At 39.7% G+C, this 72,089-nt stretch overlaps 1 protein-coding gene across 1 annotated transcript; it reads right to left on the bottom strand.

Annotated features, from left to right (window-relative positions):
• Positions 1-19,153: 19,153 nt before the first annotated feature.
• Positions 19,154-65,314, bottom strand: LOC149230331 (protein WALLS ARE THIN 1-like). Its single transcript, XM_089381275.1, has 3 exons — positions 64,805-65,314; positions 64,315-64,572; positions 19,154-19,246 (listed from the first exon to the last, which is right to left on the bottom strand). The coding sequence occupies exons 1-3, from the start codon at positions 65,312-65,314 to the stop codon at positions 19,154-19,156; spliced, it is 861 nt and encodes a 286-aa protein (XP_089237401.1).
• Positions 65,315-72,089: the final 6,775 nt, after the last annotated feature.

Here is a 72,089-nt window from a genome sequence, read left to right as displayed (position 1 = left end):
GTTTAAGGAGAACTCCTGAAAGTTTCGCGCTCTCCTTAGCTCCTCACCAGTCATATCTATCCATTCAATTCCTTTAAAGACATCAGGACGATTGCCTACCTTGCCCCAAAAAGACCTCTGCAAAAACTGTGTCACATCCCCGCACCCAAAATTGCCTTTCCCTGTTTTCCAACAAAACCCTAAAAATCTTAAATCAAACTATCTTTATCAATTTACTAGCCTAAAATCAGTATTCATATCGGTCATCTCAGCCCCTTTAAAGACCTTTTGCCGAGATAGACCCGGACAGAGCCCTCTCCTGTCCGCGTAGGGCTAGCTACGAGGCTGAGCTTGGTTTGATGTTGCCTTGAGTTTCGCCTTCCTCAGCCTGAGGCAAATTCGAGTGCTAACATATTGGCGACCATACTGGGGAAAAAATCTCAATGGTTTTCTTGCTGATGAGTTTGTTTCACAAGTCTTAGACGGAGCCTGAAGTTACGCCAGGTAGCTTTCGAAACGCTTTTGCCTTGCATTAGCGAAAGTAGATAAACGCTGCTTCAGTCAATCTCCAGTTAGCTTGTGAAACTTGTTTTGCAAATCACCCCAGTACTTTTGATCGTTCTAGACCTTGGGATGATTGAGTCTAGAAAACGATTGGCTAAATTATTTTAATGCCTTGATTTTCTGATAAACACACTGGCTTCAAAAAGACATATGAGAGCTAATCCAGATCCGAATCCTCCTCCTATTTACGAAAATCCAAACTTGATTCGAAAAATCCTCCGTCAAGAAAGCTCGGCGACTCCCTTGGTTAAGTCTCATTCATGTCTTGCAATTTTTGGGTATCTTGAAGAACTTGATTTTGACGAGAAATTTGAATTGTCACTGTTTAAAACTCAATCCGAAAGTACACTTGATTCTTTAGTTCCAAATCCTAACTTTGCTGCAGCTCTTAAAGTTGAAAAACATAATAAATTAATTGAAAATTTTATCTTGAGGCACCTTCAGAGTGATATTCAGGCCACAAATATTGCTGATTTCTTAGAAGCTGCATCTGAGAATATTGCATCTGCTGTCACGGCTTCCGCTTCGAAAAATCCCACCGAACCGCCTTTCATTCCCACCATTGCTGTGCAACCTATAATTACTTATTCAGAATCTGCAGCTAATTCCCCTCATTCATCCCACATCGCTTCACCTCCACCTACACCACCTCATACTCCTAATACTTTGGTTACATCTTCTCCACCAACTACTCCCAGACCAAATCCGCCTAGAGCAATGGCTGCCCGATTTGCCCCTCTCGCTCTTCCTCAAGATTTGAATGATATGCCCGCGGATTATCAGAGTAAGATTCCTTTATTTGATGGCACTCCTCAAAGTGTGTCCTCTCAGCAGCACATAGACAAAATGGAAAATTTTTGTGATTTATATGAGATTGATGAAGAGGATGTAACTATGTGGTTGTTTGTGCAAACATTCGGAGGAGAGGTAAGAAAATGGTTCAGAGGCTTGGGAGCCAGAAGTATACCTACGTTGGCTGAACTTCAGAGACAGTTTCTGGATCGTTGGGAACTCAGAAAGGATCCGCTTCAGATTAATGCCGAGTACAATAATATCAAACGCAATCATGGTGAGTCTGTCCAAGACTACATTATCAGGTTCAATACAGTTTATAATGCTATTCCGGATGATTTAAGACCATCTAGAAAATCAGCTCTTCTTAAATTCCCGGATGGTTTTGATCCAGAGATGGCTTATTCATTACGGGATAGAGATCCGCCTACTTTAGAAGATATGCAAAAGATTGCTGTTAATGTTGAGGCAAATCTGAATGACAAGAGAGCACGGTTGAAGGCAGAGAAAAGAGTGACTATAAAGGAAGAATCTACATCAGAACCGCCTTGGCTTCGTGAGATGGAAAAACTGCTCAAAAGAGTCAACCTTGACAAATCAGAACCGCAGATTCGTAATCCAAATTACCGTGGCCAGCAACAACCTCAGTTCAGAATTAAGCAACGTGAACCAAGAGTACAAGAGCCGGTAGCCCAGCAACCGATCAAGACTCCTCTTTTGCAGAATTTTGTGAGTCAAGATTCAGATGAAGATGTTGATGTAGTAGGGGACCAAAATCACTTCTTTACTCCTGATGATCTGCCCGTTTACATCACTGAAGAAGAAGAGTATGGAGAAAGTTCAGGCGCCCAGCAAGATGAAGATTTTATCTTAGCTAATGATGCAGATTTAGATGATTACCAAAGAGGATATTTGAATGCCTTGTCCACTCAACAGAAACAGTATTCATTGAGAAACCGAGATGTGCCTATCAATCCCATTCAAAAAAGAAAAGAAGCTACAGCACCAAAGACGGATTCACTGATACCACAGAAAAAAGGAAAGGAGACAATTGATCCCACAATTAGCAAGATAGCAATAGCAGAAAGGAAAAATCAGGCAAGTATAATCAAAGATAGGAGAGAAGTTCCGATCAAAGAAGTCGACAAAGTTTCAGCATTTAGTTTGGAAAATGAAATTTCCAAATTAAAAATATCTATTCCTTTGATTGAAATCATGAAAACAGTAGCTACCGAGGTCAAATCTCCAAAATTTTGAATTTCGATCCAATGTTAGACACGGTAAATGTAGAAGATGATCAACCGGAATTAATTTTTGGGCCTGCTTTAGATGGTGAGTCTCCTGAAAGTGATGTTCTTCCCTTTTATATCAGTTTGAGGTTGCATGAGTATGTTTTACATAATGCTATGTTTGACTTGGGTGCTTCGCACAATTTGATGCCGAAAGCAATCATGGAAAAGCTGGGATTAGATATCACAATAAAATACCATGATTTGTATTCATTTGATTCCAGTCGGGTAAAGTGTATCGGATTGATCAAGGACTTGGTGGTAAGCTTAGATCAAATTCCAGCTAAGAATGTCTTGGTGCATGTGGTTGTGGCGGATATTCCTCCGCGTTTTGGTATGTTGCTCTCAAGATCTTGGGGAGCTAAGTTGAAAGGTACACTTCAGTTGGATTTTTCTTATGCTATAATTCCAGTCTTCGGTCAAATGAGAAAGCTATCTCGGGAGCAAAAGATGAAATATATGATAACCAGCAAAGAGAAGCCAATCAATCATCCTGTAAATTATGTACATACAGATTTGGAGTCGTTTGTTTTGTTTGCTGATAGTTTTAATGAGATAGATAGTCAGTTAGTTCAGGCAGAAGATATACTAGAGATTACTGAAAATTTTAGAGAGGTTCTGCAAAAGGAAAGAGAAGAAAAGCCAGTTGCTATGGAGCAAACAACTGAAGATAAGGGGCAGCAAACAGAAAAAATAGAGCCAACACAGTTTCAGCACTTGGAGGAAGATGAAGATGGTCTTTGGACCATGGATTTTGATGGCGCCGTGGGCAGCGATGGTGCTGGTATTGGTGTGTGGATTCGAAGTCCCTTTTCCGCCCAAGACAAAGTCCCAAGCAAGGTGAGAGTGTGTTCTTATAAACTAGCATTCGATTGTTCAAATAATGTGGCAGAATATGAGGCTCTCATTGCTGGCCTTAAAATTCTTCGAAAGCTGAAAGCAAAGAAGATTGTAGTCTATGGTGATTCCGAGTTGGTGATAAAACAAGTTAAGGGTGAGTTTCAGGCCAAGCATCCTCGTATGAGGGCATATCGAAATGCAGTCCTAGATATTTTGAAGTTATTTTCTGAGCATACTTTGACATGTGTACCCCGCATACAAAATGGTGTTGCAGATGCACTGGCCAAGGCAGAAAGTAACTTAAAAATTCCAATGAATTCCAGCAACAAATTTGAGATTTATGTGAAACACCGCCCCATAGTTCTGGATAATCAGCGATGTTGGCAAGTCTTTCAGGATGATGAAGAGATCAAAGATTTTCTGCAGAATGAAGGTGAGTTTAAAGATACCTCCATAGACACAGAGTATGATGAAGTAAATCAAATGGATGTCCTACAACTTAAGGATAATTTTATTCCTAAGGGATTGATTCCTTTAGAGGAGCTGTTTGACCAAGATGATGTGGCCCGCAAACCGAAATTAAGACCGACTGAAAAAGGTGTTGAAGAGGTAAATATTGGGACAGCTGAAAATCCTAAGATGGTAAAGCTATCTAAGTCATTGTCACCAAAGGTAAAGGAAGAGTATATCAAATTGTTGTCTTTATTTTCTAATGTTTATGCATGGGATTACTCAGATCTGAAAACATATGACACAAATATCATTCAACATACTATTCCTATAAAGCCAAATCAGAAGCCTTTTCGTCAGAAGTTGAGGAGAATCAATCCGAAGCTGCTGCCATCAATTGAAAAAGAGGTAAACAGATTGTATAAGTCAGGAATCATTATGCCTATCCGATTTTCAGATTGTATGTCAAACTTGGTACCCGTAAGGAAGAAAACAGGTGAGATCCGTTTATGTATTGACTTCAGAAATTTGAATAAGGTGTCCTTAAAAGACAATTATCCGCTGCCCAAAATGGACCATATATTGCAGCGAGTAGTTGGAGCATCAAGGATGTCACTACTCGACGGCTATTCTGGATACAATCAGATTTTAGTACATGAAGATGACCGTGACAAGACAGCATTCACTACTCCTTGGGGAACGTTTCATTATGCAAAGATGCCGTTTGGTTTGAAAAATGCGGGTGCCACCTTTCAGCGCGCAATGGACATGGCTTTCGCCAATGAGAAAGATGTGTTTTTGGTTGTTTATCTTGATGACTTAATCGTGTTTTCAAATTCAGATGAGGAACATTTGTATCATTTGAAAATTGTTTTCCAAAAGTGCAGAAAATATGGCATTTCGCTGAATCCGAAAAAGAGTCTTTTCGCCATGGAGGAGGGCAAACTTCTTGGCCACATCATTTCTAAAGATGGCATTCGTATTGACCCTGCACGTGTTGAAGCCATTCAGCAAATTGAACAGCCCCAGAACAAGAAAGAAATACAATCCTTCAATGGTAAACTGAATTTTCTGCGTCGCTTCATTCCAAATCTAGCAGAGCATCTTAGAGAAATCACGAGCATGCTGAAAAAGGACAGTCAGGTAAAGTGGACCGAAGAGGCGGTGAAATCATTTAATTTAGTGAAGTTAGCTCTTTCTTCAGCTCCTATTTTGATCAGCCTAGACTACACTCAGGATTTTATTTTGTTCTCATTTGCTTCTGAGCACACTTTGGCAGCTGTATTAATGCAAAAGAGGGAAGGTGTTGAAAAGCCCATTGCTTTTTTCAGTCGGATTATAAGAGATGGAGCATTAAAATATAACATCATTGAGAAGCAAGCACTTGCGCTTGTAAAGGCCTTGAAAGATTTCCGTGTGTATTTATTGCATTCCCATGTTCTAGCTTATGTTCCTAATGCAGCAGTTAAAGATATTTTAGTGCAGGCAGATCCAGAAGGCAGGAGGGGTAAGTGGATTGCTGCATTGTTAGAGTATGATGTGGAGATTAAACCAACCAAGCTGATCAAAGGTCAAGGACTCGCCAAGTTAATGGCTAAAACAAATTTGCAAATCCTAGACATAAATTTGATTGCTGCCATGTCTGATGAAGATGAGGAGAATTCATTCGTTCAGGTATATGAAATGTTTCTTTCTTCTCCTTGGTATGCTGACATTTTATATGTACTTCAGCATTTGTCTTCACCTCCCGGAATGCCTAGAAACAAAAGTAGAACATTGAAATTGAAAGCTGCAAAATTCTGCATACTAAATTCTGCATTGTATTGGAAAGATCCTGGTGGAATGTTGTTGAATTGTTTGGTAGAGGAGGAAGCCAAAAGAGTTGTGGAGGATTTTCATAGAGGTGACTGCGGGGGCCATTTGTTTTGGAAAACTACAGCAAATAAGATTTTAAGAGCAGGTTTTTATTGGCCTTCATTATTTTCAGATGTGTATAAGGCTGTTAAGAATTGTCACGAGTGCCAAATTTTTCAAGGAAAACAAAAATTACAGCCATTGCCTCTCAAACCGATTGAGGTCAGCGCACCATTTCAGCAGTGGGGCTTGGATTTTATCGGCAAAATTCATCCGGCATCGTCAGGAAAGCATAGATGGATATTGACGGCTACAGATTACTTCACAAAATGGATTGAAGCCATTCCCACCCGGCAGGCCACGGATGCGGTAATTATTTCTTTCCTTGAAAATAATATACTGTCACGTTTTGGGTGTCCTAGTAAGTTAATCACAGATAATGCAGCAGCATTCAAATCAAAGAGAATGGTCGACTTTTGCTACAAGTACAATATCAGCTTGGGGCATTCTACCGCCTACCATCCACAAGGAAATGGGTTGGCAGAATCTTCAAATAAGTCCTTGGTAAATATCATCAAAAAGTTGTTGGAAACTAATAATAAGAGCTGGCACAAAAAATTAGTGAATGCGCTGTGCGCTGATAGAGTAAGTCAGAAAAAGTCTATTGGCATGTCTCCTTTTGAGTTGGTGTACGGGACAAAAACGGTTTTTCCTACTTCGCTTGCTATTCCGGTGGTCAAATTGCTTCAAGAAGCTGGTAGTGAGGAAGATCCCATGCAGAGGCGGATTAATCAGATGATCCATTTACAGCAAACACGGGAGGAAGTACTTCAAAATACTTTCAAGTTGCAGGAGCGTATAAAGAAGATTTATGATAGAAAAGCAAAACCAGATGAGTTCCAAATAGATGATGTGGTTTTGAGATGGGATGCTCGGAATGAAGATAAAGGGAAGCACGGCAAATTTGACAATTTATGGAAGGGTCCTTACAAGATCGCAGCATATCGTGGCCAAAATGCTTTTCTTCTCAAAGAAATGAATGGAGATGATTATCCTGGAGGGTCGATCAATGGTCGGCTGCTAAAGAGGTACCATATCTGAGCATTTTCTGCTCTTGTCATCATCATTGTATATACCGTTTTACTTCTGTTTTATCGCATGTGTGTACTGATCTCTCATCTTCAGTCTGGGGCCCGCAGTGAAGGCTATAATTCTGGAGATGAAGGTTAGTTGGTTTGAGATTTGTCGAGTTGTTTTTTATCAGTCCATTTTCTGTTCAAAATTGAGTCAGTTTAGGTCAAAGTTGTGTTTAGTTTTCAGTCAAATTTGCAGTCAATAAAGCTGTCAAAGTTTGTGTTAAATGTTAAAATAATGACTCCATTGCCCAATGGATGAAAGCACTGGTCTGCTCTCCCAGAGATCTGTCGTTCTTGGCATCTCCAAGGAGCTACCATCCCCATTGGAGCCAATGTTAGAGTCGGTCTAGTATCCCTCCATCAGAGATCAAAGCTCTTTGCATTTCATGATTAGGTGTCCCATCAGTTTGATCAGCTGCATTTCGTTAGGCATGCCATAACTCTGATGGAATAGTTTTGTGTCATTTATTCCCCTCGTGTTTGGCACTGCTGGTTCAGGTCTATTTAAGTAAATAAAGTCTTCAAAGGTCATTCATCATCATGTTTTAAATTTCGAGGTTTTAGGTCTAGGGTTGAGTCAATTTTGTCTTGAGAAGTCTTAAAAGACCAGCAGGCCAGAGGGATGTCCTTCATAGATCATCATTTCAATAATTCTCATCATTGTACAGCTAAATTTGGACTTTGTTTTCAAAACTCTGTTTTTGAAAAACACAGGTCACCATCTCGCTTTTGTACAAAATTGTCAAAATTTCAAGTTCTCCAAATGTTGCAACGCAGCCTTGGTCTCCTTTGCCAAAGCATATCAGAGCCATCCCTGCAAAAATTATCAGAAGAAATCATTATTTCAACCAATTTTTCTTAAAAAGGGAAACCAGAAGTCAGAGCCTATTAATTTGAAAAAGTGTCAACACCCAAACATTACAAAATGGGTTTTGGTCAAGTAAAAATTAAAGGGGAGCCTATATAAAGACATTCTTCTTCATAAACAACCCATTCACCTCTCAAGAGCAAAGTGCATCCCTGCTAAGGCGATTTTACAAGTTATTGAGAAAATTGGGCAGTTCTAGGGGCGTGCTACGCATCAGCTGAGGCGCGCTACGCACCGAGGGCGCACTACTTATCAGCACGATTTTTCCTGTGTTAATTTGTTCTTGCGCTACGCACCAGAGGCGCGCTACGCGTTGGGCAAGGCGCGCTATGCGTTGGGTTTTTCGCCCAGAAACTTGCCAGCAAGCATTCAAATCCTTTCTTAACTCAAGCAAACTATAGGTACGCTTCATTTCCATGGCTGGTTTTCGTTTTGCAAGATTAATGTGAAAGAATTATGATAAATATTCCATGAAAATTAAATGTAAAAACCCTAAGTTGACGTGTGAATTTTAAGGCCTAGTTTGCTAGGGTTTCAAAGTTATATGCTGCCCAAGGTTTTCCCATTTTAGTGCTTCTTTTTCCCCCCCATATTCACCAACATTTCCCTTAAAATTCCCCATAAAATTCTACACTATCCCTCCACAAAATCCCAAACCCTACTTCACCCCAAACCCTACAATATCATAATTTCTATGCCCTTTCCCTTCCCTAAATTCCTTGTTTATTTTCATTGCCCCTAATTCCCTCATGTTTCCCTTTCCCTAACAATTCCCTTGTATTTATGTCCCCTTGGTAACAGCATTTTGAAAAAGGAAAAATTCAAACAGCAGTCAATTGTGTGCACAGTCAGCATATACATTTCAGCCATCTTGTCTTCAAAACTATGTCAGAAACCGAATCAGCTTATGAGCAGAGTTATGACAGTGATTCAACACCAGAAATAGAGGTGCCAAGGAGGTATCACAAGGGTGGCAAAGGTGGTCGGCATGTCAGGGAGGAGCCCACTTCTTTGGCTCATTTGCAAGCTTGTCCACTTGCAATGAACTGTTTTCAGTACCAATCATGTTTTGAATATTGTGAGCAGATCTCACAAATCCAACATCACCGAGAACTAGTTTGCTTATTTTTCCTACATTTGCAGAATGGTCATGTAAACCTTGCTGGAGTGGATTTCACCTTGTCACCTGAGATTATTGCTCAGGCCACCGGGATACCAAATGTAGGGGAGGAGTGGAATAAGCGCCAGCAGTTAGACAGATTTCACTATGAGCCATATATCAAACACGGGTGTATGAGGCACTTAACTGCTGTGTTTCCTTTCAGATTCCTAAGGGATGAATATGCACCGTTGATGAGACTTATTATTCGGTATTTCACTTGTGAGGGCAGATTTTCACGTCTATATTCGTACCATATCCGTTTGTTGATGCATTTCACAAGGGTACGAATGATGAACATTCCATTTTTCATGTGTCGCAACATAGAGAGGATGGTGCCTATAGTACAAAGGAAGAGCCCAGCACAGCAGCATAAGAGCATCTATCATTATGCACTGATTAAGATCATAGTGATGCATCAATTGGCACAGCAGGGTATTGCTTGGGAGGATTTCATTTCTCGCGACTTTTTCACGGTGCCACAGCCACCTCCCGAGATTGTCCATGATGAGGGAGGGCCTTCACATCAGTTTGACATTCCTGAGCCCGAGCATGTCAGCGCTCCTTCATATGTTACATATCAGAGAGGCCACAGGGCCTTATTTGCATCTGCACGGCGAGTATTATCTCCACCTAGGGTGGAAGGGGTCTCGCCTTCTTCATTGGCATAGCGAGTATTATCTCCACATCAGGTGGAAAGGGTCTCACCTTCTGCAGTACAGGTACAGGTACAGGACAGAGGCAAGCAACCCATATTTAATGAGGGACCTTCAGGAGATCTGGACACGGATATTATTGATCATGATATCAGTTCTCCTAGCTCGGAGCTAAAGGAGATCATTCAGCAACAAAAAGCTGAGAATCGCTTGTTGCAACAGAAGTTGGAAATGGCGAATTGGAAAATCAACTACTTGGAGCAGCGCAACAAGAAGCTAGAAGATGAACACACTCTTTATGAGTTGCGGCGAATCCGAGAAGACCGAAACTTGGCCCGCAAGAGACCCGGTGATTTGACACCTATTGAGCGAGAGTCTATGCTTATCCGGGTGAACACTCATTTAGAGAAATTGTTAGCCAAGGCAAACAGAGACAAAGATATGCTCCGCCATATGAAGAATTATTACTGGGCCCGCATGCATGTTTGCAAAGCGAGAATGAAGGTTCTTAAAGGGCGATTGAGCAAGGCGTTAAAACGGCGAAAAAGGCCTGATCCACTCCAAATTTTGGCCGAATGAAGGAGCATGGTACTTGATGATACACCCCCAGCTCAAAATTCAGAAAATTTGGAGAACTTTTGGTCAATTTTGAAATTTTTGTGTTAAAAACAGGTTTTTGCCCTCAACGCGTAGTGCGCCGCGCGCTACCCTGAAGATGGGGAGGTCCAATTCACAAAAGGTCTGCATTTTTGGATTTTTCATGATGAAATGCACCTGCTTAGCCATTTCCAAGACATTTCATCAAGTTTTGGGCCCCCAAAAGGTCAAAAAACATGCAAAAAATGACCTTACTGCCCCTTTTTGGACACACAGGAAACAGTCTTGGGAGAATGCACTTGTGGAGGGGAAAATGAGCACCAAATTGAAAAATTCCACTTGGGTTGGAAAGTAGACATCCAGAACTTTCCAACAAGCCCACCTGAGCTAAATTTGGATGCCAGGAAGTGCCCCAAAAGTGAGCTGAAAGGCGCGCTACGCATCAGGGTATTTTCTAAGTTTTTCATCTTCAGCACAGGAAAACGCAGCTATTTGACCAGTTTTGACTTTTGATGGGATTTTTCACTCTCTTTGATGTAATTAATGTATTTTTATGTTGACATGACACTTATTTACCTATTCTAGAAGATTCATTCATAAAATAGCAAAAAATTAATGAATGAATTGGTTTCCTAGCTTATAGAGGCAAGTTGTTTTGATTGCCTAGATTGTAGTGCTTTGTTTAGAATTGGTTGAAATAGCTCCTAGGATGATGAGCTCGACCCCTAAAGGCAAGGAAATGTGTTAGCTTGCCTATATTATGTATCTTCTTAGTCATTTTCATGGTTGGACTCTTGAGAGATAAGCTTAGACTGTATTACACATTGTATCTCTGCAATTTTGGCAAAGGAAAGACCAGGGTTTTGTAGCACTATTTGGGATTCCTGTGGTTATTTTTGTTGATGGTGTGTTTCTCTCATGTACTTGTAAGTTTTTTATGTGTATCATTTTCCTACTATTCTCTTCTGCAAATTAAACAAATGAAGTGTTGAGGTAGAATTCATAATCTTGTATGCTCTGCCTTTAAGTTTGTTTAATATCTATGTTTTCATATGTTTAAGGAGAACTCCTGAAAGTTTCTCGCTCTCCTTAGCTCCTCACCAGTCATATCTATCCATTCAATTCCTTTAAAGACATCAGGACGATTGCCTACCTTGCCCCAAAAAGACCTCTGCAAAAACTGTGTCACATCCCCGCACCCAAAATTGCCTTTCCCTGTTTTCCAACAAAACCCTAAAAATCTTAAATCAAACTATCTTTATCAATTTACTAGGCTAAAATCAGTATTCATATCGGTCATCTTAGCCCCTTTAAAGACCTTTTGCCAAGATAGACCCGGAGAGAGCCCTCTCCTGTCCTCGTAGGGCTAGCTACGAGGCTGAGCTTGGTTTGATGTTGCCTTGAGTTTCGCCTTCCTTAGCCTGAGGCAAATTCAAGCACTAACACTCTCCACCTCCACCCCCACCTCCACCACATACACCTTCGCCCACACCTCCACCCCCACCACCACCATTCAACATGATGAAGGCGATGTAGATGAAAATATTCAAAGACATAAGGAGTGAAGATGTAGAGCAGTTCTGGTTTGTTGCGAACGCTATATGGAAAACATAATAGATTACTGATGAAAATATAAAGAAGGGACAGCTGGTTACTACTTTGTAGGATTGCGTGCTAACTTGGTATATTAAGTATTGTTCTGATAATCCACTTGCGGCACTAGCAGATAGTAAAGTGATTTTGAACAAAGAGTTTAGTAAGCCTAAGTCTAACTCACACTCAACAATTGGATTCAAAGAAATCATGATGAGGGTCGATGAGACGCCTTGAGAATTTGATCAGAAATTGAAATTTCAAATTAGAGAAGCTAACATGCAGATCACAGATAGCTAGTATCATGAATGGTTTATAGCATTGCTCTTGCCCCACTTGAGAATTTCTCTATCTCAGCAGAAGATAGAAACATAAGAAGAAGCCTTGGAAATCGCGATGAGGCTACATGCATCACCTATCGAGGATACAAACCTGGGATTACAACAGATCCACTCACAATTAGCAAGCTTACACCTGGAGTTACAGAGTTTGAAGAAAGAGAAGGAGACTAAACCTGAAGTGCATGCATAAGTCTGGTGTTTGAATTTTAAAGGCCATGGAAATGATAAATACCACTATCCAGTGTACGTGAATTATGTTACAGGAGGGAGGCCAATTCCCTTGAAGGCATAAGCCCTAGGAGGGCCAAGCGTGGGGATCGCGCTATGGTGTGCTATTTGTCAAGTTGCTGGACAACATGTGACATATAATTTCCATTTACTTCAAAAGTTCGTCTAGAAACCCCAACATTTTTTCTGTAACTTCTGCAAATCTATGGGCCACGATGAGCGCCACTGTCAAAAATATGAGCTAATGATGGAAAGGACACCTACATACTGGATGCTAGCAGAAAATCTGCCTCCAGATCAGGGTGCCAGAGGAGCACGTGGAGGCTATCAGGGTTGAGGACGGGGCTGAGGAGGAGGAGGAGCTAGTAAATGCCACGATCAGATTATCTGATATAATTGCGGACATCTAGGGAACTACGTGCGAGAGTGCTAAAATCTAACACACCCGTCATGTCAATATTGTAAGAAGTTTGACCATACTATAGAAGAATTCTTGGTGCTAATAGCTAAAATGCAAGAGAAGATAACACAACCTCAACAACCTATGCAGGATTTATAGATGATGAGGGTTGAGCCCCGCGAAGAAGATCAAAGCGTTAACATTGTGCTAAGAAGTGGAATGAAAGTTGGCGCTGATAAGGGTAAACAACCTAAAGAAGAAGGATGGGTCTGCAAAGCGCCAGAGAAAGAAGTTAGCTTTGATTTGGATTGCACCATTTATGGAAGCTAAGAAGAGCTTCATTAAGGCCTCCACCTTACGAAGTCAGAACGAGGTGCAAGAAATAAACATGTCTGCAGAGGTTGATCCCTCTATACTCACTACATTTTTGGAGACCTGCATAAAATTGTTGTGTGATAGAAAATTTGTGGAAGGCCTGAAAGAACTAATAAATAAATGCGTCAGCAAAGAGAAAGTCCCAGATGGACAGCGGGTGGTCATAAAAATTGGAAAACATAAGGCACGAATAGAGCGCGAGATGAGTCTCACCGCGCAAATAGGTGATTATGAGATGGACCATGTCATTTTTGATCTGGGGTCTGATGCGAATGTTTGTTGAAACATACATCGGAAAGGATGGGGAGACCTGCATTACAGTGATCTCCGATTCAGCTCAAAATGGAGAACCAACAGAAAATCATCCCCATGGGACGATTATATGGAGTCACAGTTGATATTGAAGGTGTGAGTGTGGTAGTAGACTTTGAAGTTATAGAAATTATCGATGACAATAATCCATACTCCTCTCTCTTGGGAATTGATTGGGCCATTGACATGAATGGGGTTATTAATTTGAAGAACAAGACTACGTCATTTGAAAGAAAGTTGTTGCGGGTTACAGTGCCACTGGATCCTACAGAAGGGGTGTGATATATTAAACCAGCCCATGATTATGAAGAAAATGATGATGAACTTGATCAAATCTACAAAATAACAACGTGAGATCAGAACTGGATCAATCCAACGGCAGATGGGAAGATTGCATGGGACATGGAGAGTTCCTTCACCTCTGATTCAGACGAGGAGTTTGAGCATTGGAAGAATCACTTGCATGAAGTGTCTACTTTGCGATGAATATGATGACATTTTTTTTACGCTTTGTCTCATTGGAGGTAAGGAAATTACCCTATTATGATATTTTAACTAACGTAGATTTGTTTCTGGATGAATTTGAGCATGAACTCTCTGAGGATCACCACTTCCAAGCATTAGAGTTGGCACTGCACGCTAGGTTTGCACGATGGTGGGGTATGCATAAGGATAGTTTTGTTGGATGGCGAGATTACAAAAGAATGATGAAGTTCCGATTTGGGCATGCTAACGCCAGAATGGCTGAGAAATATAATGGAAGGGATGATCTACACGATCACCTAGCAAAATGAACTAAAGCATGGGGAACACAACCACAACTAGAGTGGGTACACATATTTTTCCATACTTTGGATATAATTCCCATGAACTGGTATCTAGAAATGGAGCTCTGCCATGGTACTGTGGAATGGGATGTATTGAAGGAAGGGTTCTTATTGACCTTCAACTTTGAAGACGGCTTCACAAGCATTGATGAAGTGCTACAAGAGATTAAGGTGTTATATTCAGAATGCCAAAGGAACCTATGCAATGGAGCCAACCAGACTGGAGCACCCAGCGACACCATGCGTTGGAATGCTATAATGTGACCGTTGAAGAGGAGTATGAAGACCCATGAAACATTAATATTCCAGAGGCAGAAGGGCATTGCGAAGTCGAAGGCCCTCAAATAGAAATCCTGGACATATCCGCACCTTTGCAGACAAATAAAGTCAACATTAGAATTGAAGAAGAATCGAAGTTCGCGAAAATTAGAGATTACTGGGACGACACTATAGTGGATAAAGTCGCTGAGTTACTCCGTGAACATCAAGATCTCTTCCCCATTAAGTTTTCAGATTTAAAGGACATAGTGGGTGATTTGGGCATTATGAAGATCACTCTGAAGCCGGATGTGAAGCCTATTAAATAGAGGTTGTATCACCTTAATCCTAAATACAAGGAAAAGGTTCACCAAGAGTTGGATAAGATGTTGGAGGTAGGCATCTTTGAACCTGTTGAAGAATTTGACTAGGTGAGCCCGATGGTGGTTTAGGAGAAGAAAAAAAGTTGAAATAAGGATTTGCGTAGATCTGCGGAAGCTTAATGATGTGTGTGTTCATGACCCATTCCCAAGACCATTTACAGATGAAATGTTAGACAATGTTGGAGGGTAGGAGGCCTACTTTTTTATTGAAGGATTTTCCAGGTATCATCAGATCAAGATCGCGCCCTAGGATAAGTGCAAAAATACCTTTGTGATGAAGTGGGGTTGTTTTCAATACGCTATGATGCCATTTGGACTCAAGAATGCGTCTGCAATATTTTCCCATGTAGTCATAGTAGCGTTCAAGGAGTTCATCCATAATTTCTTGATAGTATACTTTGATGATTGGATGGTGTTTGGATTAGTGAAGCACCACGTAGAAAGTCTGCGCCTAATGTTGGTTACATGTCAAAGATATCAAATTGCACTGAATTTGAAAAAATGCATATTCTATGTTCCTTTTGGGATCTTGCTGGGTCATGTTGTGTGCAAGCAAGCATTAATGGTGGACCCTGCAAAGATTCTGGTAATTGTGAATTTGGAAGCCCCTAAGAATGTCAAGCAATTGTGCACGATGCTAGGACATATGAGATACTATAGAAAACTTATCAAAGCTTACACTCACATTACTATGCCAATGGAGAAACTGGTAAATAAGGACGCAATATTCTATTGGGACAAAGAATGTTAGTGAAACTTAGATGTGTTAAAATAAAAGATGGTCACTACACTAATTTTGGTATTCCATGATTGGAAAAAGGAGTTTCATGTACATGTGGACTCCTCTTGCATTGTGTTGGGTGTAGTGCTAATGCAAGTTGGTGAAGGCGAAATGTACCATCCTATAGCCTTCGCAAGTAGGAAGTTATCAAAGGCTAAGAAGGATTATTCAACGATTGAGCATGAAGGATTGGCGATTGTGTACGCACATAAAAAATTCAAGCATTATTTGTTAGGAGGTAATTTCAAAATGTACACAGATCATTTTGCCTTAGAATACTTGGTTAGCAAGCCTGTGTTGGGGGGGAATATCTGCAGATGGTTGCTATTATTCAAGGAGTATGACTTTGAAGTAATTGTTAAGCCAGGGAGGTTTAATGCGGGACTTGACCATCTGTCGCGGATCGAAACCAGAGAGGAGCCTAATAATCTAGAGGAAGGGTTGCCAGATGTGAAACTCTTTACGGTACGTGTAGCAGATGACCGTTTTGTAGACATTCTTCACTTCTTGACTACAGGTATGGAACCAAAAGGATATACAAGTCAGTGGAAGAAGGAATTAGTAGTGCGCGTAGTTGATTTTTCAGTTATTGCGGGACATTTGTATAAAATCGGTGCAAATGAAATATTGCGAAGATATGTGTCAGACTTTGAGTGGGATAACATTCTTGTTGAAGCTCATGGGGGAGCTACGGGTAGCCATTATGCAGGCAAGGTTGCACAAAAGATTTTGTGCGTAGGTCTATGGTGGCCTACTTTTCACAAGGATTCCAAGGCGTATTGTAAGGCGTGTGATGCAAGTCAAAGAACTGGCAGACCATTGCGAAGGGATGAGTTACCACTACAACCTCAGGTGTCCTTGAAGGAATTTGAGAAGTGGGAGATTGATTTTGTTGGGCCAATTCATCCCCTGGGAAAGAAACCAGGTGTGCGCTACATTATCATTGGGATGGAATATCTAACCAGATGGGCGGAAGCACAACTAGTTAAGGATTGTACAGGGGCTATGGAAACAAATTTCTTGTTTAAGTATGTCTTAACTAGATTTGGTTGCACGAAAGTATTGATGAGTGATAGGGGTACGTACTTTCTAAATGAAACGATCAAAGCATTGACTAAAGAATTCCAAGTCTACCACTAGAAGAGTACACCGTATCACCCGTAGGCCAATGGAACTGTTGAAGCTTTTAATAATATTCTGGAGAATGCATTGACAAAGATCTATAACGTGTAGCGAATTGACTGGGATGTGCATGTACCTGCAGTATTATGGGATTATAGGACTACTTGTAAGAAGCTGACAGGGAAAACGCCATTCAGATTAGTATATGGGGTCGAAGCCATAATGCCGATGGAGTACACTATGCCTAGTTTGTTCATAGCAGCCCTATCAGATATGGCAGATCATGAGCCCTTGGAGGAATGGCTCACGCAGCTAATGGAGCTCGAAGAAGATCGATTTTTGGTAAGATTCCATCAACAAGTACAGAAGGAACGTGAAAAGGTGTGGAATGATCTCCATATCAAGCTTCACACATTAAAAATAAATGACCTTGTCTTCTTATATGATAGTAAATTCACTAAATTTCTGGGTAAATTATAGATGCATTGGTTAGGGCCATATATTGTCAAAGAAATTATAGATTGTGGCAAAGTTCAGCTTGCGAAACTAGATGGAGAACCCTTTCCGGGAAGAGTGAATGTGAGCAGGTTGAAATTGTATACAGGGGATCCTACACAATGACTATATGGCAGCAACATTGTCTTAGTGCTCCAGGTAGTTGCAAAGGAGCACGAGACTATAAACTACACTGCCTAGCTTGGAGGATAATGCAACACACAGGCTGCACGGAGAGTGATGAAGATGCAACCCATGAAGCTATGCTCAGGAAGTTGTGCCATGGAGGAAGGCACTATGTAGTGCAACAGGAAAATGACCATTGGAGTTATTTTTTATGACTTGACGGCCAAAAGATTGTTAAGTGGAGCAGTGCGGTGAAAATTAAGGCAAAAATATTTGAAGACCTACCACCAAAACAAATTTTATTATCAGGAATTGGGGGGAACAATCATATTTGAATTCAAAACCCCCTATAAATTACACGTGCCGGTCCAACAGAGAACACTTTGTGCTCTTAGAATTAATGGTGAACTTCATTGTTTGTTGTCTATGAACCGATCATTTTGGGAAGATTTAGTTGTGGGCCCCATGTTTTCCAAATTTCCTGAGATAAACGAGAAATTTATTCTTGAGAAAATGTTTGCGCCAAGTCCTACTGAAACTATTAGTGCTGGCGACGTTGCCTCTGATACAACTACCCTGGAAGTTTTAAGTATGGAAGCTCCAACTACAGTGCCTATGGAGCCTATTGTACCTTAAGAAACCAATTTCCTGGCTGTGTAGAAATTGTGCTTAAGACATTAATGATTATAATTTACTGTCACTTATTTGTCACTTTATTATTTGTTGTATTCTCAAATGAAGGACCTGGAAAACTTGGTCTTTAACCCTTAATACATATGTGACTAGAAAATCTCATAATTCCGTTTGTTGCTAGATATAAATGATGAATGAAGAAAACTTGAAGGAGAAGCTAAAGATAATATGCTGCTTAACACAGAAACTACTATCCGTGACATAGAAGAATTATGAAAATGAGAACTGAATCATGGACAATATGTTGTTCAACACAGAAACTACTCTCTGTGACCCTTGGAGAAGTTAAAGATAATATGCTAGTCTTTCACAGAAACTATTATCTATAACTTAGAAAGGAAGGTGAAAACTTCAAGTATAGGAGTGCTCTTTTAAGGAATTTTAACTTTATCTACATAAGCAAATAAAGACCTACAACTTCATTACTATACTTGAAAGAAGAAAACATAAGATGACACATGATAGAGAAGTTACAAAATTATACCCAATAATTCATGGAAATTTATGATTCTTTCATTAATCAACAGTTATTTCAGGAATACAGTGGCCTAGTCTCCGGGTTCTCCAAAATTCCCACAACAACCTTTTTCCTTCTAGTTTTTCCTCTTTCTTACATTGTGAGATAGTTGCTAATCTTTGAAACTGTCAAACTACTAAAACTGTTTCTCTAACTATCTTAAGTAAGAATTATTACAAGATATTACATAGAGGGTAAAGACGTCTCAAAGAACATAAAATACCAAAAAATAACTGAACATAGAAGATTACAATGAATACTGGCTTGCTCTATTAATCGGCTGCTGAGTTCCTCTGTATATACCTTAATCCACCTTAATCATAATAAATTGTGTTTGACTTGTGCATTGGGCTTACGTATGTATCCGATGCGTTTTGATTGGCCAAAACACCAGAAAACACACCCAATTGCCTTCCTCTTCAGATTCGGTTTTAACATTAATTTTTCCATTTACACAGTGAAATTGATGCAAAACACGCAAAGCGGAACTGAAAAGGAATTAATTATGTTTAATAAATCTATCGGATCTGCCTGTTTAGCATTTCGTTGACTTCCCATTTCAAATCACAATCAACATTTTCCATTTTTATATCAACCCAATCCTTAATAAACTGCGACATGACGAACACGCTAGAATTATAAAACATAGCATATAAACTATCGGGTCTACCATCACATATCACAATCGGTGGGAACTAACACATATGCATTTAGAACTTTACGGACCCGCCGGAATAATAAAACATGATACACATATGCTTTCAAGTCTAGCCATCACAATCGCAATCAGTGGAAGCTGAGGTGCTATGGGATACGTCGTACCCGCTGGGATTTTAAATATATATATCTATATATATATATATATATATATATATATATATATATATATATATATGTTTCAGGTTAGTGCAATTGGTGATTCCAGTGGAAGTATTTCATATGAATGCTTTCTGTGTTTTGCGATTGCGATCTAATCGCCTTGCAAACACATAATATATATATTGGTTATGGCTCCATATTGCGATTTGATTTAATCCTTGGCTATATCGGGGCCGATTCTTTATACTTGTTTTTTTAATGATTCTGATATACCATTATCACTTCTTCCTCTTGCTTTTTATCTCTTTTGAAACATTATCAAGTGATTCTTAAATAAGAAAATGAATGTTAAAGGCAACAAAAATGCATGTTACAACATTTGGCTCCACTTGGGGATAGTGCTTTTGCCACAGAAGCACTAAGAACTGCAGATTAGTGCCTTCACTTTAGGCATGGAGTCTTGTGCATTGATTTCACTCCGGTATTTATAATGGAATGATGCTTATTATTCAGAACTGGAAGTAATGCTTTAAGTATTGCCCATTGCTCTGCGGACCCACCGGAAATAATAAACATGATATATATATTTTCTGGGTTCATTTTCCACCATAGATTTCAACCCCAGGATCCGACAGCTAACATAAATTTCGGGTGGACTATTTGCAAGAGAGTTACCCACCCAAAATGGGTGGTTTTTTTCTCTCCTCTAGTTGCTACGTGTCAACCTTTGAATGGAATTGGGTGCTTTCCTCTAAAACCATTTACCATTTTGCGTCTGCCTGAAAATCCGCTTATAGCTTTAAATCTGTCTTTGTCTTGGTTAACGCCCGAATTAATGTGCTTCTGTTACCGGGAATAGTGTCTATGCAGAGCTGCTAATCCCACTAAGGCTGGTAGCTACCTTAGAAAAAAAACAAACTAAAACTACTTTCATTTTCCTTTATGAGAGATAGATGAGAGAAGAATAAAGGAGACCAACCTCTGTCTTGCGCTTGGTTCCTTGCTCGATTCCTCTCTCTTCTGATAGTCCTTTGCTACTTACTTTCATATGTACCCAGATTCACAGAGTACCTGTAGAATCAAAGCAGCATAACACTATACAAGAACATAGATCTATTATCATAAGCAATATAGGATCAGATGTATGTTAACCACACAAAAGCATAAAACATCAATCACACAAGTGTATGGAGGAAAACTTGAATAGCTTTATTGATAATCAAGAAAGAGCCAAGAGAATTACAACCAATTGTTCTGACCCAACATCATCCTCTCAGCAAGTAAGCCCTTCTTCACCTCATGAAAAGCTTAGATCACCCAACACTATGATGTTGCACCAAGAAACCAACAGCACTTCCTTACAAGATACAAAATTCCAGCCCCCGGATCTCTGGGATGAGGGATCCATATATAGATGTCTACAAGGGAGGTGAGTCAGCTTGAGATTTGATTAGTGTCTTCCCTATGATAGTTCTTGATTCCACTTGGATATTGATGATCTCTTACTCATCCCTGGTTGAATTCAGAGAGGCAAGCATCACAGGAGAAGTTTCTGGAAGATTCCATCCTTCTCCACCTTGCGGATTGACCCTGTCAATTGTCCCTTCTTGCCCATCACACCCCATAGAAGGGCTTTTTGACATGAAATGCACCTCCTGTGTGTATTGAGGTGGGATGCAATGCACTTTGCCTATGGAGCAGGTGAAATGGTCCAGTTTTGACGAGTTCTGAGTAGCTTTTCATGGAGAACTTCTGGGAGATGCTGTAATTAGTTGACCTTGTTCTTCTAGGGGTTGGAAAAACACCTTTAGGGACTTAGGAGCCCTTGTTTTATGGACATTTATGCTTGGGGTTGCAGTGCCCAAAAATGTCTATAACAGCTTCTGATGATTGTAGATCTTCTTGTATTGACGGCTCCAATATAATGCTCCTAGTCTAACATGGTTTGATATTTGGATATACCATGGCCGACTCTTTTACACTTATTTCTTTTGCGATTTAAATATATAATAAAAAATATAGTTCATTTCCCTTAGGATCTATGAATGTAAAGAAAATAAAGGAGTCTCACTAAGGTTGAACCCATACCAATATATGCAATGATAAGATGCTTGCGCTTTCGTAGATCAATAGCCTTAGTTGGGCATGGAGTCCAAAACTGTGAAAACCCTGAGATTTGACAACTGGAACCTAACAATCTCGAAGTTTGACACCTCTGCAAACCAGTTTCTAGCTGGGACAGTCACCCTTATTCAACTAATGATTAAACTGAAGAACTGCAACTGGAAACCAAATACTCAACACCTGAGCTTATTTATGTACAAATTCCAACATATGTACATGAGTGACCTCAATTAGGTGAATTCAATCTTCTAATGGTACTAGATTAACATTTGAGTGCCTAATCTTGAACCATTTTGCCAATGAATTTTTAAAATACAATTCATCCTAATTGAAAATTAAACTATGCATAAAGGCAGCTCACAACAAAAATTAGGAATATATCCACAAAATGATATGTGTAGATTGCTGATAAATTCCTCCATGTAATCTGCCATAGGATATACAAATGTATAAGAAAAAATATGGTCCTAATCATCTCCAAAAAAGAAATTTTGTATGTCTAAAGGTTCTTGCTCGATTAAACCTTCTGTTGGGATAATATGTTCAACAGAACAATCAAAGACATCTTTAAGAAAATGATCTATGTCACTTTTAATATGTTCAACAGAACAATCAAAAACATCTTTAAGAAAATGATCTATATCACTTTTATGTCTCCACTTTTCATCTTTAAGCTTTGATTGAAAATAATTTGTAATTATAACCTTAGGAAGAAAAAGAATTTTCTTTCACATCAACATATGACATATGATCAACTTCAAATAGATTGTTTACCTCTGATCCATGGGCATCATTGTGTTCTTCAATACAATGATATAAAACCTCTTTATCAACTTTCTTTTTACATGAGATAGCCTCTTTTGCTATGATTAATGGCTCAACATACTGCTATTCAACATATCCCACTTGTTGGTTTTTTCTTGTATGTTCAACACCCAACTAATGCACTTGAAGAACTTCATCCTATTCCCCATTTAAACCATTTTCATTATAGATAGGAGGATCATCAAATTTAACAAAATAGGAACTCTGGGGATTTATTTGCAACTTAATTATTTCTTCCTCTTCTCGATTGCTAAGCAGAAATTCTTGATGCATGTTTGAACTTTCCTCCATCTGAATACTCTCTTGATTTGCTTGGAACATAGTCAACCAATTCTCTACTTGGGAGATTATTGAAGAATTTTTTTTTTTATAAACTTCTCCTCATCATTTTGAGAAAATGATAGTTCTTTGCTTTCAGAGACTTGCTCATAATTAATCTGACTATAACCTCTCTGAATGCTTGATATATTATCAACAAGATCATTAGTTTCCTCAACAGGATTATCTTGATATTTTAAATTTTCTTTAGAATAATAATATTCCCAACAACCTTCAAAAAGAAATTTGTGTGCATAATAAGTTCTACAAAAATAATTGAATAACGAATGGAAATCTTTCAAAGATGAAATGCTTGAACGAGGCAGAGACCTTAACCAAACCCTATCTTCCTGGTCCAAAGAAAACATAAACAACTTCATCTTAACATCTTCATGAATGATGCCCTGCTACTCCTTGCATTCATGAAGCTCTTGGAGGTGCTAAGCTGGATCTTCATATTCCTTTCTACTGACTTTTGGAAGATACTCATTCCACTCAGAAAATTTAGGCATATCACGAGGATAGCTGGTGATCCCAGTAAAATTGAATGTATCAAATTTATGGACTAAGAATGTAGGGAGAGCCATTAAAACCCAAAAAATAAAACTTCAAAGTGCAGTGGAGTCGCCAATTAATGTTGTAGGTGAAAATCACAGGTGTGAATGTACAACCAACTGCTGAAGCTTGTCATTCTCAAGAATTAGCTTCAAACTTAATGAACCCAAGGAAAAGTGCTCTTATTCAATTGCTTTTATTCAAAACGACAAAATATTTCCTCCTCACTGAACAACCAGAGGTAAATATTGAAAACCCAGGGAAAATTGTTCTTGTCTTCTCTCCCCGACAACGGTGCCAATTAATGTTGTACCTTAAGAAACCAATTTCCTAGCTGTGGAGAAATTGTGCTTAAGACATTAATGATTATAATTTACTGTCACTTATTTGTCACTTTATTGTTTGTTGTATTCTCAAATGAAGGACCTGGAAAACTTGGTCTTTAACCCTTAATACATATGTGACTGAAAAATCTCAAAATGCCATTTGTTGCTAGATATAAATGATGAATGAAGAAAACTTGAAGGAGAAGCTAAATATAATATGCTGATTAACACAAAAACTACTATCTGTCACTTAGAAGAATTATGAAAATGAGAACTAAATCATAGACAATATGCTGCTTAACACAGAAACTACTATCTGTGACCCTTGGAGAAGTTAAAGATAATATGTTGGTCTTTCACAGAAACTATTATCTATAACTTAGAAAGGAAGGTGAAAACTTCAAGTATAGGAGAGCTCTTTTAAGGAATTCTAACTTTATCTACATAAGAAAATAAAGACCTGCAGATTCATTACTATACTTGAAAGAAGAAAACATAAGATGACACATGATAGAGAAGTTACAAAATTATACCCAAGAATTCATGGAAACTTCTGATTCTTTCATTAATCAACAGTTATATCAGGAATACAGTGGCCTAGTCTCTGAGTTCTCCAAAATTCCCACAACAACCTTTTTCTTTGTAGTTTTTCCTCTTTTATACATTGTGAGACAATTGTTGATCTCTGAAACTGTCAAGCTACTAACATTGTTTCTCTAACTATCTGAAGTAAGAATTATTACAAAATATTACACAGAGGGTAAAGACATCTCAAAGAACATAAAATACTAGAAAATAATTGAACATAGAAGATTACAATGACTGTTGGCTTGCTCTGTTAATCGGCTGCTGAGTTCCTCTTTATATGCCTTAATCTGCTTGAATCGTAATAAACTGTGTTTGACTTGTGCATTGGGCTTATGTATGTCTCAGATGCATTTTGATTGGCCAAAACACTAGAAAACACACCCAATTGCCTTCCTCTTCAGATTCAATTTTAACATTAATTTTTTTTGTTTACACAGTGAAATCGACGCAAAACACACAAAGAAGAATTGAAAAGGAATTGATTCTATTTAATAAATCTATCAAATCCACCTATTCAACATTCCATTGACTTCCCATTGCAAATCACAATCAGCTTTTTCCATTTTTATATGAACCCAATCCTTAATAAACTGCGACATGATGGACGCGCCAGAATTATAAAACATAGCATATAAACTATCGAGTTTGCCATCGCATATCGCAATCAGCCAGAACCAACACATATGCATTCAGAACTTTATGGACCCGCCAGAATTATAAAACAAGATACATATATGTTTTTAGGTCCGACCATCGCAATGACAATCGGTGAAACCAACTTCTATAGCCCTGCGGTGTGGTGGACCCATCAAGACTTTACAATATAACACATACATGTTTTGGGTCCATCTATCGCAATCGCAATTGGTGGAAGCTGAGGTTCTATGGGATATGTCATACCCACCAGGACTATATATATATGTTTCAGGTTAGTGCAATAAGTGATTTTCGTGGAAGTACTTCATATGAATACTTGATATATATATATATATATATATATATATATATATATATATATATATATATATATATATATATATCTATATATCTATATATCTATATATATATATATATATATATATATATATATATATATATATATATATATGTTTCGGGTTAGTGCAATCAGTGATTCTCGTGGAAGTACTTCATATGAATACTTGCTGTGTTTTGTGATTGCGACTTAATCACATTGCAAACACATAATATATATATTGGTTATGGATCCATATTGCAATTTCATTTAATCCTTGGCTATACTGGGTCCGATTCTTTATACTTACTTATTCTTTTAATGATTCCGATATGCCATTATCACTTCTTCCTCCTGCTTTTTGTCTCTTTTGAAACGTTATCAAGTGATTCTTAAATAAGAAAATGAATGTTAAAGGCAACAAAAATGCATGCTACAACAGAGCTGAGGTCACCTACGCCGAAGCCTACCCCTACCAGAGAAAGCCAACCAGCCAAAAAAACTGTGAAGGAAAAGAAGAAGAAGTCAGTGCCAATGTGCACATCCCTAAGGAAGCATACAAACACACAGATAAAGTAGAAGAAAGATAAGCAGTCAGAGAGAGTTGTGGCCCCAGAGGTGGAAGAATTCCATGGAACATAGGATATTGATGCTGAAGGGGTGGAACACATGACAAGGCTACCTGAGTATATCCCTACGTGGAAGGGAAAATAAAAGGTCAAAAAGGACCCAGATACTAAGATGTTTACAGTTTCCAAGCTCGGGCTACCTAAGTAGGTCCCTTTTGAAAGTCCTCGGCTCACGAGGATCCCGTTGTTAAAAATGGAGGATTGGGACCTCATAGACCACACTAAGTTTCCCTGTTGGGTTGTGTTATATTCTTTCCACGTAGTTAACAAGGGGTTTGAAGGGCACCCGTAACCCCACTTTATGGGGTCCAGAGTAGCGCCCCAGGAAATTTTGATTTTGGACCCTATGTTAGGTTGGGCGGACCCACCTATGGTTTTGTGCATGATTTTCGCACATGTTTTTTGGAAGCGATGGTTTTTAGGTCCATGGTATTGGACGCAATGGTTTTCAGTCCATGGTATTGGATGCTTCGGCATGTATAAATATGTTTTGTAACATTGAAAGGAACATAATGAAAACTCAAGCTGGTAGTCCTGGTTTTGGGATCTGGGGGAAAATATCTGTGTATATGTGTTTTATGTGTTATGATCTCGCATTGTTTATTTTATGTGTTTTAGAATTCGTATGCAGGTAATTTCTGTACAGGGTTAAAACCTACATTTGGTATCAAAGTTGTTTTGGCTTCAAGGGGACGCCTTTGTTGAGGGGTTTCGCTCGGGCCTGTGGTAGACCCTGTTTAGTGGGAGATCTGTGAGATCGATTCTGGTGGTGAAAGAAGATGGCGAGCAGTGGAAAGATAGAGATCAAGAAATTTAATGGTCAGAGTTTTGAGTTGTGGAAACTCAAGATGGAGGATCTGTTGGTGGATAAAGACCAGTGGATTGTGGTAGATCCGAGTACTAAACCAACAGGAGTGTCCGATGAAGAATGGAAGAATTTGGATCAGAAGGCAAAGAGCAAAATATGATTGTGTGTCTCAGATTCAGTATTGCTGAATGTATCAGGAGAAGCTACGACGAAGGCTTTGTGGGACAAATTAGGGACTTTGTACCAATCTAAGTCTCTGGTGAATAAAATGTTCCTGCGGAAAAAGCTGTATAACTTGGGGATGAAAGATGGAGACTTGGTGACAGAGCATCTGAATGCATTTAATATTATGGTAAGTTAGTTAGCATCTGTTGATATTAAAATTTCAGATGAAGATAAGTGCATTAGTTTGTTGTGTTCTCTACCAGATTCGTGGGATAGTCTGGTTATTGCAATAGGTAGCAATGCAACCGCCTTGCATTTTGATGAAATAGTCTCATCCTTGCTAATGGAGGAGATGAGACGGAAAAATATGGAGAGCCAAAATGGTGATGCCTTGTCTGTACGAGGGCAGACCCAGAACAGAAAGAAAAATAAGTCATCGAGTGGGAGATCTAAATCTAAAGGGAGACCTAAATTTCTAAGAAAACCTGTAAAGGTGGTGTGCTAGAAATGTGGAAAGGAAGGGCACTACAAAAGGGACTGTAAATCTAAAGATCCTGACAAAGGAAAGGGATCTAATGAGGCTCCTTCTGCAGAGGCGAAAACCACCTCAGATGAAGGTGGGGATGTGTACCTGGCTTCTTCAAGTGCACATGTAGATCATGAGGCATGGTTGATTGACTCAGGTGCATCCTTTCACTTCACTCCCCATAGAGAGTGGTTCTACGAGTATGAGAAATATGATGGTGGTGATGTCTTCTTGGGGTATGACAGGAAGGCTAGAATTGTTGGTAGCGAAAAAGTAAAGTTGAAGTTGCGAGGTGGAAGGGTTAGAACACTTCCAGGTGTTCTACATATTCTTGCATTAGCTAGAAATCTGATTTCTGTTAGCAAGCTGGATGATGCAGGTGTAAAAACAATGTTCGAGAAGGATACCTGCAAGATGGTTTGGGGAGCACTGGTATTGATACGGGGAGTTCGGATTGGAACTCTGTACAAGCTGCAAGGTAGCACTGTTATTGATGGGTGCAATAGTTCTGTGGTTCCTGAAAGTGGAGCAAAAAATCTAGTGGTCTCTGGAGAGAAGACCATGCCGTGGCATCCAAGGCTTGGACATATTGGAGAAAAGGGCCTTTGGATACATTATGCTAAAGGTATGGTAGAAGGTATGAGTAATAGCTCTCTGGATTTTGATTTCTGTGAAAATTTTGTATATGGGAAGCAGAATCAAGTGAGTTTTCCCTCTAGTAGTAAGATGGTGAAACAGATATTAAAACTTGTGCACAATGATGTGTTTGGACCTATGAAGGTTCCATCACTGGGTAAGTTTGTGTACTATGTATCATTTATAAATGACTTCTCAAGGAATACATGGATATATTTCCTTAAGAAGAAATCTGAAGTCTTTGACAGGTTTAAAGAATTTAAGGCTCTAGTGGAAAACTAGACAGAGAAGAAGATAAAGGTACTGAGGACAGATAATGGTGGAGAGTTTTGTAATAAGGAATTTGAAGAATTCTATAAGAAGTGTGGTATAGCATGGAAAAAGACTACTCCATATACACCTCAGCAAAATGGAGTTGCAGAAAGAATTAGTAAGACGTTGATGGAAAGGGAAAGAAGCATGCTTAGTGGTGTCGGGTTAGGACAGGATTTTTGGGCAGAGCCGGTGGATACTGCATGTTAACTGGTCAACAGGTCACCTTCATCAGCGTTGGAGGATAAGACTCCATAAGAGGTATGGACTGGTAAGAAACCCTCTCTTTCACATCTAAGGGTATTTGGATGTGACGCATATGTACATGTTCCAAAGGAGAAACGAACCAAGTTGGATAGTAAATCTGAAAAGTGCATCTTTATTGGGTATAAGGATGGTTTAAAGGGTTATAAGCTTTGTAACCCAGTCACACGGAAGGTTGTGTACAACCTAGATGTGGTGTTCAGAGAGGTGAAAGATGTTATTAAACATGAAGTCCAACGAAAGGAACCTGAGAAGATAGAGTTTGAGCTAAAGGAGGAAGAATCATACTCTACAGCAGAGGGGGAATCAGAGGATGAAGAGCCACAAACTTTGGCTGTGAGAAGATCAGTTCAAGAAAGAAGACAGCTTGAAAGGTATATTCCATCTGCTTTCTGATCAAATTTTGATTTATCTATTACTGATGATGATCCCAGAATTGTGAAGGAAACAGTAGATTCAGAGGATGGAAAACTCTGGAAAGAGGCCATGGTTGATGAAATGGCATCTTTGCACAAAAATGAGGCTTAGGATCTAGTGGAGTTTCCAGCTGGAAGGAAACCCATTGGCAGCAAATGGGTGTTCAAAAAGAAGACAAATGCAGAAGGAAAAGTAGAGAAATACAAAGCTCGGTTGGTAGCAAAGGTTATTCCCAGGTGTCGGGAATTGATTTTGGTGATATTTTTTCTCCTGTTGCCAAGGTAACTTCTATTAGATTACTTTTATCTGTTGCTGCTGCTTTTGATTTTGAGGTAGAATAGATGGATGTGAAGACATCATTTCTTCATGGGGATCTGGAAGAGGAAATCTACATGAAGCAACCTGAAGCCTTTGCAGTGAAGGGTAAGAAAGAACTGGTATGCAAGTTAAAGAAGTCTCTGTATCAGTTAAAACAGTCACCAATGCTGTGGTATCAGAAATTTTATACATTTATACGGGGACTTGGCTTTACCAGAAGCAAAGCAGATCACTATGTGTATTTTAAATTAATTGGTGATCATGTTATTTATCTAGTCTTGTATCTGGATGATATGTTGCTGGTTGGAAATGACAAAGAAATTATCTAGGATTTGAAGACCCAATTGTCCTCCAAATTCGACATGAAAGATCTTGGTGCTGCAAACTATATTTTGGGCATGGAAATTAAAAGAGATTGGGCAAAGAGGAAGCTCTGGTTAAGTTAGAGGAAGTATGTCAAGACAATACTGTAGAGGTTTAATATGCATGATAGTAAACCAGTGAAGGTTCCTATTTTTGTAGGTGTGAGGTTATCTGCTGAACAATGTCCCAAGACACAAGAAGAGGAAGAGGACATGTCCCGTGTTCCATATGAAAGTGCAGTCAGTAGCCTGATGTATGCAATGGCCTGTACTAGACCAGACATTGCACATGCAGTGGGAGTATTAAGCAGGTTTATGTCAAAACTAGGAAAGGAGCATTGGACAGCAGTGAAGCGGGTTTTCAGGTATTTGCGTGGCACTAGTGATTATGGTTTTTGCTACCAAGGAAGACCAGGATTGGACAGAGTGTTGGATATTCGTGGCTTTGTTGATGCAGATTGGGCTGGAGATCTGGATCAGAGAAGATCTACAAGTGGGTATGTGTTTAACCTATTTGGAGGTGTAGTCGGTTGGATGAGTAAGAAACAATCTGTAGTCGCACTATCAACTACAGAGGTAGAATACATGGTAGCCACTCATGCAAGCAAGGAAGCAGTTTGGTTGCAGATATTGTGTTCAAGTATGGGGTTAGTATAGGAAGCTATAAGGATAGACAATGACAGCCAAAGTGCAATTTTCTTGGCAAAGAACCTTGCATATCATTCAAAGATAAAGCACATTGATGTTTAGTATCACTTTGTGAGGGATATGATAGAAGACAAAAAGGTGTTGTTGGTGAAGGTGAACACTTTGAAGAATACTACAGATGCATTGACAAAATCTGTGAGCTCTGAGAAGGCCTCTTGGTATAGAGAGACAATGGGCATTTCAGGGCTGGGAAAGTGACTAAGCTCTCTTGTGGCCCCCTGTGGAAAGAAAACAACAAGTAGGAGAATGTTGGGTTGTGTTATATTCTTTCCATGTAGTTAACAGGGGGTTTGACAGGCACCTGTAACCCCACTTTATGGGGTCCGGGGCAGCGCCCAGGAAAATTTTGATTTTGGACCCTATTTTAGGTTGGGCAGACCCACCTATGGTTTTGTGCATGATTTTCACACATGTTTTTTGACACGATGGTTTTTCGGTCCATGGTATTGGACGTGATGGTTTTCGGTCCATGGTATTGGATGCTTTGGCATGTATAAATATGTATTGTAACATTGAAAGGAACATAATGAAAAATCAAGCTGGTAGTCCCGGTTTTGGCATCCAGGGGAAAATCTCTGTGTATATGTGTTTTATGTGTTATGATCTCACATTGTTTATTTTCTAGTGTTTTAGAATTCGTATGCAGGTAATTTCTGTATGGGGTTAAAACCTACATTCCCCATTTGGCGACAGACAAATATATGAGGAAGGTATACTATTAATAAATAGGTGTTACAAAATTGGAGACGAACTAATGGGTCCACGATGTCAAGTAATCAGGGTTGCTCAATCAGTTGTTGGTGTTACATTACCACTGTACCCCCATTAATACAATATGTGTGCGCCAGCTCCTCACATTGGTTCATGATGGATGTTTATGGCTAGGAGATCCTATTCTCATCACGGACATGCTAATTCACATAATCACGCAACTGCCTTACAAAGGCGCGAACCCGACTAAGGATTTTGGAGGGAAGACTAGGGAGAAAGATATTGCAGACAAGATGAAGAGGGATTATAGCCTCCTCAAGAAGTTGCGAGGGTACTCCATTCTTTCCATAATAGACCAGGAAGTTCAATTTGTTGGCCAGATTTAGCAAGGAAGGTTATGATAAAGTGTAGCACGGATGAAGTTTCGACACCAATGGTTTCCCTTACTATGCAGTGCGCGAAAGGTATACAATTTAATTGGGCAAGGTACCTCTGTCAGGATTTCCTAGCAAACTGTAGAGAAGCCCAGGAGGAAACCAAGCCATTCCATTACGCTTGGTTTTTGCTGTCAATTATGCTCGTTACATGAAGGTTGCTGGAGGATAGCCACTTTCCTCCACTCGAGGAAGGATTGTTGGAGGCAGCACAATTCGATTCCTTATTGTTTACAAAGGATGCCACGTGGATTACAGAGATGAAGATATTTTGAATTCTTGTAGAAATGGACCTTTGTATGGCAATCAATTAGCATACGAGGTTTTCCCCAACCTTATTCATGTAGCTGTCAGCCTATGTGGTGTTCAAGGCTAACTTCCATAGAGTCTATATCCAAGCACGGAAGGATCCAGATCAGCAATGGCACCAATTTCCCTTTTTGGTGCCAAAAATGGACGTGCAGGAGATTGTAGCGAAATTTCCTACAGAGTGGCACACCCCGTCAGACTTAGATGATGGAACAAGGACGAGTGCATAAATTTATACGGTGCAAAGACATAATGAGGCTGCTAAGAAAGATGTGCATACCCTAGTGGAGAAGAAAAGGAAGGACGCTGTAAAAAAGGCTCACATAGAGCATGAACGTGCTGCTAAGGAATACGCAAAAATAGAGCAATGTGAGTCGTGGAAGGATGATACATCACCTTTGCTGAAAACAAAGGAAGAAGAGCTTTCAGGCCAGGGCGTAGGCAGTCATGAGGGGAAGAGCACCACATTTATTTTGAAAAGATGTGGTAAGGAGCAGAAGGGTGGACCACGGAAAAAGTAGAAATCAGATAAAACACAAGTTGATCCCATTGTGGTGACAGAAGGAAATCTTGATGAGATTGGCGATAAAGTCAGGGATACAACAAAATAAGTGCTACAACAGTTTGAGTAGCAATACATGCAAACGTTGGGGAGCATCCAGAAGGATCTGCATGAGCTACAAACCCAAGCCAGCAGAATACAGGTGGGTGTCAGACAAGCGAGCATGGAGAAAGCGAACTTGACACCTAGGACATGCCAAGCAACAGAGTTAGTAAGGACCCTAGATCTCAGAACTAAACTGTTTCCAGATGGGTCCATTCGTGTAGAGCTTGCCAACAATCATTTTATCCTTAGTACATTAAGAACATAGGATTGAATATAGCAGTGCTCTCCAATGAAACCCTCCATGCACTACATAAGGGGGTGGCAGATGAATTGAGAACCAGGGAGAAATGCACCCTCAACCTCATAGGTGAGTACAAAGTCAACAATGAACAAATGTTTGTTGAAAATACATAGGTTCTGAAGGATAAGGAGGAACTTTAGGCACATAGTTCATGTCTAGAGTCAACAGTAGTGGAAGCATGCAAGAGGGTGCCTAAGCTTCACATCCCAGAGGATGCACAACTAGAAGCCAAAATTAGAAAACTTGCCGCTAGTGTATGTGAAGCTAAAGCAAAAGTTGGATGAGTAACTTTTGAGTTCAACATGAAGATTGCAAAGTTGTATTTGAAGTTGCAGCTCATGACTTTTCCTGAGGTCCAGGAGTAGTGAAAAATTGTGATAAAGGAAGGCATTGCTACCTTTGATGCCATAGTCATTAACTATGTGACATTGCTCAAGCAGGCTATGGAGCTAGTGACCAATCTGTAGGAGGATCCAAACTTGTAGCATTGAACACAGAGGTAAGATAGCTGCAACATCAATATGGTGAGGTCAGGGTGACTGTGCGTACCTTAGTACCAGTTCAATGCCTTGCCAAATTACAGGAAGGAAAACAACTTTTGGCATAGCTGGAGGAAGCGCAGAAGAAGGATGCCTTACTAAAGTCTAGGTTGTAGCCTTGGTTGGAGGAGACGCATCAAGTCATGACTACCATTCAGGATAAGCTTAAGGGACTACAACAGACACAACAAACAATGAGGCTAGCAGTAGAAGGACTAGTGTTATCACCAAAAATTGATCATCTAGCCTAATTTACTAGACGGGTTGAAGTACACCATGTAAATCCAAACCAAAGTAAAATTGCTCTCACTATGAGAAATGACTTAATAAAAAACCTTTGGTAAGTAATTTATAGTTAAACACACGAAGAATAATTAGATAAATTATTATATATTTGGCTTTCTTCTAGGAATAATTAATTAAATCATTGTTTTATTATTATTCCTTGTCAAATTTGACCCAATCATGAAAAATAAATAGATAAATCATTATTTATCTTATTTGTCTCTAAGAATAATTAATTAATAACTAATTAATTATTATTCTTTGTTAAGATTGACTAAATCCCTTAGGAATAATTAAATAAATCCTTATTTGTTTATTGTTCCTTAACTAATTCCTTGAGATGATAAATAAATCATTTATTTATTTATTATTTTTAAATAAAAGTTTAAATACTTTTTCCCTCCTAAGAAAATATAATAAAATATTCCCAATGGTTATTCCAAGAATGGGATCAATAATATTTTATTATTGCTCATTATTGGAGGATAACTCAATATTTTGTTATAAATAGAAGGGTTTTCCATTCTTTATTCACTTCTAATTATTTTCATTGTTGCACTCACTGTTGTAACTTTGATTATTTTCATTGTCGCACACCATAAGTTTGCTAGGTTTACACATTATATAGGAGAGAGACTCTACAAAAGCTGAAGACATTTGAGGATAGCCAAGAACCAATCCCATAGAGGGGATTGGTAACATTTATTTGTTCCCTTCGCAGGTGTTATAATAAATTATTCCTTACATATCTGGTTTCCATTGGATGATTGGAGTTATTACTCTTTCTTTTTTCTGTTTAACTATGATTGTGGCATAGATTCGGACTTTGGTAGGTTTTGTTTCTATCATTTGCTGTAGATCTACAATGTTTAATAGCCATTTGTATTGTTGAGATTGTTTGTCATTCACAATCTTAAGTGGGTTGGGTTCTTTTCATACATCATTGAGAAGAAAACACTACAACAACCATCCAATCGCAAATTGATCGAGGAGGTTCAACAGGCAGCCGCACAGAGCACTACTGAAGTTGCAATAATCTAGGTGGAGCTGGGGGGTCTTCACAGTAAGATCACAATGCCAGTAGAGTGACTCAAGGGTGAGTCACGATCTTTGTGTTGGGGGCCTGTTGGGATGGGGTCCCCTAGGTTAGTTTGGTGTTAAAATAACCCAAGTTTTGGTACAATTTTGTAAATAATGTAAAGTCTCTGTGATTTGTGGATGAGGAGCACATAGATGAATAGGAGTCAAAGGGGCTTATTCCCTTGTTTTGGATAAGTTATGAGTTGGTTTTGAGATTCACCTATGGTCTGCGAACCATGGCATTGTATGAAAAATCTATAAATAGTGAGTCTTAGCAAAGGGACAAGTAGATTTAGAAGAACAAGAGGGAGAAGAAGTGGGTAAGATAGAAGAAGAAAGGCTCTACAACTGAGTGTGCAGAGGCCTAGATAGAGTCTGCAGGTGAGTGTGCAAACCCTTGCAGCTGTGTGCACAGGGAAATTTGAGTTTGTAATCTTGAATTGAAGATTAATAAAGATAGTTTTCTGAAGAATTCCTACGTATTACCGTTTATCTTTGCTAATGTTATATGCTTTTGATGAATGGTTTTTTTATGAGATATTGATTGAATGTTATGTGATTCTCTAAATAAGTCTTACTAATGTACGTAATGCATGTTTAAGTACTTTCGTGAAGACTCTGATGAATTCTCTTGTGTTTACTAATAACTTAAGTAAACCTACATGAACAATAATTTAGGACTGCTCTCTGATGCACATAAGTAAGAAAATTGACTGTTAAAGGTCCACAAAGACTGATCGTAGACCTTTGTGGAGGTCTGAAGGTTGTTTTGATAGAGTTGTAGCAATGTTCTGTGAGATTTTATTGATCCACATGAAGGAAGATTTAAGGCTCTAGAAGACATCACAATAGTCTCTGGATGAAGAAACTTGGTTCTAGCATCCCCCTATACTACTTCGGGTGAGACTGAAGCCTACGCTACACAGGTTGTTGCCAAGAGGACCATGGAGGAGAGATTGGAACAATTTCTCACACTTGAGGAAGATCGTTTTATTGTAGGATTTCACCAACAAGTGCAGAAAGCCAAGGAAAAGTCCTGACACAACCATCACATCAAGCAAAAAACTTTCAAGAATGGAGATTTGGAGTTGTTGTACAATAATAATTTCACCAAATTCCCAGGAAAATTCAAAATTCATTGGTTAGGACCATACATTGTTCGAGATATCTCAAATGGAGGCGTAGTTCAGCTCACGAAGCTGAATGGAGAACTCTTTTCTGGGTGAGTAAATTGGAGTAGGTTGAAACTATATAGGGACGATTCTATCCTTGGGATTGCATAATGACTATATGAACAAAGAAGATTCTTAGTGCTACAGGCAGTTGGAAGGAAGCACGATACTTTAAACTACTCTACCAAAGGAGGACTTTGTTGAAGAGGAAGTGTTGTGCGGTATTTAGGAGGATGGCATAGGTGGAGGACGTTGTGACAAAGAAGGAATAACTATGCTACAGGGAGGGTTCTAATGCAGTTCATCCAAAATATGACCGTTAGGAATGCTATAGTTGATTTGACAGGGACATTGTCGTTAAAAGGAGTGGGGGGAACACATTCAATGAGAAAATCTAGGAAAATCTATTGCAAAATTCACATTTATAAGGTGGATCTGAAGGAGATCATGAAGTTTGCAATTAAAAAGGATTATAAATATGGAAACCTCCTCCTCATTCGAACACTTTTCTTGATGAGATTTAGAGTGGTGGTTTTTTGCTTAAGTGTGATCTGAGCATTCTATTGCATGAAGTGGGAGGAGATTGAGCAAGAATTTCTTAGACGAGGTCTAGGATTCCTAATGACTGCTACACCACTGGCACCTGTCACCGGCCAAAGTCCCTAAGGAAGAAAACTATTGGCACAAGCAACTCAAAGTAAAACATGAAGTAGCCTCTAGTTTGGCAATCTCCGAGAAAAATCACTAAGGAACAAAGAAGTAAGGAGAGGTTGGACAAGTAGAAACAACAGATGGAGCCCCAAGATTCATATTTGGAAGAAGTGGCCGATGGAATATAAACTATCATCACAAAAGATATGGAACCCATATCTAGGTTTTCACCTTATATGTTGCCATGAAAAATGACCTCAAAAGTTACCAAGGATGCAGATGATATAAAATTCAAAGTATTTACACCACTGCTACCGGAAGAGGTGCCGATTGAGGGAGACTTGTTGGAAAGAGTGCCACAACTGTGGATGGAGGATCGGGATCTTAATGATCAGATCAAATATCCCTAGTTCAAGCCCAGCAAGTATTTGAAATCAGTTTAGTATGAGGAAGTCGATGTAACAAGGGTCGAACTGTTGTCATGGGAAGTAGGAATTCAACAAGCTGTGTTGTTGAATATGCTCAATATTCCACAGTTTGGGCACAACAATATCAACACAATTTGTGTGCACCAACTATTGGTGTTGGTGCATGATGGATGTCTGTGGCTGGAGTTGAGGATCCCCATTGATGATATGTTGATTAGAAGGATAAATGTGCTTCCCTACCAAGGATAAATCCCCACGAATGCATTCGTAAAAAAACTTAGGAGAAAAAGCTGGCTGAGATGATTAAGAAGGAGTATGATTTGATCAGGCAATCTAAGGGATTTTTAATCAACTCCATTAATGATCAGGTTTTGTGTTTTTCTGTGTACATTTTTGCTGAGAAAATAATGAGGAATTGTCAAGTGGACAAGGTACCCAAGCTGGTCGTATCATTGGCTACACAGTGGAGCAAGGGTGTCCAGTTCAACTAGGTAGGATATTTGTGCCAGGAATTTTTAGATGACTGCCATGAGGCACAAGAAGAAGGAAATAAATTCCATTACGCGTGGTTGTTTCTCATGATAAAATTGAAAATGTGGAGAACACTAGAGGAGTTGTAGTTCCCCACTATGGACCTAGATGTCTATGAGGGTGCGTGGTTTGCCTATTTGTGGGCTTCCAAGAAGCTGACTCATGTTACAGAAAACAAAATGTTCTGGGTCTTGGTTGAAATGGAGTTGCACACCGTGATCAGCTAGAAGCCGAGGTTTTCACCAGTTTTGTTTGAACAATATAAAGTGATTGTAGACTTCAAGGAGGACTTTCACCATGTATACATCCATTCCAAGAAGGACTTGGAGGAAGTCTGGTATGAGATGCCATTCTTTTACACTGATGACGACTTTGTGCAAGTGGTGAGAAACTGACCAAGTGAATGGCTAACTCCACCAATGGAAGGAGTAGAGAAAGAAAAAGAAGGCACCAATCATGTAGCGACAAATATTTCAAGTGCACAGACCGAGAAGCATCCAACCAAGAAGGGCATCAAGAAGGGTGAAAATAAGGTGACTGAGATAGTCACAATCAAGCTAGAGAAGGACATTGCAATGGAGATAAAGCACGTAGTCAAGAATGAAGAATAGGCCACTGGAGGCAGTGATCAGGGTGGTGAAGACCCATTTGTTGATACTGAGGAGGTGGATTCCCCTTTCATTGTTAAAAGGAAGAAATCAAGTGTTGGAGGTGTTGGGAAATTTAATTGCTTAAATTGCTTTCATTAAATTATCAACCAGGGAAACTCGTAAGCTTGTGATGATGCCAGCAAAATATATGCAGGAGTAGGAAACTAACTCTATGACTAACTAAATGATTTATGATTCAATATAATATGCAAGGGAAGAGGCTCCTAATTGAGGAGGTCCTGGTTGTCCTTCTCTACAGTATTATAGATTGAAAAGAAATCATTTATTACATAAAACTAGAAACTTGAAATAAAGACAAGAGAATGAATTTAATTGTTGTTCAGATTCAAATAGAGAGAGAGAGAGACTAACTTAGTCCGTTGATTGTCCCCTCATATATTGATCCAAACTCAACTAAGGTTCATTCATAAGCATAGGAAATGAAATAACTTGAAACTTAAAAGCAGAAGAATGAATTTCAATTATTATGCAAATCAAATTGAGGGAGAGCCTAACTTAGACCCTTGGTTGTTCCCTCATATGCTGATAAGATTTTAATTTAAAACCCATTCATCAATCACAAACAAACCTTCAAACATCTAAACAATTAAATGAAATAAGATCTATTATGAAATAAAATGTTTCTTTGGTCCTTTTAGAGTGAGCTCAATTCTCTTAAGAACAAAGTGACAAATTATTCCATATACTACATTAAAACAACTTATATCTAAAACTATAGAATGGAAATTTATGTAAAATAAAGCTTTATTCTATTCCATCATAAGTTGGATACATGATCGAAGAGTCCTCCTCTTGGAATGGAGGAGGTGCTCCTATTTATACAAAAATTTAAGCAACTAACTCATTAATGGGGATCCACTAATCCCTCATATGGTTACAACCAATATGAGACACATATTCCTTTATCCATGATTTTTCTCCATGAGATATGCTTGATCCCTATCCCAAATATCCTTCAAATCTTCAAGAGAATTCGAATTTTAGTCTTGGAGGCCACATAAGAGTATCTTGGAACCTTCCAAATCACCTACACATGTCAACAAACTCATTCTAATTGTTAGATATAAGTATAAGCATATTATTTTCTAAGATTTAACCATAAATCCACTATAAAATGTTAAGAATTAATAAACTTTGGAAAAGCATAGATATAACCCAATGATGAGGTAAATGTAATGATGTGGAGGTGGAATGGAGGTGACATGAAGGTAATTAATGTGAAGGTATTGGTGAATAATGGAGTGAGAATAAGGACTATTTTGAGGCCCAACAGGAGGTGCATGGAAGAATAATTAGTCAGACAGATCCATTGGCGTAGAACCGATGGTCTTCACTGAGGAGGACATCGATGAGATAGGAGACACGGTTCGAGATGTGGTAGAGGACTTGTGGGGAAACATTGAAGACTAGTATGAACCAGTGTTGACAAAGGTCCAATAGGGCCTCAAGAAGTTGGAAGTTTAGGAGAGCATGGTTCAAGCGAGTGTGACTCAAGTGAGCATGGGTCAAGCAAGCATGGCACCATTTAGTATAACTATAGAAGTCACACCCGAGCTCAGGATTGTGCAACTACCAGGGGGTCTCTACATTTTGAGATATTTGAAGATTAGAAGCATGCGCAGTATTGGAAAAATCTAAGTCTCAACCTTGCAGCTCTCCCCATTTAGACATTGCACGAGCTACATCAGGGAGTCACTGATGAACTGAAGATACAAGAACAATGTGCTCTATTGGTAATTAAATAATTTAAATATGACAACCAACAAATGTTTGAGACCAAGAATCAGGCCATCATGGAGCATGGTGAGGCAGCTACGCACAGGAAACAACTAGAAGCAGCCATCACCAAAGCATGCAGTGAGCTATCGGAGCTCCAAATCCAGAAAGAGGAAACATCATAGGAGAAGCTTCAAAAGCTTATGGAAACATTAAAAGAATCAAGTTGCAAGTTGACAGAGTCAAATTCAAGTTGGAAATGAAAATTGTGGAGTTGTAGATGAGGCTGCAGTCGACAATTGCCCTGGAAGTTCACGAAAATCACGCAACAGATATCAAGGATGCTATGGAAGATATAGATACTACAGTCAAGGACTGTATTAAGATCTTTGAAGACACTATGGAGATATGGACCTCGCTGTATGAGGACCAACATGTACAAAAAATTCAGGTAGAGATCTATGACATGCAACAAAAGTTTGATGAAATCAAAATGATGGCATGAACCTTAGCACCTGCCCAACGATTTTCCCGACTCCAGGAGGGAAAATTTTTGTAGGGATAGATTGATGAGCTACAGAAAAAAGAGTATGTCATTTCAGCACAGACGCAACCATTGGCTGAGGAAGCGTTCAACTCTTACAAACAATGGAGAGTAAATTGAAGAACATAAGGAAGATGCAAAGAACCATCGATCTAGCAACAACAGGGTCGACAATAGAAAAATTGGTAGAGGAAGTATGACAAGCCGCCATGTAGTGCACTGAGACACTTCATCTTTTGAAGGATGAATACAATGGTCTCAAAGCAAATATTCAAGATGTACCAGTTGAGTGACTCTGGACAAGTCACATATTTGTGTTGGGAGCTTGTTGGGTATGGTCCTCATAGGTAAAAATTTTGTCAAATTTTTGTAAAGAATCCACATTTTGAGGAGCAAAATTTGATTCCCACAGTGTTTTAGGAGTCATAGGGGATTTAGGGTGGGTCAAAGCCCCTTATTTTGTAAATGAATGGGATTAAATTCTATGTCTTGAGTCTGTCCATGGTTTGCGGACCATCGTATTGTAAGGGAAAAATATATATAAAGGGATGTCTTAGTAAGTCAAAACCATGTTATGATATGCTTGGACATTTTGATTCTGTAATTGTCATATCTATCTGTATTCGAGTGAAGGGGAAGTCTCCTGTAGCTCTGTATGCAAAGACCTCGGTAAGTTTGCAGCTGTGTGTGCAGGCCCCTACAGCTATGTCTGTAGGGTAAGAAAGATTGTAATTTTGAAGATGTGAAGATAATAAGGAATATTTTGAAGGCAAAGCTATGTACTTACATGTTGTGCTTATTTTATGAAGTTATTGTTTACTTCTATGTTTCCCAAGTAAAATATAGGTCAAATATGATGGATGAGTGTTGTTATAATTAATTAGTTAAGATCCATTGATTTATTTATAATAGATAGAGTTTAGATCTGTGAGTAGTATTTTTGCATGAATAGATCAAGTTTAGTATAATACTAAGTAAGATCACTTAGCACAGATATAGATTTAAGACTAAGTCAAGATCCACACTCCATATCCTTCTGGATGTAGAAACTTGTTTCCAGCATCCCTCAATATCATAGATCATTGTCGAAAGGGTTGGTGGTATAGGGTTTTGTTGGTTAGCGCAGCTAACTCTAAACCCGAGTCTGAGCCCCTCAAGCCAACAACCATAGATTGGGTTGAACCAAATATTTCTTTCAACCAATCAACTCACATGAATGTGGGACTCACAACAAAATAAACGAGGGCTTCCTTAGGCTTTACTGTATATCCCACCAAGGGATTCCCAGGCCCAAAAACCTCATCAATACAACCAGGCTTTACCGCAATCACATCATATCACTAGGCCTATACAACCATGGATGCCTTCAGATCTCTCGACGTAAACTACAAGGAATTTGTATGTGTCAACCTCTCAACTTTATCGTGTATCCCTCCATTACTGATCAAGTGATTCCTAGGCCTACAAGGTCACCACCCTCTGGGCTTTACTATGTATCCCACGATTATCAGCTAAGGGATTCCTAGGCCAAATCAAGGCTATTCAAAATCATGATTTATTGTATACCCCACCTAGAGTTTCCTAAGCCTTGTGATCAATCCTTACACCAGCCACTTAGCTTTGAATCCATCTATCAATTCAGCTTAACCAAAACAAGAGAACTCCATTACACCATGGATATTCGAAAATGGCAAGGCAAGGTTGAAGAACATTGTCACACCTGGAAAAACCCATTCCAAAGACAGCAAGAGAACAAAAAACACACATGTATGTACCGTGCATTCCAAAACTAGAGAGGAAATCATACGTGCAACTTGATACCTACAAGTAATTCTATTATAGTTGCTTGATCCTTCTCTTCGTTGCTTGATATTTTTATTCCTCTTGCTTTATTTCCTTCCTTTGCCTTCTTTCCTTCAATGCTAGATTGCTCCAATAATTATCTAAGTGTCCAAGAGTATGAGAGAGAGAGTAGAGAGAGAGAGCTCCAAAATTGAACTGAAAAAATGTTGTGAACTAATCTTTAGAAGCCTTTTTATCAATGAAGCCTCTATTTTATTCATTTTCCATTATTTTACTTCATTTTCCTCCTCACATGCAACCTATTACCTTTCACCTTCCTTTTCTCATATTTTCCATTTTTTTCATAAATAAAATGCCAATTAATGTCATTTTTCCTTTCCAAAGCCTTTGCCATTTACTTTTCCAATTTCCTTAGCCATAATAAACAAAATGAACACCCACACTAGATGTTTTTCCCAACATTCATCTCAGAATACATTTCCCATGAAATTGGCTATTATTTTTCATTTATTAACTTTATTACATGGAATTTTGACCAGGGCGAGTACAAAACCCTCCCCCATAGGGGAACACTATCCTTGGTGTTCAATGACACCTACCACCAACAAGATTTCTGAGAAGCAAAGCACACTGCCCAAGGAGCTTTATAATTTAGCTCAATTCAGTATTTACAATGACCATCCTACTAAGAAGCAAACCAACATGTGCTAGTAAAAAATGAGAGATTAGTCAGTACGTGACTAAAAGAGTTAGTCACCACAATTATTTCAAGTGAATTACTACTAAATTTGAGCAATTTTAAGTGAACCAACTAAAACCGACTAACCTAAACGGCTAATTTAGTCTAGGGATAAAATATAAGACTAGGTAATAAGTGACCCAACTAAAAACAACTAACCTAAATGACTAATTTTGTCGAGAACCAAAATATATGACTAGATAATACGTGAAAAAATTAAAAATTATTAACCTAAATGACTACTATTGTCCAAGAATAAAAATATGACCCACTAACAAGCACAAATGTATGAATTAATCATTTATTCTAGTCATTTTTAATTATGTCACTTCCTGGTTTTTGGGCCTGTGTAGTGGCATCTTTCTTCTTAGGTGTGTGACATTTAGTGCTTTAATGCACGAGCCAAGTGTGGCCTCTGGATTTTGAGTTTATAAAGTGGTTTTGGTGCATGTGGGAGGAATCTTCTCTATCCTTGCATGCCAATTGGTTCTCCCCCATGCACATCTCCTCTCTGAGATTTTCTAAACTTCGATGGTCTCTGCGTAAGAGGTTGTGGTGGCAAGGATTCTAGGTGGGATGGCTTGTTGTTGTCCAGTGTCAACATGAGGGTGGTGGAGAGCGTGCTCAACTCCATCCTTGATGGCTTGAGGGGGCCTGACCCAGGTTCGGAGTTATTTAGCCAAACAAATCCCTACACTACTAGCCCTTTCGACATCAGCCCACGGAGTGCAGACTGAAGTCTCACGCAAAGCAGTATGGGGGGATGTTGGAGCCAAGTTTCCACACCCTTGAGATGTCTGAGGTGTCGATTTAGTCCAACTATGCCTACCTTCGCGCAGGTCACTTTGAACATTGTTCTAACCATCAATACCTTTGCGATCTGGTATAATCGCATTTTGCGCAGCCCTAACCAGGGGCTGAGATGCTTTCGTGCTGCCATGGTAGTGACCTACGCTACTTCACCAAACTACACCATGTATATTACTTATCTTCTTACATATCTTAGTTAACTTCACATAAACAGTTAGTCTATCTTGCATTCACTTAATCAACACAGTCATATATATTCGCGCATCATATAAACAATAGAAATGCAATTCATACCCAATATATTCAATGCATAAAACATGAAACAAATACACAGAAATGATATAAAACTTCTCTTTATTAATGCTTCCAACTATTACAGACTCAAATCGCCTTGTGCGCTCTATTGCAGGGGTTCGCACACTCAGCTGCTGACTACTAGGCCTCTACACACAACCTCAGAGCCTTCTCGTACTCTACGACCGAAAACTAGACTTTACTCCATAGATATGACTCAACTCTTCATCCTTAGCTTGGTCATGATTCATCTCTTACTACTTAGAGCCTCGCTCTATTTAGACAATCCCATGGTTCGCCGACCAAGGGTAGATATCTATAGCCAAAATTACAATAACAAAATTGAGGTTGGACAACCCTATGACTCTTTTACAAGCTACGTGCTCCGCACCCAAAAAATGCAGAGTCTTTACATCGGAGTTAGAATTTTTGACCAAAATTTGGGCTATGAGCCCCAGAACTTCCCTTGGGGGATCCCGCGCCCAATAGGCCCCAACACAAACATCGTGACTCGCCCTCAAGTCACTCTATTGATGCGGAAATCTTTGCGCAAAGATCTCCCAATTATGCCTGGATTGCTATAAGATTGACAATGCACTGAGTGTCTGCCTACTGTACTTCTTCGATGTGATATTCAGAGACCGTTGTAGCTGAACCACTACCATGAACCTTTTCCTATGTTGCTTGCAGCTGCACGAGATTTTTTTCAGTGGAGGTTGTAATGATATATGCCTCATCAATCCACTTTTGTAAACGTGCCTTCAAAATTACTTCCTTATACCGAGAAACGTCTACCTATTCCTTGAGTGCTTTCACCTACTGCATCCTCGCGAGCCTCTGTGTAATTTATAGCGCCTTGCTAGACAACCCTTTGTAATTTATAGTACCTTTTGAATTTTCATTCGGACATTCCCCCCACGTTCGGTCCATTAATGCTTGATTGGCGATAGTTTTTCACAAATATAGCCCATAAAGTTTGCCTTAAATGCCTATCGATCGCTCCATTTGGTCTCAAACCAAGCATCACATCGTGAATAGTTACTGTAACGGTCACTTTCCAGCTGACCCGCGTGGCAGTGCAACTACCCTTGCACTGTCGTGGACGTTGTGACACTTCGCTACTGCGCACAGTCTTGACATTGCGTAGCTTCTAGGTAGAGTAGTTTATAGTCCCACGCCTCCTTTCAGCTGCCTGGAGTGCTAAGACTATGCTTCCGTCGGCTAGTCAGAGGGTTGGGCCACTTGTGTATGGCTTCAAACAACTACCATTTACTTTTCCTAGGAAAGGCTCTCCATTTAATTTTACCAACTGCACCACACCACCATCTGTGATCTCCTTAATAACATACAGTCCCAACCAATGCATTTTGAGTTTGCCTGGGAATTTATCAAACTTACTATCATATAATGACACCAAATCATTCACCTTAAAGGTGCACAACTTAATATGTCGATTGTGCCAGGCCTTTTCACACTGCTTTTGTACTTGCTGGTGGAATCTAGCCAAAAACCATTCTTCTTCGAGCTCCTCCAACTGCACGAGCCTCTCTTGCATGTCGTCCTATAAGCTCATAACACTGTAGGTATGCGCAAGTCCCAATCACTTCGATGCGCATTGCATACCTTGTTCACCATGTTGCACACCTTGTTGAACACTTCCACGTGGAGAACCTTTTACGTCATTGTTCTTCCTACATAATGTTTCCCCAACATTAAGATCCATTTGCACATTTGGCCCCCCAACACATGCTTATTGACCATACATTTTAGCATGAAGTTCATGTGCATTCGTGTAGGTTGTTTTCCATATGCCTACACCCACCTAGCCAGATGTGCGCGTAGGTCATCCCATCCATTGTACTTGTCTACCAGTCACCCTAGGCTTCCCAAATCATATGTGCATCATTCTCCTACATTTGCGCCAATCGTCAAAGCTTCCTTTGTGCGTACCCCACCACCTCATGAGCATAGCACGTAGTACCCAGTCCAAGGCCTGGAAACATTGCTTTTCTGGCACCTCCCTTTCAAATTTATCCAAGAAGGTATCTACCTCACTTAAACCATCATAAGTAGGTAGATCTCTGACTTTTGTCGATATGCAGCGCAGTGATATTGTCATCATACTACAATTCAGTGTGGTTACCTCGTGTAACTGATTCTACCATCACTCTATCTCCTCATTAGAATCCAAAGTACAGGAGCTCTCACACTCCCATGAAATCCGCCCATCCACAATGGGATTTACCCAGTCTTTGTCTTGCGCTGTTATCTTGTAGATGCAGTCCAAATCATCATCACTTTCATATTCGCACACCAGCTTTGTATAGCGTGATCCTTCAGCAGGGTCCAGGGGTATAATTACGTGTAGTGACTTCTTCTCAAAAATCATCTTGCGCTTCTTCATATTAATCACCCCGTTCATGCCAGTGGCCCAATCAATTCCTAAGAGTGTGGGGTAGGGATTGCTATCATCAACAATCTCTATCACTTCAAAGTCTGCCAGCATGCTCACTCCCTCAATATCCATAGTTATTCCCTGCAATCGCCCCATGGGTATTATTTTCTGCTGGTTCGCCATTTGCAGATAAATCGGAGATGACTACAGCGTAGGTCTCCCCATTTGCTCCCATGTCTATTTTGACAGAAATTCGCATCTGATCCTAAATCCAAGATGAATTGATCCATCTGATATTGTATCGAGGATGCCAATTTTATTGCTAGAGTTTCATAGTTCCATCACCGAAAATTTAGGGAAGCCATTGAGATTGAAAGAAGGCCAAGCAATCTCAATAGAGATGATGGTTGGAAGATCAATAGTTGCTGGGTCCCGGCCCTTGCCTCCTAGTCATTTCCTCCCCTTCCTCCCCTCCCTCTTTTAATAGCTTGTTCTAGAGATTTCCCCTTGATATCCTTTAACCTTCTTTCTTTAGCCATAGTTCTTTGATCCTCTTTGGAAATCTTCCTTGATTTCTTATAATCTTTTTCATACCTTTCTTAAAGGGTTAAATTATATAATATAAGATATTTAAATAGCAAATTTATGTTCTAAGTAGACGGCTTTACTAATAAATTTATGTTAATTAGTTACCCATCCCTTAATTAAATACTATTATTATAACACTATTATAATAACAATACAATAAATCCTTACAATTACTAATTTCCCTAGAACTAGTAATACAGGTTCCTATTAGATTACTAATAAATTGATACCCTAACCATTGATAGTAAGAATAATACCATTATCATAACGAATATTACTTTTAATACCAATATTAATGATAATAATATAATAATAATAATGATAATAATACTAATCTGATTGATCTAGTATATATAATATAACGATAACTAAGATTATTTTAGTTAATGTTTACATTTAATAATGTCCATAGATCTATTAATATTTATTCCAATTAAATAACCTTACTATTAAATTTATATTAATTAGTTACACAAGACATTAATAATAAGGTTAATACTATAACATTATTATAATAATAGTATAATATCAATTATTAGTTATTATTAAATCCTTTCGGTTACTAACAATTATTGTCCCTAGATATATTATTTCTAGCAATTTTAATATAAATATTCCCTAATATTATTATTAACTCAAATATGATTATCTTTTCACTTAAATAACATATGATAAGTATTAAAATAATATTTTAGCATAATAATATTATATAATTAAACAAATTGAATAGTCAAATCTAGCCGTTCTTGGTCAATCTTAGCCGTTTATCAAGTCTGACCTAATATAGCCGTTTTTTAGTGAAACCTAGCCGTTGGATGATCTACTCTCCCTATTTAATATGCAGCCATGATCTAGTTCTTCAACTTGTCCTGACGATGAACCACACTTGTTGGTTCGAAACGCGTTGACAAATGTACTATCATGTGATCTACGCTGAATTTTTTCTCATATTCTCTGATCTACGCAGTTAGCCTCATTTCTCTTCCCATCCTTGTCTTATGCTTTCCAATCTTTTGGACTACACACGGTTCTCGTGGCGTGGTCCCGACGCATTTGTTAATGAGTTCATGTAATCCTTTTACAGCCTTACTATCACACAGTAACTTCATACATGTTTCTAGGAATGTCGTGAACATAGATGGGTCCATCTCCAGCTCCAGTCTATCTTTGCTTCCTGAAGTGGAGGCATCAACGAATCTCTTCTTAGCTTCCATGAAGGTTTCCCGAATGTGCTCCAAATCAAACTCCGCTTCTTTCACCGGAGCTTTGCGAACCTAAGTAATATCTTCTAGTTGTTTGCCTTTGTCATCTCCCATTGTGATTCCACTTCGGAGCATAATGCTCACATTCATATCTTCCTCACATGGTTCAAACCTCATCATTTGCAGGTTCTGAGTAGGGGGAGGTGGTAGTGCTCCGTTGTCATGTATCCTAGCTATCAACGTAGGACAATCTTTTGTCTCATAATCAAACAAGGTGCAATACAAACACGATGGGTGCATTGGTTTTATGCAATCGCAGGCATAATGTCCCGGCCCTTTGCAATTGTAGCATATCAACTGTCTGCAACCTCTTCTAGGTCCTCCTCCACCTCGGCCTCGTCCACGCCTATGAAATCCTGTCACACCATTCTTGCATTTTGGTCAAGGGAGCACATTCCGGCCTGAACTCTATAGGTGGGAGTTCTGTCCATCATCAACTAATAGCTTCTACAAGTGCACTCATCGTGTCCCACCAACCTACAAAATTTTCAGAACAACTGATGTGAATTTTGTGTTGAGATTGCAACAAGATGATGGAGCTTAGTGAAAAGAGTCGCCTTCACTAAGTGGGCCCGCAGGAAAATTATGGCGCAAGTTCAATTTTTGGATCCCAGCAGGGATGATCACAGCAGGAGTGACCACAGCAGGGATGATCACAACAGGAGTGACCACAGCAGGAGTGATCACAGTAGGAGTGACCACAGCAGGAGTGATCACAGCAGGAGTGATCAAAGTCTATTTTTGGACGGGCTGTCCAAAATAGAAAAGTCAAATATTATTGTCTCATAATAATATTTGGACTATAAACTTGATCTTATTCTCTTGGAGCACTTCAGTTTGAGCTACAGATGTGGCCCATGCACCTGTCAGAAGGAAGTAGGCTTTTCTTATGAGTCAGTTGAGTTGTTGCATGCATGACTTCAGTTAGAACTCAATCAGTTGAGTTTGGTGGAGTTGATGGAGTTGTGTTCAGTTTGACTTGGTTAAACTAGTTGTATTTAGTCTAACTGCAAATAGACTAATGATGAGTTGTTAAACTAATTATTAACTCATAATACAACTATAGAATACATTAGTTAACTCAGTTGCATGTTAGTGCATGTTCAATTCAATAGGGACAGGTGTTAGAGAATCAGATTGCTATCAGTTATGACTATAGTTGTGCATGAGGATTTGCACAATCAAGGGATTGAGTATGCCAATGAGTTTTCTCATGTATTTTCCCAGTGTTATAGCCTCTTCTCACGTATAACATAGTGTGAGTGATTCTTTGGAGGTGAAATACGAGTTTGGTAAACCATTCTCATTCATTCTTGAGCAGGTATTGAGCAGTGCAGGCAGGCAAGCAGTGGAATAGATTTGGAGATCAGATCTTAGCTGTATTGTGTGTAACAGGTGGAGCTGGTACTGGATTTCTTGTGATAAGTATTGTAATTTGTAATGTTACATGGTCTCAATCATTAATATACAGATAGTTTGGGTTTTTAGCGAGATGCTTTCCCTGGGTTACATACTGTGTTAATGTGTGAATGCTCTTGATGTTTTATTGTTATTGATGATGCTATATTGATGATCAACGTAGAGGAGCTTATGTATTGTGTATGTATTCCGCAATAGTACATGATCAGGATAATATCTGTTGAATATGTGTTAAATTATTCAAAATTTCTACATGGTATCAGAGCTAGATACATTGTAGAAAAAGTTTCTACATGGTATTAGAGCTGTTGATCATCAGATCTGCTATTCAGGAAGTGTTTACATTCTATTTCTTCAGGCAGAGTCTGTAATCGGGCCAGGTAGCCTCTGGATTCATCCTTCCTTTGGAAGGTGAGATATCTGGTAAATGCCCATACAGTCAATCTCTGTACGAGAAATATTGTGTTTTCACAAATCTTAGATCCGAGGCACTTGAGTTGGAGCTAGTGGAAATCGAATTTGCAGCAGTGTTGTTAAAATGTCTTTCAACGGATTGCAAATGTTATTCCAAAGCAAGAGTGACCTGGTGCTCAAGGATAAACTCAGAAACAATAAAGGTGAGAATGGATCTTCATCAAAGGTATCTGATGAAGAGAATTGTGCTTTGGTTGCCAAAGCAAAGAAAGGGAAGAGCAAGAAAGCTTCTCAATCTGGTGCGAAAGGCAAGAAGCAGGATATGTCTAAGGTGAAGTGTTTTCACTGTCACCAGCATGGACACTATGCCACTAATTGTCCGCAGAAGAAGAAGAACAAGCAGGCTGCTGGATCGACAGCAGGAGAGGCTCTAGCCTCACAGTTTGAGCTTGATTTTTCATTGATCACATGCTTGATTTCAAGTGTGATGGGATCGGTGTGGTTCTTGGATAGTGGTGCATCTTTTCACATGACGGGAGATAGAGATTTGTTCTTTGATCTGGAGGAAAAAGATTTTGGAGTGCACATCGAGATGGGTGATGATGGTAGATACAGTGCGACCGGTATTGGCACCATTTCCTTTGAGAGGGAGTCTGGTAAACCCTTCGTATTGAAGGAAGTCATGCATGTTCCAGGATTGAAGAAGAATCTTATCTCAGTGGCAATGTTAGAAGACAAGGGGTATGATGTTGTTTTCAGCGAGGGAAAGGCTTTCCTGCGCAGCAAGACAACTGGTGAGACCTAGAAGATAGGGGTTCAAGTGAGGAACCTTTATTAGTTGCATGTAGATGGATGCGCAGCAATGGCAGGCAAGGCAGAAGGATTGGTGAGCCGGGATGATGGCGAGTTGTGGCATAGGAGATTGGGTCACCTTCACCATGAAGCCTTGAAGATAGTGCAGCAGATCACTACAGGACTTCCTAAAGGCACACTTGCGCAGTCAGATCAGTGCAAGGGGTGTACTTTGGGGAAGTTTGTGAAAGCCACCTTTCACGAGAAGGATAGTCACACCACGATGATCATTGAGAGAATTCACACAGACGTGTGTGGACCTTTCTCAGTTGCTTCGACAGCAAAACACAAGTATTATGTGATTTTTGTTGATGATTTCTCTCGTAAGTGCTGGATCTTCTTCATGCAGAAGAAGAGTGAGACATATTCAAAGTTATGTGAATTCAAAGCACTGGTTGAGAAGGAGTCGAGGAAGAAGGTGAAGGCTCTTAGGAGCGATAATGGTGGTGAATACTGTATCTCAGACGAGTTCAAGGATTTCTGCAAGGCAGAAGGGATTCGTAGAGAGCTCATAGCTCCCCATAACCCACAACAGAACGGGGTAGCTGAGCGGAAGAAAAGAACGATTGTGGGTGCTGCACGGGCAATGTTGCAGGATCAGGGCCTACCCCTTCACTTGTGGGCGGAAGCATGCAATACAGTTGTTTATGTGCATAACCGTTTTCCTCATAGGATACTTGGCATGAGTACACCCGAGGAGGCTTATTCTGGTAAGAAGCCTGATCTTTCTCATTTGAGGATTTTTGGTGCTAACATTTACATGCATGTGACGAAGGATGCTAGGAAGAAGTTGGAGCCAACCACAGAGGTTGGGATATTTGTGGGGTACACTGATACGCCCCATAACTATCGTGTGTATTTTCCAGACAGTGGTAAAACTATCGTGCAACGGGATATAAAATTTTAGGAGGAGAAAGCCATGAAGTGTTCGCTTGAAAGGGATCTACACTTGCATGTAGATGAGGAGCTATTAGTTCCTAAGGATGAGCTTCAGGACATGGATCAGCCACAGGACGAGGTTCATGGAGTGGAAGAGGCCACTCATGCAGTGCCAACCATCAAAGGGCGAAAGCGCTTGACAGAAGCTGAGCGACTGGCTCAAGATGCAGAGAAAGTTGTAGGACCACCTACTGCCCAACGCAGGCAGAGACAGTCACCTGATCAGTACACTGGATACATGTCTCTTATGAGCAAGTGTGTTGTGACTGTGCCATCCTCTTTCGAGGAAGCTGTGGAGGATCCTGCATGGGTAGATGCCATGGTGGAAGAGTATGATTCTATTGTCAGAAACAGTGCATGGGAGATTGTTCCTAGATCAGAAGGGAAATCAGTGGTGGGTTCGAGATGGATCTACAAAGTTAAGCAGGTAGCTGGCAGGAGTGTAGAGAAGTACAAGGCAAGATTTGTTGCCCGAGGCTTTTCACAGATAGAGGGGATCGATTATGAGGAGACCTTTGCACCTGTCACAAGGTATTCTTCCATACGGACGATTCTTGCTCTCTCAGCGCAGATGGGATGGCACATTCATCATATGGATGTGAAGACTGCGTTCCTCAACGGAGTCATTGAGGAGGAGGTGTACATCGAGCAACCCGAAGGCTTTGAGGTCTTCAGCAGCGAGCCGCATGTGTGCAGGCTCAAGAGAGCGTTGTATGGGTTGAAGCAAGAACCACGTGATTGGTACACACAGATAGACAACTATTTCACAGGACTTGGATTCTCTAAGAGCGAGGAGGATCCTAACCTATACCAAATTGTGGTGGAGGGTAAGTTGCTTATCATTGTACTGTATGTTGATGATTTGATTCTAACGGGTGATGAGCTGTTGATACTGTCATGCAAGAAGGATCTTGCTACAGAGTTTGAGATGAAGGATTTGGGCCTCCTTCACTATTTCCTAGGATTGGAAATATGGCAGCGTAGTGGTGGACTGTTTGTTTCTCAGGGCAAGTATGCTCGGGAGATACTGGAGAAGTTCAACATGCATGGCTGCAATCCTATTGATACTCCTCTTCCTGGAGGTTGGAGGAAGGAGGATGCCACTTCGGGAGAAGAAGTGGATGCCACTGTTTATCGACAGTTGGTGGGGTCACTGATGTATTTGGTTAATACACGACCCGATATATGCTATGCAGTTAACCAGCTTTCACAAGCTATGGTTAAGCCTACCAAGCTCTTCTGGAAGGCGGGCACGCATGTATTGTGTAATTTGAGAGGCACATCGGGATATGGATCTTGGTACATACATGAGGATGCAGATTGGGCAAGGAGCTCAAGAGGCTGAGTATATGGCAGCAAGGACATCAGGTACCATCATATCAGAGATTGTGTGCAGCGGAGGATCATGTTACTTTCATACATTCCAACGGAGGATCAGGATGCTAATATTCTGACGAAGGCTCTCACCAGGAGCAAATTCGAATACCACCAAGGCAGGATAGGGGTTGCTGATAATCCATATCTTGTCGAGAGGGAGTGTTGAGATTGCAACAAGATGATGGAGCTTAGTGAAAAGAGTCGCCTTCACTAAGTGGGCCCGCAGGCAAATTATGGCGCAAGTTCTATTTTTGGATCCCAGTAGGGATGATCACAGCAAGAGTGACCACAGCAGGGATAATCACAGCAGGAGTGACCACAACAAGAATGACCACAGCAGGAGTGATCACAGTAGGAGTGACCACAGTAGGAGTGATCACAGCAGGAGTGATCAAAGTCTATTTTTAGACTGGCTGTCCAAAATAGAAAAGTCAAATATTATTGTCTCATAATAATATTTGGACTATAAACTTGATATTATTCTCTTGGAGCACTTCAGTTTGAGCTATAGATGTGGCCCATGTAGCTGTCAGAAGGAAGTACACTTTTCTTATGAGTCAGTTGAGTTGTTGCATGCATGACTTTAGTTAGAACTCAATCAGTTGAGTTTGGTGGAATTGATTGTGGAGTTGTGTTCAGTTTGACTTGGTTAAACTAGTTGTAGTTAGTCTAACTGAAAATAGACTAATGATGAGTTGTTAAACTAATTATTAACTCATAATACAACTATAGAATACATCAGTTAACTCAGTTGCATGTCAGTGCATGTTCATTTCAACAGGGACAGGTGTTAGAGAATCAGATTGCTATCAGTTGTGACTATAGTTGTGCATGAGGATTTGCACAATCAAGGGATTGAGTATGCCAATGAGTTTGCTCATGTATTTTCCCAGTATTATAGCCTCTGCTCATGTCTAACACGGTGTGAGTGATTATTTGGAGGTGAAATACGAGTTTGGTAAACCATTCTCATTCATTCTTGAGCAGGTATTGAGCAGTGGAGGCAGGCAAGCAGTGGAATAGATTTGGAGATCAGATCTTAGCTGTATTGTGTAACAGGTGGAGCTGGTACTAGATTGCTTGTGATAAGCATTTTACTTTGTAATGTTACATGGTCTCAATCATTAATATACAGATAGTTGGGGTTTTTAGCGAGATGCTTTCCCCGGGTTGCATACTGTGTTAATGTGTGAATGCTCTTGATGTTTTATTGTTATTGATGCTGCTATATTGATGATCAACGTATAGGAGCTTATGTATTGTGTATGTATTCTGCAATAGTACATGATCAGGATAATCTCTGTTGAATATGTGTTAAATTATTCAAAATTTCTACATTTTGCGTATACTTCTATAACAAATGGTAGTTGTCCGTGGCATGTTTTCCAGCTATTTGAAAAATCACGCACCACAAAGCTAGCACCGCGCTAGGTACTGCTTGTGCTTCCAGCCTTGAAGGCATCGGTCCTCCTCCTGCAAAGTAGTTTGTGAAAACTGGGTAGTGGTCCTTGTCATGACCTTGACCCTTGCATTTTACACACCACACCTCTTCGTGCACTTCTGGTCGAGATGTCCTATCTTGTTTCAGACTCTTTATCTCAAGGCATAAATTCTTCAGCTGCATGTGGATCTGCTAAACTCCTAAGTTAGGATCCTACATCGGGGTCTCATGCAACCTCATCATGATCTCTAAGGCCTTCGTCTGAGTCGTTAGCTTCTGTTGCGATAACAAACTCCTTAAATGCAGGGTTAGTGAAGCTACAAACCACTTGCGATGTTTTCCATCCGCTAGATTCATATTAACTTCACGAATCCTACATTTCAGGCTTTGATCCAGCTCCTAAGGAGTCTTGCCTAGTAGCATCATTATTTCTTTGAAGCCAATGATTGACTATGCTTTAGAATTCGACCTGCTAAATTATTTATTTAGTGCTGTTTGGATATCTGCGATTCCCACATTTGGATTATCATTGGAGTTCTTAATATACTAGGTTAGCGTGTGATCCTGCAGGGTGCTAACCAGTGTCACTTTATTTATATTGTCATATGTAACTCCCTGCGCTTCCCATACGTCTCTTACAATGAACCAAAATTGGTCCGGATCCTCATTTCCCAATCCCTTGAACATAGGCAACTTCACTGTGCTTGCCATATTGAATTGTAGTGGTGTTGGAGGTGGTACGAATGAAGATGGAGGTGATGATGAAAAATCTAGTGATAGTGTGGGTGGGGGTGGTATTCATGGAATTCTTTTCCTTATCAAATGGATCGCACTTCGCGAGCTCTTCCTCATCCTCTTGTGCATGTGAAATCAAGGGGTTATTTTTTGGTCCCTTACTTCCTTCGTCCTTGTAAGCTTTTCCACTTCACGTAGCCCTGAACATCAAGCTAACTGCATAACCCTCTTTTCACACAATAGCATTTTAATCCAAGTATTTAAAGACTTTATGTACTTACCTCACGGTCCTTTGAGAAAGCATCACTTTGCCTTGCTATAGCTGATGGAGGTGTCGACCACGAGCTCAGTAATGTATCATCCTATAATTTGTCAAGCCAATGATCAACAACGCGCATGATCTTATCCTCTGATGCTTCGAACCTTTGCACTAATTCAGGGGTCCACACAATAGGACTGTTATGTTTCCACCTTCCTCGGCTATCTGCTAGCTTCATAATCCACTCATATAGCTCTGTAGGGAAGGACACGAAGAAGATTTTGCGGATCTCCATGTACATGTAGCAGTCTAACCACTCTTCTTTTGAGAGTTGCGGGTTCCTATTCTCCTGCGCTGTGAACTTGTGAATTCTTCTATCCAACCAGCCTTCAATTTCCTTTTTAGTTGGATCCCAATGATACGACATTAGACATTTCTATGTAGATTTCGGTCCCGGCAACGAAGCCATTTGTTGGCTTGAGGGGGCATGAACCAGGTTCAGAGTTATTTAGACAAACAAATCCCTACATTACTAGCCCTTTTGACATCAGCCCATGGAGCGCGAACTGAAGTCTCACCTGAACTAGTATGGTGGGATGTTGAAACCAAGTTTCCGCACCCTTGAGAAGTATGAGGTGTCGATTTAGTCCAACTATGCCTACCTTTTCGCATGTCACTTTGCTCACTATTCTAACTGTCAATACCTTCATGATCTGGTATAATATCCTTTTGTGCAGCCCTAACCAGGGGTTGATATGCTTTCACGCTGCTATGGCAGTGACCTGTGCTACTTCCCCAAACTACACTATGTATCTTACTTATCTTCTTACATATCTTAGTTAACTTCGCGTAAACAGATAGTCTATCTTGCATTCACTTAATCAACACAATCATATATATTCATGCATCATATAAATAGTAGAAATGCAATTCATACCCAATATATTCAATGCATAAAACAGGAAACAAATACATAGAAATGATATAAAACTTCTCTATATTAATGCTTCCAACTATTACAGACTTGACTCACCCTGCGCACTCAACTGCAGGGGTCTGTACACTTAGCTGTGGACTACTAGGCCTCTACACACTCAACTGTAGAGCCTTCTCCTACTCTATGACCCAAAACTAGACTTTACTCCATAGATATGACTCAACTCTTCATCCTTAGATTCGTCATGATTCATCTCTTACTACTTAGAGCCTCGCTCTATTTATACAATCCCATGGTCCACAGACCAAGGGTAGATCTCTACAATCGACATTACAATAACAAAATTGATGGTAGACAACCCTATGACTCTTTTACAAGCTATGCAATCCGTGCCCACAAAATGTAGAGTCTTTACATTGGAGTTACAATTTTTGACCAAAATCTTTGCTCTAAGCTCCAAAACTTCCCTTGGGCGTGTTGAGCCCTAGAGACGGTATGTAATTACCACTCACTTTGTCATATTTTCCTTGAATTCATAACTTCTTTACATTATGAAATAAGTATATGGCAAAAGATTATGATAGAATCTAGAAGAATTGTATGCAACGTAAAATGACTAATAATTACCCTTTTCCTATGCAGAAAAAGGAGAAAACGGAAGATCGCCATTCTAAAGGAAAAGAAAAGACAAGGTTAACTGTTGTCCCTTTGACAGGGAACTGTATCCAAACAAGGCAATCTAAACTGGAGTGTATAAGCCAAGAAAAGGAAGAGGAGGTACCAAATCGGCATAAGAGAACAAGAAGATAACCGAGAACTAACAGTATGGCGAATCCCTCAGGATCCTTTGATCCTGAGGGATCGCTACCTTAATGATTCATTGTATCATTGATATCTCCGCTCAACTGCTATAAGAGGAGGCAGCATTGCTAGCCCAAGGGACAGAACTATTGTGGTTTTTATGAAACTTACTGTTGTAATTGAAACTTTGATCATCGACTCTCTCTAAGAGCGATTATTGTAACTCTGTTTTGATGCGTAATATATAAACTTTGGTTGTTGTTCTATCTTTGATTCTGGAGTAATCTTAAGCAGTGTGTCCCTGGAGGCTAAGGGCCTAGCCCTGGTGGAACACTTGCTCCTGTACCATTATTTCCGATTCATGTGTGGTTTGATTTCTTTTATCCACTCTGTTCAGTAATCTGATGTTCCATACTATTTTACATATCGGTTCTGTTATATTTCGTTTCTACTTGAATAAGTAATGTTATTCTCTGCAACAGGAATGTTATGCTATTCATTCTAACTTTATATCACATTGTTGTTCCTTTAACAATGGATATGATCATATGACATTGATGTTCCTTACAGATTGCCATTGTTGTTCGATTACAGAGTAACAATGTTATATATTCATAAATCGGTATTACTATATTTATCTATGGTCTACTCTTAAATGTGATTGCTTTTCATTTGGGATTGCTATTCCATCGTGATCAAAATTGCTGTTCCTTTATACCCGAGATTCATACTTGTTATATCATAGCTCAGATTGTTGTTCCTTTTAATATAGGAGTGTCGTGTGTAATATTTGATCCGGTTTGTCGTACATTTACATTTGATTTAAGTTGTTGTTCCATATTTCATTTCCATTAGTTTGTTGTCCTATTTTCATTCGTTGTTCAAATCATTTCTAAAGTAAAGATTGTTACTCAATTCTTGTAGGATACAGTTATTGCTTCATTCATTTCTGTAGATTAAGGTTTTGCTGTTCAAATCCTACTAAATAGATTAGTCGTTGTTCCATTTCTTGTCATTTGAATTATCATTGCTTTGGTGTGCAAAACGATTTGAAACTGTAGTGAACATTGACATATGTTGTCCAGTTCTGAGATTGATGATCTTTTCCTTGATTGCTTTTTAATTGCATCAGTTTACAAAGGGAAGAGTTATCACTTGTAGCTTTTTGAGTGCATGATTTGAATTTTAAGTTGCTTTCTGAAAGTAGATTTTATTCCAAGCATCCATTTACTCTTGTATTTAAAGCACTATACTACTAGCATTACTTTGACAAATGACTGCCTCAAACTGAGTACACTCTTTGAAATAACAAATCATTCCTGGATTGATAATTAATGTAAGGTAAATAGAGGTGAAAAAGACCCTTTTTACTGCTGGACATTTTGGCGCCGTTGCCGGGGAAGAGTGTAGCCATTTCTTTCCTTTTCATAGTAGTGTAAGTACCTGCTAGGAAAGAATTGGGTTTTGAAAATGGAAGGTAAGAACCTACGTATAGAGCATGTAATAGCCCTTCTCCTTTGCCCACTTCCCTGCAGATTTGTTATTGTTTTGGGTAGAAATTAGTATTCGATTTTTGTGCATGACTAAGCAGAGAAAGCTTGAAAAGAACCCCAAATCACTACCCAAGCCTGATAAAGCTAAGAGGCCAGTGACCCTTGGTCGTTCAACCTTCATAGATGAAATCCTGAAGAAAGAAGAATCTCAACCTTCAGCGGGACCTAGATAAGTTGCTTCTAGACAACCTACTAGTTCCCTTCAGGCCATAGGATCACCATCTGTAGCCTTTGCTGAGGTGCATAGTCAAACCGAGGAGCAAGATTTTCAAGAAATTGAGAATTCTAGCCCAAAATCATTGCAAGAAGGGAACCTTAGCAACTTCTGTGAAGGAAGAGGAGAAACAGGGGAAACTGAAGAACCAAGATCTCCTCTTGGAATAATTCAGCCATTAAGCAGCCCAGATAAGGGAAGTGCTGTAAAAATCATTCATAACAAAGTTGAAGAACCTCAAGAATCAAAATCCCCCCAGACATTAGGGACTCTCATCATCCCAGACAAAGGAAGTGTTGTTAAGGCCATTCCTGTTAAAGCCATCCCCCCTCCATCTAGCCAACCTAGGAATACCCTCCTAGAAATTCTAGAAGGTTATTGGCACATATTTGACCAAATGGCCTAGAACCAGCCAAACACCCAAACTTCCACACTACAATATCCCATTGTAGATATTGCAGCCAATGCACCAATGAAGGCAATTCCTCTCCAGCATATCCCTACATTTCATGGCCTAACATCGGAAGATCCAGATGCATTTTTGTTTGAATTTGATGTGCTATGCAGAGGATATGACTATACCACCGATCCCTAGAAGCTGAAACTATTTCCTTCTACATTAAAAGGAGCTGCTTTATGATGGTTTATGGGGTTGGGTGGAGGTGTTATAAATAAATGGGAACAGATGAAAAGTGCTTTCCTGAAGAAATATCAAGATTATTGTAGATCTAGAGAGTTAAAAGATGAAATATTTCAGATGGTAGCTAGACGTAATGAAACACTAGAAGAATATGTTGAACATTTTCAGTATAATCTTCAAATATCTCCTTATGCATCATTACCCTTACTTGATAATGTAATTAAACAACATTAATTAAAGGCATGAAGGAACAATGGATTGAAACATTGAATATTATGGGAAAAGGAGACATCTATCAAGAGGACTTTGCTAACATCATTGATTTATGTATCAGGATCTCACGAGGAAGCACAAGGCTAAAACTAGCAGAACATGACAGGTTTACAAGGGACAATAAGATCTCTGGAGAAGGAGTAACTTGCGTAGAAATTGGAAAATTATTAGAAAATTTCAAAACTGACATATTGGGAACTTTGACAACGCAATTTGATATTATGCAAGCCAAGCAGAAACAAGTAGAAGCAGAGAAAATTCTGGCAATCTTCTATCCCAGATGCAGAAAGAAACATAGCCACAAAGAGTGCCCATTAGATGCAGTCCAAGCTTGCACCATTTGTACAAAAGACCATTCTACAGAAAGCTATCCCTCACTTCTTGGCTTGAAAGAAGTGTACAAAGAAGTGGAAGAAGAACCATAACCGGTGTACCTACTTAATCTATGCTGTCAATGGCAGCCACGACAATTAGGTATGTTCCGCGATCCAACTTCTTCTTTTCAGCCTCCACAATATCATGCTCAACAATATAATACAATGTGGAAAAATCAACCTCCTTTCTCAAACTGGCCACAACAACCATTTCCTTCATCATCACCATGGCCGAATCAAACAAGCCAATCTAATTGGCCAAATTTTCCCTATGCCCCACCATATTGGCAAAAAAATGCATATCCAGCACAATGGTCCCCTCCTACTTCACAGAGTCAAGCCTGGCAGACAAACTAGAAAAGATCGATAAGTTAGCCAATAGGAATCATTCTGCTCCCTCAACCTACATTGCCAGCATTGCAACAAAACCCCCAGTCTAACTTAAGACCACAACTCCCAGCCCAACCCAACCCTAATCCAAATAATAGACCGGTTCAATCTATTCAAATAATTGAAACACCAGAGATAGAAACCGATCTAAGGGAATGCAATGACCTTCAATTAAGATCTGGGCGCATTATAGAAACCGAGGGAGATAAAAAGGTTCAAATTGAAAATCAGTTACCTGTAGAACAACCGTTACAAGACAAAGATGTGGCTACAAAACAAACTCATGATCAAATAACCACATCTTCTCCCCCATTCCCAGAACGATTAATTATACCACGACCTATAGAACATCTTGATTTTGACATTCTGGGAGAACTTAAAAACCTGTACATAAAAATCCCACTCCTCCAAGCCATTCAAGACATCCCAATATATGCAAAGACCATCAAAGAGCTATGTATAAAAAAACCAAGGAGGAGAATAACAAATAACCCAATAGTCCAAGTAGTTGGCACCTTATCTGACCTATTATCAGGAAAGAAAACACCCGTCAAATATGAAGACCCAGGAAATCCAATAGTAACAGTACAAATCAATGGACAAACCTTTTCAAATGCCTTAGTCGATTTAGGGGCTACAATTAATATCTTAACAACTACCACTTGTCGAAAACTGGGCATTACATCAGTAGAACCAACCTCCACTTTATTAGAACTGGCTGATCGATCAGTAGTTAGGTTGGAAGGTACACTACATGATGTCATGGTATCCATTGATTCTTGGGAATATCCTGCCGCCTTTCTGATAATAAACCCTAAAAACTGACTTAATGGACACGCAATAATTTTAGGCAGACCTTGGCTTGTAACCACTGATGCTTACATTGGCTGTCGACAAGGTAGTATGACTGGTGGGCTCCAGTATTGTAGCAATAATGCTACAACTCCTGGAACTCCCTTCTTTAATTTTATCAACCCGGCAGTTCATAACAAACTTGGAAGCGACGGTGCTGTATGCACAAGTACTAGCTCTTGCCGCAGCTATCACTTGGTCAGCTGGCACAAGTCTGCTAGGGGCTTAAGACAACTTCTATGAGCTCTTAGAAGAAGCTTGTTAACTGATGGATGAAAGCTAACTCAAAGGAAGTTGATCTACTTGCGGAAAGAAACTGAAAGCCAAAAAGAAATGCAAACCCTATCAAACCCTAATTCTACCAACTAGTCCTACTGATGCAAAAATGAGAATGCAAACTACGAGAAGAGATTCCATTACTTCTATGAAGGTCAAATACATGTGTCTACACTGCCTCTAGCTGAAGAAAACATCTTTTTGTATTTTTGACTAAGTTATGAGAATTATCATGCATGTGCTTTTAACTAGCTTTTCACTGTGCAGAGGTGGATCAAGGAGGAGAAATGCTTGGGAAAGGTTGGGAAGGTTCAGAGAGGGTCTAAGGGGTCCCTAACACCCTTCCAAAGAGTCTCACAAAGTTTGGCTACCAAGAAACCGCGTTTATGAGCTTCTACAGGAAGTCTGCAGGGGTTCTACAGGATGTTCAGGATTTCTACAGGATGTTCTGTAATTCTTCTACAGGATGTTTCGAAATGGGATTTTGGAGCATGGATGGAGGGAAAAAGATGGAGGAATGAGTATGGAGGTGAAATAGGGGTGTGAAGAGGTCTAGGACTTGGTGGATGAGGCTAAGGAGCGATTGGATTTGTTCAAGGATGGAGGAAGTGATGATGCACAAGAATGTAGGAATTAGGGCAAGGTGGGGAAAGTATGGCAAATGAAGGGTACGAATCATGGACTAAGGTTTGGAGCAGATTATCTGATGGATTATGGGTAGATAGAGAAGGATAACAGGTACTCTACAAGTGGTTTTTCAAACTGAACAAACAAAGACATGCAAGAAAACAAAGATCTAGTTATGCTACCCTAATATGATCTAGCTAACAGTAACAAGAATGGACAATAGCTTTATTTATAACAAGAACCACGTACAACACGTGAGCAAGAACATTCCAAAAGATCTAAATGCATGACTAACTCCTACCAATCTATTCTAAACATAAAAAGCTACTTTAACCATCAAAAGCAACCTAAATAACAAAGCAAGATTTAAATTTAAAGAGCAGATTTTATTTTAAGAACGCAGCAAAGACACATGATAGTAAACAAAGGAGGTACTGGGCGCTTGAGATGGGCCCAACCCCAAGAGCTACAGCCTCCCAAGAGAGATTTAGAGCTGGTGCAAAGCTGGATTCATCTTTATTGATCAAGAAATGAAGAGTTACATCAAAACTGTCCACAAGAAGAACTTGAACATGAGCTGAAAGCAAAGCTAACCTATTGCCTAAAAATCGAACTACAAAATGACTACAACAAGACTATGAAATGACTAACTACCAGCTAACCCAAATGAGGCCCTAAGCCTTCTTATTTATACAAATTTAGGACCCCAACAGTCCTCCTAAAATTTAGGGACTCGGCTGCCCAAAACTTGTAGTCAACAGCAGTCCTACTTGACTTGCTTGGCTGCCCTTGTGCTAATTGATTTGGTGGCCTTTGAACTCCGATCTGATGGTGGAGAATTCGAGGTAAGGGCCCATAAATGAAGGGGACACCTTCCTACAAATCCTCTCCCTTGTTCTCCCACGAATTTGGCTGCCAATTGCTCATTAAGACCTTCAATTTTGTCTCCAAGTTGACCAAAAAGGCTACACAAAGCACCCATTAGACTTGTTGGCATAATGACTAACCAAATTCACTCTATTAGCATAAATATAATAAAAAACATGCAATAAACTAATGAGAATGGTGGATTAAGTCAAATTAGGAGGTTGAATGAGCCCAAATAATTATCCATTTTTGGGGCTCATCATCACCCCCCTACTGAAAGTGTTGCTCATCCTCTGAGCAACCAATCTCTCTCCTCATCTTTGATGGCCCTGGTGGCCTCCTTGTCATGCCAAGCTTCTGAAGTGATGTCCTCTTCTCTGTCATGAAACCATGCTTCTTTGCTTCTTCCCACTACTTGCTCCTTTTCCTAAAGAATTCTCAGCTTTGGTATGATTGTGCAAGTATATTCAATCTGATGGCAGCAATGGTGGCGAAAGGAGATGAAACCAGTGGAGGATGGAAGAAAAGAGTGGTTGCATGTCTCCTCAACAGTCTTCAAGCTTCAAATCCCTCTCCATAATTGATTCTAGCCTACCCAAAGGCTTCTACAGGATGTTTCTGGTAAAAATACAGAACTTCCTGTAGAAAGTCCTGTAGCTGAGTTCTGGCTTCCTGTAGAAACAGACAACACCACTGTATCCTGCTTGGCTGTGGGTGATTTTCCTTTCAGCTTGGCTGTGGCTACCTTAGAGGTGCCCTCACTGACGTGGACTTTTTCAGTCCTTTCCATTCTACTCTGTAGTCTTTTCTCCCTGGGTGTTAGTGTGGTTTTGTCCCCCTCTGTTTTGGCAGCTTGGTTTAATGCCACTGTTCCAATCACTGATGTTGTTGGATACATCTGCAGGGTTGTGCTTTTCTGGGCTTGTCACCAACTTGTCATCATTTGCCTTGCCCCATAGTACAATATACAGTCCTGCTATTACTAGAATTGCTCCCAGCAGACTTCCCAGATAATATTTCACATGAAGGATTAGCTGTTCCAACACTGCAACAATTATGGTTGAAGTTGGATTGAACATTGCAGCAAAGACAGGTCCCTTCAGACGGATACAGTAAGTCTGTACAAAGAAGGCAAATGCAAAGCATAATACTCCCTGCATATTATGGGCCAATATGATCAATGACGATGTTAAGAATTTCTGCACATTATTAAAACGAAGATGCGGTGCTCACAGAGTATATGATGCTGAGAAGCTGAATGTCCCACTTTAGCCTCTAAGCAGAGGCCTTTGGCTCAAAAATTAAAGCCACCACAGTGCACTGTAGAGTTCCTTACAGCATCGTGAGAGCTGTTAATGAAATTTCTGCTGGATATTTCTTAACAACTGGAGCCTGAAAGGTAAGCCATCCAGACCAAAATAAACAGCCGGCAAACAGCATCAGTGCTCCAAGTAGCCATGTGTTATGAAGAAACCTATTGAGCCTAATGAGAACAGGGCCCTTGTAGAAGGTCATAATCATTGCACCACCCACACATATAATGGTTCCTACAACTTTGGCTTGGCCATATTTACTCCTGATATCAACTTTCTCCAGTCTAAAAGCTATGGCCATCCAAAATGTGACAACAGGAACCAGGTTTGACGTTGCAGAAGCAAATGTAGCGGAGGTGTAATCTGGGCCAGCAAAGTAGAAATTATGAAATAGAGTTGTCTTACCCAGCCAGTGCAAGCACAAAGATCTGCCAGAAGATGGCACAGGTCTTTGCAGGGCGTTGGTCCCTTTCAAGAAAAAAACAAAAGGAGAAATAACTACTGTAGCAACAGCCAGGGTGTAAGCTACGAAAACAAAATGACTCATTCCTTCATCCAGAGCAACTCTGGTAATGATATTCATGCTAGCCAGGCAGACTTGAACTACAATCTTAGCTAAGAATGTTGCAAATGCAAATTAATCAGCGAATGGTGAGAGCATTTCAAGGATGAGTTCGATTGGCTGTTTATGGAGGCTTCCACTGATGGAGGGTGAGCTGGCTAAGTGCACGTTAGCCCCATGCAAACCATTGGTCCCCACTGTAGTGTAATTATGAACTGTAGTTCTCTGCCTGTATTCACTTCCATCAATTACGTTGGATTTTAAACAACCACCACTACCTGTTTTCAATTTTCTTCTTGAGATGGCTGAGCACATGTGTTGATTTCACCCACCGAGCGCTGTTCGAACTGGACGAGGGTGGCCAGTTAGCTGGCCACCGATTTTTTAATCCCAACCATCTCATTGCTCATGCTGTTTACGAATTACATTCATGCAAATAGAGGAACGAGTTTAGTCACATACCTGCAAGTCATGTGTGGTTGCTGTGAAGTGCTGAGATCTTTCATTTGCTGCATGCATTTGTTTTTGTGATTGCATGTGGCTTGGATGCTGATTTTTTGGTTGTTTTTTCTTGTGCAGGTGTCCTCTGGCCAGATCTAAGCTCCAGGCATTTGTTTCCACGTTCAAATCTGCACGTTCAAGCTGCTGCTGCTGAATTTTCACCGGGCCAGAACTTATTTTCGCCATTGCTCCCAAACGGTAAACCGGATCGATCTGAAACTTGCTGAGCATGTTCCTATCATCATGATGCACCTCCCATAGCAAAATCGTGATCAATGGATGCACAGATTTCAAGAAAAATGGAAAATGGCTGAAGATTTCAGAGATCAATTTCTCGGAAACCGTGCATCGGAATCGGCTGAAACTGCTTGGGTAGGTTATTATCACCCATATGCATCTCCCCATGAAATAGGTTTTAAAACGGATGCACAGATATGGAGAAAATGAAAAAATGGCTGAAGGAGATGGAGGCTGATTTCTCGGAAACCGTGCACCAGAATTGGCTGAAACTGCTCAAGCATGTTTCCATCACCCTTGTACAATTCCCCATAAAACGGTTTTTCAAATGGATACATGGTTTTCAAGTTATGGCAAAAGAAAATTTTGTTCTAGGTATTTTTGCTTCAAGGCATTTTGCAATTTTGTTGCATGGTATGAAAAATGAACTTGGGCTGTGATGCAGGTATGGAGATGATGGAGGAGGAGTTTGAAGATTGCAGGAGGACTTCTAAACCCTTGGGGAAGCTACCATGTTCGCCAAACCACCTTTTTGAAATCCATTTCTAGCTTCCTACAATTTCTACAAGAACTTCCTGTAGAAAGGCGATGGATGGACACAGAGGTGCTTGCAGGCCTAACCAACAGATTCCCACCATCAGATTCCCTCTTAGAATTGAATTTGGTTCGTCCAAAGGTTCTACAGGATGTTTCCTGTAGAAATACAGAACTTCCTGTAGAAGGCACAAAAATTCCTTTGACCTTGTTTTGAGTGATCCTCTTGACCTGCAATGTCCTTCTTATAACCTGCAATTATCCAATGGAAATTAGCTTTATTTTTATTTTCTTTTTCTCTTTTTTCGAAAACAACTAGGGCGCCTCATGGAGGTTTTCACCCTAATTGCCTGCCCTGGGCGCCTCCAAGGGAGGTTTTCACCCAGGGATCTTATTCTTTTTTCTCTTTTTTCCCAACCCATTGACCGCCTCATGGCGGTTTTCAATCAATGAGCGAATCTAAGGCGCCTCCGAGGAGGTTTTCACCTTAGATTTTTATTTTTCTTCTTATTTTCATTTTTTTTATTTTTTCCTTTTTTCTACCCTACCCTACTTGAAAAACAAAATCATTTTCAAGTATAAGAATACTTCCAATGGAGCCATGTGCACATCGAGATTAGAGACAAGATGATGTGAAGGCTCGAAATGCATGCTTTGACAACGATCCATATTTCAGAGACAAAATGATCTGACTTTGAAGGGATCAAACATAGCTGAGGAAGAGAGTACTGTTGCAACTTAGTGACTGTCTGGAACCACATCTCAATATAGCTTTGATATCCTTGGTCCTTTTTCTGATCTGGGTCATGTTTCATGTCACTTTCTACTATGACTTCCTCATCTTCCTCTTTTTGCTAATCTTTCTCTTGAATACATGGAAGATTTGATGGTAACCATGAAGGATCTTTCTTTATCTCTGCTTCTGATGTCTTCTCTTCATCAAGTAAAGCCCATGGTTCTTTGATTTCCTCTTCTGAATCTTCTTTTGCCTGATGTGGTCCTTCAATGCTTTCAATATAGTCTCTTTTTTGCAATACTCTTCCTGAGCTATGGTGAAGATCATTGAGCTCAAGAGCAGTTGTTTAGACATGTTGTGCCTCAGCTTTGCAATTGGGTTGAGCTGCTCCATGGTATGGTTTTGGAAATGGTGGTACGGGTATTTGAGTGGAGGTGTGTATTTGAGATGGATGCGGATGGGGTTGTGGTTGGGTAGGCATTTGGGGTTGCCTTGGTGGAGGAGCAGGCGATGGTTGCGGATGAGCAGGTGGTGGAGGAAAAGAAGCGAGAGGAGTGTTGTATTGGGGCCTCCACCCCTGATGAGGTGCATTCCACTGAGGCTGTGGCTGAGCATAAGAGTGAAACGAATGAGCAGCCGGTTGGGCATAATATGGATCTGTGAAGGAACAAGGAGGAGGTGTGAACCAGGAAGGATGAGCAGGGGGACCCCAAGAAGGCATGAAAGTGGCTTGATAGGGGTCATAATAGGTCTCGGATGTCCCTTGCAGTTCCTGCTGATAAGATCTAGGTTCATGTGGCCTCCTTTGGTTCATATAATAGAGTGATTCAGTGGCTCCTTTGGCTCTCTGATATGTAGCTTTGATTCTGGGTAAGGAAGGGCACTGATCTGTGGGATGGTATTCTTCACATACAAAACACACTTCTATGGAGTACAATGGACATTCGTTCCTAGGATGCTTTCTAGTGCACCTAGGACAAAAAATGGCCAAAGCCCTCTTGGCTTCTTCTTGCTTCTTTTGGATCCGCAAGGTATCCAGTTGCATGGCAAGAAACTGCCTCATATCACTCTTGAAATCTTCCAGCTGATTTGCAAATTCGTGTTGGGACAAGGTACTGCTCCCAACATTCCTGCTTGTAGCCATTTGCTCTAGAGGAATGGTTTCTTCTTCTTCTTCCCTAGAGGTTCTTTAAATATGCCTTGATGTCCACCCAGGGGTTCTTTAATCACAGCCATCGAAGAAGAGAGAATGTTGGCTGTGTGAAGTAGTGGGGGTGTTGTGCAATCATTTTTCTAACTTATCTCTACTCCTACAAGGCATGAAATGAAATCTTTTTGGTTGATTTTTTCTTTTTTCTACTTCTACCTGCAAAACTGAAATAGATTGAACTACAACTAACTACCTTGCTAAAATGAAAATGCGGAATTGAAATGAAAGCAGGAAAGGACTAATCTATTTTGCTCAAATGAAATTGCAGGAATGAAATGCTAGTCTACGCTTGCGGAATTGAAATGCTAATCTACGCTTGCAGAAATGAAATTGCGGAATTGAAATGCTAATCTATGAAAGCGGGAAATGCTAATATACTTTTGCATAAACGAAATTGCATAATGGAAATGAAATAAACTACTTAGCAGAAGATTGTAGTGGAAAATAGAAGAAAAGCGACAATCACCAATACTCTGACGCTTCCCCGGCAATGGCGCCAAAAAGATGGTGGGCTCCAGTATTGTAGCAATAATGCTACAACTCCTGGAACTCCCTTCTTTAATTTTATCAACTCGGCAGTTCGTAACAAACTTGGAAGCGACGGTGCTGTATGCACAAGTACTAGCTCTTGCCGCAGCTGTCACTTGGTCAGCTGGCACAAGTCCACTAGGGGTTTAAGCCAACTTCTATGAGCTCTTAGAAGAAGCTTGTTAACTGATGGATGAAAGCTAACTCAAAGGAAGTTGATCTACTTGCGGAAAGAAACTGAAAGCCAAAAATAAACGCAAACCTTAGCAAACCCTAATTCTACCAACTAGTCCTACTGATGCAAAAAATGAGAATGCAAACTATGAGAAGAGGTGCCATTACTTCTATGAAGGTCAAATACATGTGTCTACACTGCCTCTAGCTGAAGAAAACATCTTTTTGTATTTTTGACTAAGTTATGAGAATTATCATGCATGTGCTTTTAACTAGCTTTTCACTGTGCAGAGGTGGATCAAGGAGGATAAATTCTTGGGAAAAGTTGGGAAGGTTCAGAGGGGGTCTAAGGGGTCCCTAACACCCTTCCAAAGAGTCTCACAAAGTTTGGCTACCAAGAAACCGCGTTTATGAGCTTCTACAGGAAGTCTGCAGGGGTTCTACAGGATGTTCAGGATTTCTACAGGATGTTCTGTAATTCTTCTACAGGATGTTTCCAAAGCATGGATGGAGGGAAAAAGATGGAGGAATGAGTATGGAGGTGAAATAGGGGTGTGAAGAGGTCTAGGACTTGGTGGATGAGGCTAAGGAGCGATTGGATTTGTTCAAAGATGGAGGAAGTGATGATGCACAAGAATGTAGGAATTAGGGCAAGGTGGGGAAAGTATGGCAAATGAAGGGTACGAATCATGGACTAAGGTTTGGAGCAGATTATCTGATGGATTATGGGTAGATAGAGAAGGATAACAGGTACTCTACAAGTGGTTTTTCAAACTGAAAAAACAAAGACATGCAAGAAAACAAAGATCTAGTTATGCTACCCTAATATGATCTAGCTAACAGTAACAAGAATGGACAACAGCTTTATTTATAACAAGAACCACGTACAACACGTGAGCAAGAACATTCCAAAAGATTTGAATGCATGACTAACTCCTACCAATCTATTCTAAACATAAAAAGCTACTCTAACCATCAAAAGCAACCTAAATAACAAAGTAAGATTTAAATTTAAAGAGCAGATTTTACTTTAAGAACGCAGCAAAGACACATGATAGTAAACAAAGGAGGTATTGGGAGCTTGAGATGGGCCCAACCCCAAGAGCTACAACCTCCCAAGAGAGATTTAGAGCTGGTGCAAAGCTGGATTCATCTTTATTGATCAAGAAATGAAGAGTTACATCAAAACTGTCCACAAGAAGAACTTGAACATGAGCTGAAAGCAAAGCTAACCTATTGCCTAAAAATCGAACTACAAAATGACTACAACAAAACTATGAAATGACTAACTACCAGCTAACCCAAATGAGGCCCTAAGCCTTCTTATTTATACAAATTGAGGACCCCAACAGTCCTCCTAAAATTTAGGGACTCGGCTGCCCAAAACTTGTAGTCAACAGCAGTCCTACTTGACTTGCTTGGCTGCCCTTGTGCTAATTGATTTGGTGGCCTTTGAACTCCGATCTGATGGTGGAGAATTCGAGGTAAGGGCCCATAAATGAAGGGGACACCTTCCTACAAATCCTCTCCCTTGTTCTCCCACGAATTTGGCTGCCAAGTGCTCATTAAGACCTTCAATTTTGTCTCCAAGTTGACCAAAAAGGCTACACAAATCACCCATTAGACTTGTTGGCATAATGACTAACCAAATTCACTCTATTAGCATAAATATAATCAAAAACATGCAATAAACTAATGAGAATGGTGGATTAAGTCAAATTAGGAGGTTGAATGAGCCCAAATAATTATCCATTTTTGGGGCTCATCAATGACCATAACTAGAGGGCCTAATATCAAAAATCTAGCCTTATATCCTCCAGCCCGGCCAAGTGCCACGATAATAAAAACTAACAAACATCTTGTATCATACTTTACCGAAAATATTAGATCCCCATTAACTATAGAAGATGCCCTGGATTTCAAAGACCAAACAGAAGATGATATTATTAACAATTTTATTAACCAAGTTGAATCTAGATCTCATATACAATGTCACATGATAGAGGCAACATTTGATAATGAATTGGAAGAAGATCCTCTCAAAGAAAATCATGACTAGATGATACCTACTACCTCTTTTTCAAATAGCAAAACTGTAGAGATTGAGCCACGCAAAACTTTAAACATTAATAGTAACTTGACTCCTGAACAAGAACAGAAACTGATCCAGCTACTGAAAAAAAATAAGGAAGCATTTGCATGGGATTATTCGGATATGAGGAAATCAATCTCTAGTTATGTACACACCACATTTATACAGAAAAAGATGCAAGACCTATTAGCCAACCCCAAAGAAGACTTAACCCTCATCTAAAAGACATTGTGAAAGTTGAACTACAAAAACTTTTAGATGCAAACTTTATTTATCCTATCTCTGATATAAAATGGGTCTCTCTGCTTGTAGTGGTGCAGAAGAAGAACGGAAAGTGGATGATTTGTGTAGATTACAGAGAATTAAATAAAGCAACCCAAAAAAACCATTTTCCTCTTCCATTTATTGACCAGGTATTAGATACATTAGCAGGAAATAAATTATTTTTTTTCCTGGATGAATTCGGTGGATACAATCAAATTTAGATTGCCCTTGAAGACCAAGACAAAACTACTTTTACTTGTCCTTTGGGAACGTTTACCTACAGAGTCTTACCTTTTGGTCTATGCAATGCCCCTGCCACATTTCAAAGGGCTATCCTTAGTATATTTTTAGATTTAATAAATGAAGGGCTCGAAGTATATATGGATGATTTCACACCATACGGAGATGATTTCAACCCAGCACTAGATACACTGGAAAAGGTGCTCCAACGATGTATAGCTACTAGACTCTGCCTAAGCCATGAAAAATTCTATATGATGATGATTGAAGGCCTCATCCT

The sequence above is a fragment of the Pinus tabuliformis genome, chromosome J (genome assembly GCF_031772625.1).
Source record: "Pinus tabuliformis cultivar Carrire ecotype Pingquan chromosome J, CPIR1, whole genome shotgun sequence".
NCBI classification, from domain to species: Eukaryota; Viridiplantae; Streptophyta; class Pinopsida; order Pinales; family Pinaceae; genus Pinus; species Pinus tabuliformis.
This window is presented reverse-complemented; position numbering and strand designations above follow the sequence as displayed.

What these genes read in the sequence shown, in the direction of transcription:
- LOC149230331 (XM_089381275.1), bottom strand. Translation starts at nt 65,314, where the DNA reads ATGAATATCATTACCAGAGTTGCTCTGGATGAAGGAATGAGTCATTTT. An exon ending in GGCTTACCTTTCAGGCTCCA is followed by an intron (nt 64,573 to 64,804) that starts GTTGTTAAGAAA and finishes CATAATATGCAG; the next exon opens with GGAGTATTATGCTTTGCATT. An exon ending in AAAAGCACAACCCTGCAGAT is followed by an intron (nt 19,247 to 64,314) that starts GTATCCAACAAC and finishes GTCATGTCGCAG; the next exon opens with TTTATTAAGGATTGGGTTGA.